The 61,636-nt window shown below is 35.5% G+C and overlaps 7 protein-coding genes across 15 annotated transcripts in view; 2 read left to right on the top strand and 5 right to left on the bottom strand.

The window, feature by feature from the left end:
• LOC144565930 (cyclin-dependent kinase G-2-like) overlaps nt 1-1,439 on the bottom strand; it is a 5,086-nt gene extending 3,647 nt beyond the window's left edge. For both annotated transcript variants that reach the window (XR_013515069.1, XM_078315773.1), the window contains exon 1: nt 1-1,439. This exon is cut by the window's left edge and continues 103 nt beyond it. Coding sequence is in view for 1 of the 2 variants with exons in the window: in XM_078315773.1 (XP_078171899.1) it covers nt 1-1,204 (1,204 nt within the window). In the remaining variant the exon portion in view is untranslated.
• A 13,399-nt stretch (nt 1,440-14,838) lies between these two features.
• On the bottom strand, nt 14,839-16,830 carry LOC144566292 (chalcone--flavanone isomerase-like). Its single transcript, XM_078316287.1, has 4 exons — nt 16,597-16,830; nt 15,774-15,932; nt 15,374-15,597; nt 14,839-15,243 (listed from the first exon to the last, which is right to left on the bottom strand). Exons 1-4 carry the CDS (start codon nt 16,718-16,720, stop codon nt 15,079-15,081), a joined length of 672 nt encoding a protein of 223 aa, XP_078172413.1. The 5' UTR covers nt 16,721-16,830; the 3' UTR covers nt 14,839-15,078.
• Nucleotides 16,831-27,332: 10,502 nt separating this feature from the next.
• On the top strand, nt 27,333-28,215 carry LOC144566563 (putative membrane-associated kinase regulator 4). Its single transcript, XM_078316611.1, has one exon. The coding sequence runs from the start codon at nt 27,386-27,388 to the stop codon at nt 28,157-28,159; it is 774 nt and encodes a 257-aa protein (XP_078172737.1). The 5' UTR covers nt 27,333-27,385; the 3' UTR covers nt 28,160-28,215.
• A 1,305-nt stretch (nt 28,216-29,520) lies between these two features.
• LOC144566922 (uncharacterized) lies at nt 29,521-32,025 on the bottom strand. Of its 4 annotated transcripts, none has more exons than XM_078316965.1 (4): nt 31,810-32,025; nt 31,623-31,688; nt 30,363-31,533; nt 29,521-30,098 (listed from the first exon to the last, which is right to left on the bottom strand). In XM_078316965.1, the coding sequence occupies exons 3-4, from the start codon at nt 31,464-31,466 to the stop codon at nt 30,075-30,077; spliced, it is 1,128 nt and encodes a 375-aa protein (XP_078173091.1). In that variant the 5' UTR covers nt 31,467-31,533; nt 31,623-31,688; nt 31,810-32,025; the 3' UTR covers nt 29,521-30,074. The 4 variants fall into 4 exon arrangements, with proteins under 4 accessions (XP_078173091.1, XP_078173094.1, XP_078173092.1 ...); XM_078316968.1 differs by having other exon boundaries at nt 30,363-31,467; XM_078316966.1 differs by lacking the exon at nt 31,623-31,688.
• A 4,008-nt stretch (nt 32,026-36,033) lies between these two features.
• NUDT9 (nudix hydrolase homolog 9) lies at nt 36,034-40,146 on the top strand. Of its 5 annotated transcripts, none has more exons than XM_078316609.1 (11): nt 36,034-36,219; nt 36,312-36,360; nt 36,874-37,013; nt 37,397-37,471; nt 37,582-37,638; nt 37,739-37,821; nt 37,972-38,030; nt 38,126-38,274; nt 38,911-39,054; nt 39,518-39,676; nt 39,904-40,146. In XM_078316609.1, the coding sequence occupies exons 3-11, from the start codon at nt 36,915-36,917 to the stop codon at nt 39,985-39,987; spliced, it is 909 nt and encodes a 302-aa protein (XP_078172735.1). In that variant the 5' UTR covers nt 36,034-36,219; nt 36,312-36,360; nt 36,874-36,914; the 3' UTR covers nt 39,988-40,146. The 5 variants fall into 5 exon arrangements, with proteins under 5 accessions (XP_078172735.1, XP_078172732.1, XP_078172733.1 ...); XM_078316606.1 differs by having other exon boundaries at nt 36,036-36,219; nt 36,308-36,460; nt 36,870-37,013; XM_078316607.1 differs by having other exon boundaries at nt 36,040-36,219; nt 36,312-36,460; nt 36,870-37,013.
• A 2,982-nt stretch (nt 40,147-43,128) lies between these two features.
• LOC144566553 (putative inactive receptor kinase At1g27190) lies at nt 43,129-46,223 on the bottom strand. Its single transcript, XM_078316596.1, has 2 exons — nt 45,163-46,223; nt 43,129-44,431 (listed from the first exon to the last, which is right to left on the bottom strand). The coding sequence occupies exons 1-2, from the start codon at nt 46,042-46,044 to the stop codon at nt 43,460-43,462; spliced, it is 1,854 nt and encodes a 617-aa protein (XP_078172722.1). The 5' UTR covers nt 46,045-46,223; the 3' UTR covers nt 43,129-43,459.
• A 4,767-nt stretch (nt 46,224-50,990) lies between these two features.
• EMB2001 (P-loop containing nucleoside triphosphate hydrolases superfamily protein) lies at nt 50,991-53,348 on the bottom strand. The gene is made up of 4 exons (XM_078316582.1): nt 52,849-53,348; nt 51,907-51,976; nt 51,614-51,776; nt 50,991-51,476 (listed from the first exon to the last, which is right to left on the bottom strand). The coding sequence occupies exons 1-4, from the start codon at nt 53,264-53,266 to the stop codon at nt 51,258-51,260; spliced, it is 870 nt and encodes a 289-aa protein (XP_078172708.1). The 5' UTR covers nt 53,267-53,348; the 3' UTR covers nt 50,991-51,257.
• Between the last annotated feature and the right edge of the window lie 8,288 nt (nt 53,349-61,636).

Raw genomic sequence — 61,636 nt, 5'->3', positions numbered from 1 at the left:
TTACCCCTTTCAAGTCGTGCTCCATATACTCCATAACCATAAATATACTATCCATGGTGCTCCCCACGACCACCTCCTTCACATCCACAATTGAAGGGTGGTGAAATGACAAAAGAATATTTATCTCTCTAAGAGCGGTCATGGGAAAACCCTCCTTTTCCTTCTCCATCTTAACTTTTTTCAATGCAACTACCTCGCCACTTTTCTTATCCCTTGCCCGATATACAACCCCATAAGTGCCTTCATTTATTTTATTGAGTCGCTCAAATTCATCTACACTTCGACATCCTTGTAGCATGTTTATACTTCTCTTACGTGGCTTCAGGGGCTCAGGAGATTCTTCTCGGCTAGACTCTGACTCAGTTCCTCTCCCATATGAATAGTCGGAGTCACTGGATCGTCGTGCTCCATCTACCTCCATAAAATCCACCTCTCTCTCTCCTCTTTCTGAGCCAGATGATGTGGATACAGCCCGTTCTGAGCCATTTCTTGTCACCACTTCTCCTGGCTCCGGTGTTGGTACCTTCTTGGCCAGAACTCTCTCCAATGGAGAGGCACTTTTCATTTTGGGAGCAACCACCACTCTGTCGTCATCAATCTCAGCCCACCTAGATGAAGAAATTGTTCGGGGTGCTGGGTACAAATCTTCATCCTCCTCCATCTGACCCGGTTCATTGTCACTATCCTCCTTGCGGGAATCTATAAAGTCATCCATGATATGGACATCCTGGTCCATCAGCTCAGTTGGAGGCGGTAAAGGATCTAGGGTTTCATTGACAGAGACCTCTTTACCTGGTTTGTTGGACTGATCTGGCTGTTTTGTTGCATCCCGGTCCCAGACAATAGGAGAAAACTTTCTTTTCTTGCCCAAAGACCCTTCATCCTCAGATTTTACAGACTCCCCATTTTGTTTAACGGTGGCATCTCTATTCAGTTCAGGTTCATCAGACCCGCTACCACTAGATAGTTCACCCGGCTCCTTATCCAAGGCTCTCGTCTTCTCAATTGCTGGAGAACGGTTTCTACGAGGGTAGTTCCTGAAGTCATTGTTACTACGGTGGTAACCATTGGAAAATTCCCTTCTATTCGAGTCTCTAAACTTGACGTCTCTGCTGAAGTCGCGGCGGCTAGGGTTACTATCCCGGTACCGATTCCTCCTCGAAATTTCCAGATTGAACTCACGATCTGTTCGACCTGAAGCCATTTTAGACCGAATCCTTATCGACGAAACCCTAGCTAGGGTTTGCAAACAAGAGATTGAGAGGATACGAACTATGGAAAAGAGAATTCCTGAAGAGAGAAACAGAATCAATTTACTGGATCTATCTAAACCTCACCTCGAAATTTCGCTCTCGATCGATTTTCCAAACAGGGAAACCCTAGGAGAGGAATAAGAGGGAAAGGCGAGACTCGGGAGAAAGAGGGATAGACACGAGACTTCTGTCTATTCGCATCTGTCTGTTGACTCTGTTCGCATCCTCTGAGATATATTTTGCGTGTGACATATTGGAAAATCTGAACCGTTCAAATACGTTATACACGAATCTGAAAGCTCCAATAATACGGGCCCCTGTGCTATCGCACCGGACACGTCGGTCACGCAAATTATGAGATATCTCAGAGGATAAACACTCCAAAGAGTAAGGGCCTGGTCGGTGCGCTACTGTGCGCGTGGGAAAAAAAAATTCACTCCGACTGAATTTTTTTTTTCCCACAAGCACAGTAAAAATTAGTTCAATTCTCATTCCCATTCCCCATCCCATTTAAACGCCGAACACGCCCTAAGACAGCCAGCTAGTCAGAGGAGGGGAGTGGGAATTTTTGCAAAAAAAAACCCTCAGCCTAGTGTTTGGTAAATGTCTCCGGGGGTCTAACCCGGACCGGTCCGCTCGTGCTCGTGCCCGGACCGGACCGTGCCCGTGCCACGGGTATGCACGGGTACACGGGCCGGACCAGGTTTTTTGGAAAAATACCCGTGAGAACCCGGACCCCCGTACCCGTAACCCGTACCCGTGACGCCCGTGCCCGTGAGCCCGTGGCAGATTTTTTTTTTTTTTTACTTTTGGTCTAAAATTCAAAATTTAAACCCAAATTCCCCCCATTTCTGTTTTTTAAATACTGTTTTTTAAATACTGTTTTTTAATTTCTGTTTTTTAATTTCTGTTTTTCTTATTTCTGTTTTTTATTTCTGATTTTTTATTTCTGTTTTTTCAATTCTGTTTTTTTATTTCTGTTTTTTATTTCTGTTTTTCTTATTTCTGTTTTTTTATTTCTGTTTTTCTTATTTCTGTTTTTTATTTCTGTTTTTCTTATTTCTGAATTTTATTTCTGTTTTTTATTTCTGTTTTTCTTATTTCTGAATTTTATTTCTGTTTTTTTGTATTTCTGTTTATTTTATTTCTGTTTTTTATTTCTATTTTTTAAATTCTGTTTTTTAAATAAGAAATAAGAAAAACAGAAATAAGAAACAGAGATAAGATAAACAGAAATAAAAATAAACAGAAATAACTTGAATTTACTTTTGGTAGAATCAGTAGATTGCCAAGTTTTAATTCGTTTCCTAGTGTAAGGAATCGAGGGGTGAAAATTGGAGAAGAGATCAGATATTCTGATGAGAAGAAGCGGTTGTCAGGAAAAAATGGTGGAAAGTTACCAAGAGACCCTCAAGCTTTGAACATTTCACATATGTGAAGGAATGAGTAGCAGCATAGCTTTTTTATTTTCTAAGTTTACTTTTAGAATATTAATGATTAGATAGCACTTTTATTTTCTTAGTTTTTTCAATTCTACGATATTGTAATGGTTTTAGAGTTTCTAATATAATACACCTACGGGTTTCAACTCAAAAAAAAGAGAAATTTGGATATATATCCATCATAACTTCATCAATTAGATATTTACCCATCAAAATTTTAAAATTAGTTATTTCCCCATCTTAACTTATTTAATTTATAAATATGTCCATTTCTTAATTCAATCAATATTAATAAGAAAATAAAATGACAATTCTACCTCTTTCTTTCTCCCTTCACCTCCCTTCTGTGTCCAGTTTTCTTTCACTACACCACAGATTGTGCTGCTTGAATTAATAAGAATTAAAGAAAAGAAAATGAGACATAAATCATAAGTAAGAAGTTACAGTGCAGGACATATATTTTATTGACTAAATCAAGCAGTTCTTATCTTTTTCTTTTTTTATGGCATGTTCCCCTTCTAAATCTCACGGAAGAATGTTTTCTACTCCATTAATAGAAGAAAAGAATATTTTTTTGGCATGTTCCCTTTCCAGAGATCTCTCCATATTCTGCCACCATTAGATGGCTTGGTAGATGGTATATTGTTGTACATTATCAAATAACTAATACTACTCATATACATCGGGCATGAAATTGGGGAATTGTTTTTGTTTAGAGATCAGAGAATATATATTGAGAAGCAGGCATTAGAAAAATACTAAAGGGCAAGAAAATGGATATTCATTCATATATGTTACAAGTTAATTTGCTTGTTTGATTATTTGAATCTTCAAAATTATGATACTAATTGTTTCTTCTCCAAACATTACTTTCTGTTTAAGAACAACCGTACACTATAATTTGTGAGGGTCAAAATGAAATTATTTTCTATAGATAATGCTTACATGCACCAAAATTGAGATTTCAAAAATTACTTAAATGAGATATGGCATCACTTATTCCACTAGGTAATTTCATGCTTATCCAATAAGATTTAGAACTAAGGGGACATGATTAGTGAATAGTATATATCTCCTGCAGTTCAGCTTCTCAGTTCTGATTTCTGTTCCATTTGCTTTAATCAGTTCTTTCTTCGATATGTAGAACAGGGGAAGAGAACTGGAGAAGAAAGGGAAGTCCATGAGAAGAGGGAGAAAGAAGGGGGTAGAAATGTCATTTTATTTTCTTATTAATATTGATTTGTGTTTTTAATTGATTGAATTAAGAAATGGGGATATTTACAAATTAAGTGAATTAAGATGGAGAAATAACTAATTTTAAAGTTTTTATGGATAAATATCTATTTGATGAATTTTTTTTTTTTTTGAAAGAAGTGGCTTAGCCACCGATTTTCATATAACAGAAAATCATACAATATCCAACTAGTATCAATCGGTTGGTGCCGATATATCCACAAAACAAGACAATATATAAAAACCTATTACAACATAGCATAACCAAAACAAGTAATCAACAAAAAAACAGAACAGATTATAACACCAAAAAAAAAAACATGAACATGCCAATAGTCACAAAAGACCATGTACGCCTATAAATTGGAGTTGGTCGCATCAGCTACCAAAGTTGTCCTTGGTCCATGCATATGGGTTGAATCCTGGATAACCTCCATGGGAACCACAGTGGAACCTATCAGGTCCTTCAAATCAGAAGGTAAAATTAGATTTTTGATTCGTAGTCCAAAAGTTAGCTACAGTTATAATCTTGGCTCCTAAAACCTGTACAGTGTAAATATGACATGCATTAAATAAAATTATGTTTCGGTCAAGCCATATGAACCATAAAACAGTCTAATTGATGAAGTTATGATGGACATATATCTAAATTTCTAAAAAAAAAAAAAACACGTAAGACGGCGTACAAGGCTTAGATCGAATCGGGTAGACATTATTATACGTTTGGTCTACAATACGCTTCTGTACCATAGAGCATTTAGGGTCGGTGGGGGTCCATTAACCGATTACACCGCGTCTAGCGTTTCGAATAAATTAATTTTGGAAACTGGAAGAAAAGCGTGTTCGGCCCGTGCATTTTCAGCCCATTTTCTTGTGGCTTTTCCTTATTTAAACGGGCAAAACCTTATTTTCAGGGATAGCAATCAATGGAGAACACACTGAATACTTTTATTGTAAGAGGGGGGTTAAACAAGGGGATCCTCTCTCCCCATTTTTGTATATCTTGGCATCAGATACCTTAAGTAAAATATTTTCTAAAGGGAGACAACATAATATTTTGCTATGATTAGGCCCCCCTTGTCTAAACAATCAAGCTGTTACCAACTGCCATTATGCTGATGATACCATACTATTCTTAGAGGCCACTGAACGTAATGTAGAATCAGCCTGGTGGGCTATGATGGCCTTTGAAGGACTTTCTGGAATTAGAGTTAATTTTGATAAAACCTTTATGTATCCTTTACATGTAGACACTAGTACTAATCTCAATAATCTGTTTAGATGTCAATGGGGTACATTTCCCTTTACATATCTAGGACTCCCTTTAAGTAATAAAAAACTCACCTTGTTAGATTGGCAATTCTTAGTAGACAAAATTAATCATAGACTACCTAGTTGGAAAGGCAGTATGTTATCCTTAGGAGGTAAATTGACTTTAATCAATGCAGTTTTATCATCTATTCCTTTGTATACTCTTTCTGTATATAAAATCCCAATTACCATTATGAATAGAATAGATAAGGTTAGGAGGCAGTTTCTGTGGCAAGGCAGTGATCCCTCCAGGAAAAAATATATACTAATGAAGTAGTCTATTGTCTGCCTTGCTAAACAATTTGGGGGACTGGGTGTTCTTCACCTCAGAGATATGAATATTGCCCTATTGTTAAAATGGTGGTGGAAGCTGAAAAATCATGAGTTTCATAGTACTTGGAAAACTCTTATCCTTTTGAAATATTGTACAGGATCTGTAGCTTTTAAATCCTCTTTTTGGACAGCTCTTACCAAGGTTAGTTCATTAGGCCAAACCAGTGTGAGTTATGTCCCAGGATGTCAATCTGATGTTCTATTCTGGGAGGATATATGGTACCAAAATTGTTCTCTCTCTTCTAGGTTTCCTCAACTCTACCAAATCTGCTCTACTCAGAAAATCTTGGTACCTGAGGTTATACTCTCACAAGGTAGCATAATTCAATTTAGGAGAACACTTCAAGGAGTTACACAAAAAGATTGGTCTGAACTACTTGAAATTATTAGCACTGTATCCTTTTCTTCAGGCTTTGACAAACTTATTTGGAGATGGAATCATACAGGGGAGTTTACTACTAAATCCACTTATCTTTTTCTTAATAACAGGGGAATACTACCTTCCCACCCTCTCATCTGGTGGACTGTACCAATACCACACAAAATCAAGATTTTCATGTGGCTAGTTATGCACCAAAAAATCCTCACTAAAGACACACTAGTTAAAAAAGGGTGGGTAGGGAACCAACAGTGTCAATTCTGTCTAGAACAGGAAAACAGGGACCACTTATTTTTTCAGTGCCAGGTAGCTCAACAAATATGGTTCTGGCTTGGTAAGAGTCAACAGTATATGCATACCTGGAAGGATTGGCAAGATATATTTCAATTCTCATTCACATTATCCAAATCTGACCAATCTGGTTTCCTATTAGTTTTAAGTGTTGTTTGTTGGATTTTATGGAAACATAGGAATGATTGTTGTTTTAATGATAATTCTTGTAAAACTGCTAGATCTCTTATCTTACTAATCAAAAATACTGTTTTGTATTGGATAGGGGGGGTGAAACAGCAGAAGACTCGGAGGGCTGCTGAAGATTGGATGCCTATTATTGAAGATGCTATACCACTGGCATGCATTCCCCCTGGGGGAGAGATGGTGTTGTATCAGGAGCCCCCTGGCATGCCTTCTTCCTGTGATCCTAACAATGATATATGACATTTTATGCCTCCAATTTACTTTCTGTTTCTTGTAGCAACATCAGCCCATTATGTTGTGGCTTAGTTTTTTCCAACTTAGAATATTTCTGGTTTTTGGCTAACTCTGTATGCTGGCTTATCTGCTGCCAGTTAGGATTGCTATCCCTTTCTTTTTGCTTTTTTGATGTCAGCAACAGTCAGGATTATTGCCTGATGAGCTACATAAACTTCTACTTGGCCTGTAATTAACTTTCCATTAAATGGAATGGGCTTCTAGCCTCTTTTAAAAAAAAAAAAAAAAAAAAATTTTTTGCCAAAACGCCTTTTTTTGTATATACTAAAAATCTTAATTAGACCAGTCCTTAAAAGAAAATCCGGTTTGAAGATATTTGATAGCGACGCCCCGACACGCCTTCTTTTTAATAATTGTATTTATTTTATGAAATATGTGTGTTATTATGAGACAAGAGTTGTTTTGTTAAATTTGTTTTAATATTTGATCTGGACGGTTCAATTTGCATTGAAATATGTGAATAATTTATAATTTTAATTTTCTTACAAATCTCAAAACAGATCAAATGATCCAGATCGGATAACAATAAAAAAATATAATTATTTTCAAACAACCCCTGACGATTATAATTACAGTGCTCTCAGAAAATATAAGTCGAAAAAAATATTTTTAACAGATTCACCACTTTATCTAGAAATGAGTTCTTTTTTTTTAGTTTGCTAACAATTAATAACTAGTTATTACTTGAAAAAAAAAATTGGTAACTTAATCAAAATTAAAAATAAGATAAAATGATACGGTATAAATTGAGTTATTTTTATTTACAGAAACACAACAATCCGGCCTCATTTTATGATTTTTGAAATTTTTCACATTCGCATTTTCGTTACTACCTATTACTTTTCTAATTTGGATTAGCTAGGTTGCCGTTAAAAAATGCTGCACAAGATGAGATTTGCATATAATTTGCTATAATATAGGAACCCAAATTTTTTTTAAAATACTACTTTAAAAAAACAAAAAAATCACGAATTCTACAGAGTTCCATATTCACTACGGACGCAATTTCAAGCTGTGTCCAAATATTGGTGGACGCAACTTGAGGTTGTGTCCATTAATGTATATTGAATTCGGCCGTTAGATAGAATTTTTATTAATTTTTAAAAATGAATGGAAAAACTTATAATTTAAATGTACTAGAAAGAGCATCAAACAAAATAGATAAAATATCTTATATTTTAGATGTACTAGAAGTACTACGAAACATTTTTCGAGCAGTATATTTGCGGCTGTAACAAAAATTAACTATTTCGTGATGTGTTATCGGAAAAAAAAAAAAAAAAAACTATTTTGGATCTCAGTCATTAATCCTAGTTCAAAAACGTATTAAAAAAAATTATTGTGGTCTTTCTAGCATATTCAAATTCTAAATTACTCCATCTATTTTCAATTTTTGTTTTATTTGACATCATTTAGAGCCAAAATTTATATTATTTTATTATTTTTCAGAAATAGAAGGAGCAACTTATAATTTGACTGTACTAGAAAGACCACGATAATTTTTTAAATACCCAGAAGTTGTGTTTTAACCGGGATGAATAACTATGATCCAAAATAGTTTTTTTTTTTCAAGTAACATATCAATAAATAGTTTATTCTTTTACAACCGCAAAAAATCATGCACAAAAAATGTTTCGTAGTACTTCTAATACATCTAAATTATAAGATACTTTATCTAATTTGTTGGATGTTCCTTCTAATATATTCAAATTATAAGTTGCTCCTTCTAGTTTTGAAAATTAATAAAAAAATCTATTAAAACTGCGGTGAATTTCATATTAATATGATTTGATGGACGAAGTTGCGTCCATAGTAAATGTGGAATTCCACGAAATTCGTGGTTTCTTTTTTTTATCAATCTTTTCAAATGGTATATTTAAAACTTTTGGTATCAAAACATGATAATTATTTTTCAAACTTATCAAATTCTTTAATTATAAACTTATAATTAGAACTACCTTCTAAACAATCGCTAATGCATGTAATTGACACGTTCAAGTCTTTTATAAAAACTGAACAGTTAACGCTAGTATAAGAATCAAGTCCTAGACACCTCTTTGAACCAATTATTATATGGCTAAGTCACTCACAAATGAAGTAGTATAAGAATCAAGTCGTGATATTTAAATTCATATTTAATTTATTGATTTTGGTGTAATAAACCACAACAGGATGCGTCCAGTAAAAGCAATGATGTGTCTAACTAATTGTTGTTAGAGCTGTTACTCATGATCTGTTATAGCCTTGTGTAATAGAAACAATATATTGAACTCTATAAATAGAGCACTTGTGCAATTGTAACAGTGGTGATGAATCAATAGAGAAAATTCATTTCTTCAAATCTTTTTGTCTTTATTTCTTGAGCTTAGACTCTTTCATGGTATCAGATGACTCCTCCAGATCCTTCCGCTGATTCTTCTCTAAATTCTGGTGTTGTCTCTGCTCCTCCTCAAGAACCACTGGTTATTCTTCACCTTCCGGTCTCCACCAAGCTGAATCGGACCAATTTCTTGGCATGGAAATCACAGATTATTCCTCTTCTTCATGGCCATAAGCTCCAGACGTATCTTACCTCTTCTCCTCCCACTGATTCAATTGTCCTCAATGGCAAATCAGTCTCTAATCCTGCTCATGATCACTGGTGTCAGCAGGATCAGCTGATTCTGGCATGGATCAGGTCCTCCTTGTCCGAATCTATTCTCGGTGAAGTCGTGTCCAGTACTACAACCGCTGAACTCTGGTCTGCTCTTCTCCAGTCATTCTCTGCGACATCTCGCGCCCGTCTTCTTGAACTCCGTCGATCTCTACAAACTGCTTCGAAAGGGGGTTCCACTTGTCAAGATTACTTCAAGATGATGCTCTCTATCGCTGATGAACTTGCCTTTATAGGCTCACCGGTCACCGATGACGATCTGCTCTTGTATATTCTTGGTGGCCTCGGATCTGACTTCAACCCTTTCGTTACTACCATCACAGCCCGACAAGGTGCGATTTCTCTTGCTGAGTTTCAATCCCTCCTGTTCACACATGAGCGACTTCTCCAGTCCCAGCTCGGTGCTCTTCCTTCTTCTTCCTCTCTTGATTCGTCGGCTTATTTCACTCAGCCGCGCACTTCTCGATCCGGGTACAGACCTAGAGGTTCCAAATCGGGTTCTAACCCTAGACCCGGTTACAGACCATCTTATCCACCTCGTCCGTCTTACAGTGCACCATTGCTTCCTACGCCTACCGGGCCGCTAGCAAATACTCAGCCCAATACCCATTCCACCAGGCCTTACAATCCAGATCGAGGTACAATTTGTCAACTTTGTGCAAAGAAGGGTCATAGTGCAAAGAACTGCTGGTACATTGGTGATTTTGTTCCCCATTCTTCAGCCCAAATAGCTCAGCCCAATCATCAGTCTCATTTAGTTCAGACAGCTCAACCCTCTGCTCAGGCATTTACCTCTGCACCGAACCAGCAAGTGTGTGATGGAGCTGAGTGGTATTTGGATTCCGGTGCAACTCACCATGTGACTCGGGATTTCAACGCTTTGACAACTTATATGCCGTACGATGGTATGGATGTACTTTTTATTGGCAATGGTACCGGCATGAGAATTAGTCATATAGGATCTACCAAATTGACCATTTCTAATTTTACCCTTGAACTCAAAGATGTACTTTATGTGCCTTCTTTTACCAAAAATCTTTTGAGTCTCTCTAAGCTTCTAAATGATAACTCTATTCTTATTGAATTTTGTTCTCATACTTGTGTGATAAAGGAACGCCGCACCTTGAGGACACTCATCCAAGTTCGGCTTCTTAGAGGTCTCTATGTGCTACCTATTCGGCCAACCTATCAAGCTTGTTTTGGGGTTCGGGTGTCGGCCGATTTATGGCATGCCCGATTAGGACACCCCTCTTCTTCTACAACTTTACAAATTGTTAATTCTCATGCTTTACCATGTAGTTCCAATAAATTGTCATTTTGTCAAAATTGTTGTATGGCAAAGGCTTGTAAACTGCCATTTTCTTCTAGTTCTAGTTTCACATCTAAACCACTTGAATTGATACACTCGGATGTTTGGGGTCCATCCCCTATGGTTTCTCATAATGGCTTCCGTTACTATGTTCTTTTTATTGATGATTTTACTCGTTATGCTTGGATTTATTTCTTGAAAACCAAAGGAGAGTTGGTTTATGTCTTTTCTTTATTTAAAGCACAAGTAGAGAATTTCTTTGATACTTCTATCAAAATCTTGCAATCGGATGGTGGCACCGAATACAAACCAATTGCTAGAGCCTTTCCTTCTCTCATTCACCAAACTTCTTGCCCCTATACTCCCGAGCAAAATGGAATGTCCGAACGCAAGCATCGCCATGTTGTTGAACTTGCCATTTCCATCATGACTCACGCTTCTATTCCCGAACGGTTTTGGGATGACATTTTCTCAAGTGTGGTCTACTTGATCAACCGTCAACCTTCTACTCACAATCGAGCCTCTCCTTACCTCTCCCTTTTTCACACCGAACCGGATTACAAATTCTTACGCGTGTTGGGTTGCTTGTGCTTTCCTTTCACTCGACCTTACAACAATCATAAACTTCAAGCTCGATCGGTTCCTTGTGTCTTTCTTGGCTATGCCTCGAACCAAAAGGGTTATAAATGCTTCAATATTGCCTCTAATCGGTTGTATGTTTCTCGTCACGTTAAATTTGATGAGTTAACATTCCCCTTTCAGACTAATTTTATTTCAGATCAGACAGAGGTGTCTTCGGCAGCAGATTTTTCTACTTGGCTAACTATTCTTCCAGTTCGGTCTCCCCCTGTTGGAGATGATCCCCCCACCTCTTCACTGGTCTTGGAGTCAGCACCAATCACAGCCTCTCTTCCCAGTTCGGGTCCCTCTCCTGTTGTAGCGGATCCAGCTCTAGTCCCACCTAGTACCACCTTAAATAATTCGGGTGCTTCCTCCTTTGCATCCGATCCCCACCATCCCTCTATTTTAAATACTGGCGCCACTCCAACAGAACCAGCTACTGTTTCTACTCCTCTCCTTTCTCATCCACCAGTTCATCACATGACTACCAGAACTCGGGATCGGACTCGCAAACCGCGCCAGTTTCCTGATCACATTGCACTAACCACTTCTATCGATCTTGTGAAGGAACCTAAATCCTATAATCAAGCTAAGGCTCAACAAGAATGGGTGGATGCCATGACGAAAGAACACGATGCGCTCATCTCCAACCGTACGTGGATTCTCGTACCACCTTCTCCCGAGCATAATGTTATTGGTTGTAAATGGGTCTACAAAATTAAGCGTCGTGCCGATGGTTCTCTTGAGCGCTACAAGGCGCGTTTAGTTGCCAAAGGGTTCCATCAAGAGGAAGGCATCGATTATTTCGAAACATTTAGCCCTGTTGTCCGACCCACTACGATTCGGATCGTTCTCACCATTGCTCTATCTCACAATTGGTCCCTTCGCCAACTCGATGTCCAAAACGCTTTCTTGCATGGCGAGCTTCAAGAAACGGTATACATGCAACAACCGCCCGGTTTTGTTCATCCTTCTAAACCGGATCATGTTTGTCGTCTCTCCAAAGCCATCTATGGGTTAAAACAATCGCCTAGAGCTTGGTTTAACACCCTTAGCTCCGCTCTTCTCCAACAAGGTTTTCTTGCCTCTCATTATGATCCCTCCCTCTTCACCTTTTCTTCTCATGAGGGCTCGCTTATTCTTCTTGTATACGTTGATGACATCATTCTTACGGGTAGTAGCCCCGTTCTTGTTCAGAAATTGATTCATTCTCTTCAAGCCTCTTTTGCTATCAAAGACTTGGGTCCCTTGCATTATTTTCTTGGTGTTGAGGTCTCCACCTCTCCAAGTGGTCTTCACCTCTCTCAAACCAAATACATCCGAGACCTTCTCTCACGTGCCAACATTAGTGAAGCCGCTCCCTGCCCTTCTCCCATGGCACCTAATACTTCTCTTTCTAGATTTGATGGTGACCCGTTTCATGATCCACACCTTTACCGCTCTATCGTTGGAGCCTTGCAATATGCCACCTTGACTCGACCCGACATTGCCTTTGCGGTTAATAGAGTTTCGCAATTTATGCACTCTCCTTCTTCTACACATTGGGCTGCGGTTAAGTGGATTTTACGTTACCTAAATGGGTCAACTACTCATGGACTACTCTTAAAACCGGCTTCTTCTCTTTCCCTTCATGCTTATTGTGATGCGGATTGGGCCGGTTCATCGGACGATCGCAAATCCACCTCCGGATTTTGTATATACCTCGAGCCTAACCTCATTTCATGGAGCTCGAAAAAGCAACCTACCGTGTCTCGCTCGAGTACCGAGTCCGAGTATAGGAGCCTTGCGGTTACTAGTGCCGAACTTGTGTGGATCCAATACTTTTAGCCGAATTGCCTATTACTCTCTCTAAACCGCCTACTATTTGGTGTGACAACATTGGGGCAACTTATTTGGCTTCTAATCCAATGTTTCATGCACGCACCAAACATGTGGAAATTGATTTCCATTTTGTTCGAGAACGTGTTGCCAACAAGTCCCTTAGTATCCAGTACCTCTCCACTCGTGACCAAATTGCTGATGTGTTGACTAAACCCCTTGCTGCACCTCGGTTCTTACTACTTCGATCCAAGCTCACAGTGATCTCCTCACCTTTCGCTTGCGGGGGGGCTAATAAACCACAACAGGATGCGTCCAGTAAAAGCAATGATGTGTCTAACTAATTGTTGTTAGAGCTGTTACTCATGATCTGTTATAGCCTTGTGTAATAGAAACAATATATTGAACTCTATAAATAGAGCACTTGTGCAATTGTAACAGTGATGATGAATCAATAGAGAAAATTCATTTCTTCAAATCTTTCTGTCTTTATTTCTTGAGCTTAGACTCTTTCATGGTGGTTATTTGATAACGAGAAATAATATTAAAGTATAATTAGTTAGTATAAAATATTAAGAGTTCAGTAATTTTAAACTTTTTCATCGTACTCGGTCGAACTAAAAATAGAACTAGTTAGTATACAATTGCTATTCAACTCTATGAGCAGTTCCAAATGCAGATTCAGACTTCTGAACTATAGATGATCAAATACATATGGAGATTATAACACGCTACAAAATGCGTGAAAATTTTGTTAATAAGGATCTCACAGAGACATTTTGTTAATAATTATAGAAGAGTGATATTTTGTTTGAAAATTTTAAAACTTCGAACAATTTGTAAAATTGTCCGTTTTAAAAAACACAATTTTTACAAGAAAAACCACCTCACAAACTAAAAAAATCGAACACTGTTGGGGAAACTAATGCAAATCCTCAAGCCATCCAATGGATACATGAAACAACAATCACATTATAGGAGTACTAAAGTTCTAAGTAAAATGATATGTTTTATAAAATTTCACTTCAAAATATTTATTATAGCATTAAGTAGAGGCTAGCATCTGACAATAACAATTATCAGTTCTAAATAGCTAGTTATAGCGACGCAATAACTGCGCTATAGTTTTTTCGGACCTCAAAAGCTATAACGCTATTAATCGCTTTTCTTCTATAATGATTCTAAATATCTAGCTATAGTGACACTATAACTGCGCTATAATTTTTTTTGGACTTTAAAAATTATAGCGCTATAATCGTTATTTAAAACCTTAATTAGCAGCAATCTCTCCCTGTTGATTCATATTTCGCTTGTTGAGAACTCTGAAATTGTTTGCACTGTGGCCTATGGGCTTTTATGCTAAAAACAAATAGATAAGGGTTCAAATCTTAGCCCAATTGGCCCGTTTTTCAAAATGGAAAGAGACACATTGACAAATCACAATCAAATTTATTAAACAACTGCGTTAAAGTGGTTATAAAAATATAGAATTAATAGATAAACTTTCTATAATTTATACGAACACTTATCAAATTTCATTAATTTGAAAATCGTTTGATATATCCAACAAGTGTTAATAAAATAAAATCATTAATTTTCCAGACCACATAACAACGGGCGACTATTTAAAATACGCATCAAATTAAATAAATAATTTAAAAAAAAAAATAGGCATAAATAATCCATATTAACTACACAGAATATTATTTTGTCCAAAAAGGACAAAAATATTAATAAAAGGGCAAAAAATTAATACATAATCTTTGTTAGCTCCGGTCTCCAACAATATTTTGTCCAAAAAATACAAAAAAAATAATAATAAAAAGCAAAAAAACGGCAGCTGCTCAGGCATCAGAAAGCAGAGCAGTGATCATCAAAACCAAGCTTATTAGTTATTCAAACATTACCAGTACTGTAATGCACTAATTATAAATCTCAGGAGGTCTCTTGAAGTATTAACGGTTCATAATATCGTGCATGCGGGACGCTAAGCTCAGTTTAGCTGCCGGAGAGACACCATTCTCACCGATTATTGATGCCAATAATGCCTCCATTAGATTTCGACAGTCGATGGCCAGGTTCTCTACTTCTGGCACAGAAGTGTCGTCAGAGACTGTAACCTGTCAGTAAAATATTTTTTGTCAGAAAGACAGAAAGCGCAAGAGAAGAGATCAACCTTTTTCATTGTGTTAGGTTAGAGTTATTGAATTTTGAATGAGATTGAGTAAAAGTATATATGATAAATCTAACCATGAGGTGACCAGAAGTACAGTAGGTGAAGAAAACAGTAGAACCTGGAGGTAAATTGATTGGTTCAAAAAACTTCTTTAATTCCTCACATTCCTTTTCTTCTTTTTGTGAATACAAACCATTTTTTTTCAAAATTTCTGTGCAAGATTTAACCACCAATCGTGCGAATTCCTTTCCATCAAGGGGCACAACCAGGGTTATTTGTGAAGCTCTGTCAAATGGACCTGAATGAATATCCAAACACTATCAATATGTAACATTATACACTAATTAAATATGATAATAATGATATAACAAATTAACAACCATACGATGAAAATAATATTTTATACTTAATATATTACAGTTAAATTAGTTTTTAACAGATGGAATTAAAGAAGAAGATGTCTGAAAAAGGAACCTGTAATTATATCATCGAAGAACTGGTTTGAGCTAGAAAGCTCTTCCACTGATTTCCCTCGCCACCTTTTAGCGAGAAAATTAACTGCCTCTGGTTCTAAGTAAACTCCAGACACGGTAAAAATCTTGAATTTGCCATTAACATCATATCCCCTTATGCCTGGAATTGAACACACATTATATATATGGCAATCAGAATCTAGTTTCTACTTAACACTCTGTGGCGCCAGTAAAGCATATTGCAACAAAATATATATATGAGAGATCAGGGCTGTAAATGAGCCGAGTTTGAGCGAGTTACCCCCAACTTGAACTCAGCTCATTTAATAACGAGCGAGTCAACTTGAGTTGGGATGGTAATAACGAGTTGTAGAGCCAATTCGAACTCAGCTCGTTATTAACTCGAGTTGACTCGCAACTCGTTTATAACTCGTTTAGCCAGTCAAGTTCTTAGGTATTGTTATACACTAATATGTGTTTATCTATACACAAACAATTGAAATGGCCTAGTAATAGTTTATCTAAATACAAACAATCTAACACAGAGATAATAGGTCAACTCAAAGCAAACAATAACTTAGAATTCAACAATTTTTCATACAACTTAGTACATAAGTTGAGTTATAAATGAGCAAGTTGGGCTCAGCTCATTTATTAAACGAGTCAGCCGATTCGAGTTGAAACTGACTCGAGTTGTAAATGAGCGAGTTAAAGCGAGCCATTAACGAGCAAGTTGCGAGTTCGAGCAATTTTGTACAGCCCTATATGAGATACATGTTTTAATTTGTGTATGTAGTGAGAAAGAGAGAGGAAAAGGTAGAAACCTGCGCCTCCAAGGAACAGAGGCTTGCGGGAGCGAGGCGGGTTGAGAGTTGAGGGGAAGACCGTTCCCTCTAACTCCATTCCTGCCACCGCAAAGCTGCCGCAATCACTTGCTTCAGTACCCATATATGTTTTTACAAAAGTGATACTTAAAAGCTGGATATTAATTAATTGCTATGTAAGATAGAGATAGAAAAATATATAGGAAGTGCAAAGGTATTGATATGTTTGCACATTTAGATTTTGATGCTGTGGTTATATATATAAACACCTACATCACAATGACTTGTGTAAATAGATAGAGAGAAAGACTTGGCAGCTGCAAGGTGTTCAAAGAAAGAATTGGTTGGTACAGGTATCGTATAGAAATTTAATTAGATTTAATTGGTTCGGTTGGTAAAACTTGCTGGTAACAGCGAAACAAAAAAGTCAAATAGAACGACGAAATTATGGGGAAAAATTAATATGTCGGAATTCAAACGCACGTTCATGTCTTTATTGTGTATATCTCCTATTTCAAAATCCAAACGAATGATCGAACCACTAAACATGATGTTAATAAATATTAAAATATGTTTAGATACTAAATTTTATATTTTTTTTGGAAATTTCTTAAAAAAATTCATATAAATCCCATCAATTACTGTTATGTAAACTTCTCGAGACTATGTATAATTGGGTAGTCTCTTTTCGTTGGTATGGATTTTACTGGACGGTTTCAGACATATCTCTTTTTTAAGACAATTTTAGACCACTCAAAATAACAATTTTATAAAATATTTAATAAATAGTAATAAATTTATAAAATGTAAAATTTGATCTCTAAGCACATTTTATTATAAATATTGTGTTGAACAGTTTGGATTGACTGTTTCAATTTTGAAAATCACAAAATTAAATTGTTGTAAGATGTTGTAATTTACGAATGTCGTAAGTATATAGATTCCTCCTCTCTCTCTATATACATTTAAACCAGAAAAAGGAAAATTGTTTAGTACTTTCTTACATTAATAAGTGAAAGCAATATTGAGCGGATTACCAAAATTTGGAAAAACGAAATGTGGAAAAGCAAAGTCTTGGCCAATTTGGAGAAAGAGAACGAAGGAAATGAAAACGAGGTGATATGTAACTTTACACGTGCATGGACTCATGGTCCATTGCCATTTTAACTTGTAAACTCATCCAATTGAAATTTGTATAACCAAAGTTAATTCAAACAAATTTCACTTTATGGTAAGAAATTCTATTGGAAATTAATGTTGATAGTTGTGATAATTAAGCAGATTTTGAATTTTTTTTAAAAATAAAATATCACAATAATTAGCCAACATCAATCAGGACAGAACTAAAAAATTAGATAGAAAGAGATAAAATTTAAAATATATAATACATGATCGGAGCTTGAATTCAAATTCTCAGAACATCTACATCTCTGAAACTATTAGAGTTTCTAAACTGATGTGGCAGTTTCTAATCCAATTTCAGAGATATGAGAGAGCTTCTTATTTAGATGTTATGCAGTAAAGTTTGTGATTAAGAAACTGTTTATAAACTCCATGCTGACTTAATAATTAGATCAAATTATTTCTCTTTTTCAATTTGTTGCTTACGTGACTTAATAGAAACTCTAAAATTAATTCCAAGAAATAAAAGTTAGAAACTTTAGAAACCTTAATTTCTAAAAATTGATTAACAGTTATTTAGAAACCCAATTGAATTGTTGGGATGTAGATACTCTCATAGTATCAAATTAGAATTTTAACAGCTAAGTACAAGCATATATGCGATAATTTATAAGATGGACTTAACTATATAAATGATTAAAGTTTATGAATATGACTAAGCAACTCTCCACTCTACATAGATTAGTCTCTTCGTTAACAACATGACTCAAATTCATAGATCCGCCTTTCAAATCAACAACCTGACTAAAATTCAGCAATGCCAAATTAGCAAAAATTTGTAGAGTAGAACTAGGGGGCTCTTAAGCTCACCAAAATGTTTGGTGAGCTTAACTCTAAAATCCATCAAATCGATTTCAAATGATGAATTCGAACCGTTGAAATCCGCCTACTTTACGTGTGATGCGTCTACATGTGAAATTTTTAAACATTCGAATTAATTTAGTATAAAGTCAAGTGGTCAAAAAACGTTCAAAAAATGAATGCACTAAAATTAATTTATTAACCTTCTAATTTTGACCGATTGACTTTATACTAAACTAATTCGAATGTTTAAAATTTTCACATATAGACGCATCACACGTAAGATAGACGGGTTCCAACTGTTCGGATTCATCATTAAAATCGATTTAATGAATTTTAAAGTTAAGCTCACCAAACACGAGCTTAAGAACACCCTAGTTCTGCTCAAATTTGTATACCAAACATTTCTTGGGGCGGCTAATTTATGTCCGATTGTCAACTGGCGATTCGTTTTAAAAAATAGTTCTGTCACACTCGGTCTCAGAATAAAACTGTCCTGAGATGAAAATATTGTAGATCTGTCACATCTGGGTCAAATTGTACCTTTCAAGATCAAAATTACAAATGACCAGAAAAATTTTTAGAAACCATAAATAAAAAAATAAAATTTATCAAACTAACTTAATTGTTTTAATTTTTATAAAAACTATAAGAACAGAAATGTCATTTCGGTTCGAATAATTTTCACAGATTTTGATAAAAAAAATGATGATAAAACTTGTGAAAACACCTCAGACCGAAATAACATTTCGGTCTTGAGAAAAAAAAATATTTCGGACCAATCTCGGTTCTTCTAATTTTTGTAAAAATCAAAGCAATCAAGTTAGTTTGGTAAAATATATTTTTTATTTATGGTTTCTAAAAAAAAAAATTCAATGTCCGGACTGGTCATGATGATTTATAAATTATACTTAACTCAAATTAATTTAGTATGGATGAGTGATTTTTAGGATTTTATAGTGATAAATAAACTTAAATTACAAACATTTTATTTTGATTTCTCTAATTTTTTTTAGTTTTCTTTTGGTAGGGAGACGAAGGTGAGGAAGCTTCAGTTCCTCTCAGCCACCTGATTCAGATGAGAAACATTTGAATTAGAATTAGTCACTCGTGAAATAATCTCATAAAATACTTTGTGAATTAAAAAAAGTCCTAATTCTACTTAAAAAATAAACCAGTATCTGCAATAAAATATAATAAATCATCCGATAAGAACCAACTTTAATTAATGGACTTGGCTACGCTGGGTTGCATAGAGAGGCCTCCCGTGCTACGGCTCAATATTCGACGGTCGATCCGAACCGTTCATCTTGTTCTCCATATTAATATGTGTTTGGAGATCAAATTTTACATTTTTTGAAAATTTTTTACTATTTTTTTAGATTTATTGAAAATTGCTGTTTTTCAGACAAATCTGAACCATAAAAAACAGCGATATTCAATAAATCTAAAAAAATAGTAAAAAATTTCCAAAAAATGTAAAATTTGGTCTCCAAACACATATTAATATGGAGAACAAGATTAACGGTTCGAATCGACCATTAGAATTTTAAAAGGTTGAATATTGAGCCGTAGCACGGGAGGCCTCTATGCAACCCATAACATATTAGCCAAATCCTTAATTAATTATATATATTTTTTGGTTTCGCATGGGATGACGTCATCTTATAAAGAGATCAAAAGCGGCTTTAGAGCATCTACAACGCCGATTGTTTTCATATTGCTTAGTCCGACGTGTTCATTGCTATTTCAATTGCTGGGATGTACGCTTATTTCATATTTAGCAAGTTTGCTTAATAAGAAATGATTTCTTAAAGCCACGCTGGCTAAATGATTGGTTGATATTCTTTCTTTCTGCTCTCTCTCTCTCAATAGAAACACTCTCTCTTAAAAAAAACGAAGCCTTTTTCATTCGATTTTTCTCACATTTCGCTCAGATTTCTTCAATTTTCTTGTTGCTAATTCCTCTGATTAATTCTCCCTTTTTTTATCTTCATTTAGACATCCCTCTTGCTTGAGACTTTTTACCCTAGCGATTAACGCTGTCTCTGTCGATGGGCACGGAAGCCAGAGAAAGAGCAGAAATGGAGGAGTCGATGGTGGCAGCATCTCGGAGGCTGTTCAGCGACTTTAGACTGACGAGTCTACACTGACGCGGAGGCTGTTCCAATCTTCCTCCTTCCGTAGCCTCCACAAGCAGGCCATTTAACGAAATGGTTTTAGCAATTCCGAGTAGGCTATTAAAATTAATAGATTGAACTCTTCAAACATTATGGATAATATTAATTTGTGATGAATGTTTGTTTATTTTTGTGGAACATGCTTTAATTTTTCATCTGTTTTGAATCCTCATTTACAAGGAAAAATTGTTGGTGTGACTTTTGAAATATTCTAAATTATACTCTTTGGTTGGAGTTGGTATCGCTGGTACGAATAAGAGGGCACTTGGCAAAAGCGGTACATTGCTTCATGAGTACCAGCGGTATGAGAGTTCAAACTTATCTCATCTATGATGATCAAGGATTTGTATCGGAACTTCAATTTTTCTAAAATTGAATAATTTGAAGGGTTAATGAACTTAAAATGACCCCAGCGGAGAAGAGGAGAATAGAGAGAGAATAGGAGAGAGGAGAGCGCAAGAGCGAGATAATAGCGAGAGAAGAGGGAGATAGAGGAGAGCAACGGAGAGAGAGAAGGATAGATTGAATTTACTGAGAAAGAAGAGGAAGGAGTCTTTTTTTTTATTTTTCACTGATGTGACATTAATTGCAATCTAATATTAATTGCTGGAATGAAGTGTTTAGCAATTATGAATATCTTTAATTGCTAAAAGTAATGACGTGGTTGTTTAGCAATTAACTTTAATTGCTCCATTGGAGATGCTCTTAGGTTTAATTTGTATCCTCTGCGTTAACTCAAAAAAAATCTTTTGAGTTAATGCATCTGGACCGTCCGATGTGTTTAAAAATTCGTACGGGCTAGATCCACACTAATATTAAAAGACTCATAAATTATAAACTGTGACCGGATTTGTTCCGTTTAAAATTAAACGGTCGAGATTTGTTAACTCAAAAGATGTCCTTTTGAGTTAATGCGGACTCCTTTAGGTTATAACTGCTTCACATAAATTAGAAATTAATAAATTTCATCATGTATAATTTTATAATTTTTAGAAGCATTAATACTTTTCAAGTTTTCTCATAAAATAATAATATATTACAATGAATTATTCAACTCATTTAATCTCAATTTTCTGATTCCGTCTGAAAACAATTCTTAATTGACTGCTGTATATTTTATTTTTTTATTTTTTTTTAGAACCAGGCAGCAGCTGCCTTGGGCTGCTGTATATGAAAGTAACATCTTCTCTGATCAACCCCTTTACTTAATTGACTATACAAATATTTTCAAATATCTATTTCTTTATATGTTTTTCTTTAACTTCAACATCTATTTCTTTTCAAATATTTTTGTAGAAGTTATATGTGTCATCCTACTGTAAAAAAAGTTGATTCACAATTGCTATAATAGATGTATAAAGCGATATAATTTGAACCGGTGAATGGAGAACTTTTTGAAAATTTTCAAATAAAAAATAAAATTGTTGGGAACGAACGGTGTGTTGATTTTGCCAATTCGAAACTATGGTTTAATCCGGAAAAAAATCTCAAACAAAATATTATTTCTGTCAATTTATTAACATAAGACAAACAAAATGTTCACATTTATTCTCTTCTCCTTGAATATGAATATGCACATGAATACATGACTACAAAAAAGTGACTTATATTTTTTTGTAATTAACTTTTTTTTTCAATCTTTATTCATTTATGTAATAGGAAAAATTTAATTATCCAGTTCTCATATTTCATAATTTGACTTTTGTACAAGGAAGGGAACAAACAAAAAGCTCTGCCAATTAAGTACCCGGATATTTTTCAAGGAGAATTTTCTTTGATGTAAACCTTCAAGGAGGAAACAAATTAACCTTCAAGGAGAATTCTCACAAAAATATTTTGTTTATTAAGTTCAAGGATAATTTTCTTTGATGATTTTAAAAAGTGGAACATTTCATGAAAATCCAACAAAGGATTCTCTAGGATTTACTTCTAGAAGGGCGTATGTTTTTAGCTCCAATCTTTTGAGTAAAGATGTTAACAGAGAAATTTTGTCTTCAGGCAGCGCAAGGATCGTATGCAGTGCTGTTATGATTTTATTGCAGTGCGCTGTATGAAGCCAAAACTAATCTGTTAAAATATTTACCCAATCTTTTGGGCAAAGTACTGTTCAAGTTTCAACTAAAGTACTGAACGGTCAAGCCTTCTTTGTATGGTATTGACTTTGAATTAATAGCGTGTCCGTGAAAATTATAAATAATGTAGAATTAATATATTAGGCGTAACCGGTGGGTTGGTTGGGTTTAATACGAGCAAGGCTTTGGTACTATGGATAGCACAAGGATATCCGTGCTACAGTCACAAAAATTTATCGTATAAATTTTAAATCTCAATTTAATTAGCTCATTAAGTTGGTTATAATGAACTTGTAGAACACAAATGTTTACTATTTTTGAAACTTTTTTTACTATTTTTTATGATTTATAAAAGATGGCATAAAATATTGGCAATTTCTTTTTATTTTTAAGTCATTTTTATTGGCAATTTCTTTTTTCTTTTTAATTAACATGCTAGTGAAAAAAAACCACTAACCTTAAAAAAAATGCTAGTGAAAAGAAAGAATCGCTTCTATTCACTCTAAAGAAGAAAAAAAGAGAGAGATCGATGATGTATAGAAGAAATTCAATTTAATTTCAGTAATGAAAGAGTTAAGAAATTAAATTAACTTATTTCTAAACATTACTTTTACAATTATTTTTAGTTTCTTTCTAATTGCTGGAATGAAGATGTTCATATTATACATTTATACTAGCAAAATAGGTAGCAATTTATGTTATACTAGAAGTATGCCTCGCTTTGCTTCGGCAGTGTCAGTTAAAATATGTTGTATGAATTGTTGGTGACCTGACAAAGTGAAAACGCTGGTTCATATGCAGAAAAGAAACTGGGTAGAAAGTTGGAAATATTAATTTACATTCAAAAGGATAGTATGAAATTTTTAGGCTACATGACATAAAGTTACCACTATATTGTGAATTTTTGCCTAAAAGAAACATTATCGTCTAACAATTATATTATTGCATATATTTTTTCTTACATAAAAGTAAAAGGATAGTCATCACTCTTCTACCTATGCAATTTAATTAGCACACTTTAAAGTGTCAGTTGAAGAGTGTCTTTGATTTAGTGGCAAAGGCACATCCCATGTTCGAAACTCACAAAGTAAGAAAATCCTCTATAATATAGATAGAGGTTTGAAAATGTGTTCATCGCAAATAACAGAATGTAATATTTGCTTTAAAAAAATTACAAGACTAAATATTTCTTTAAATACGTTACATATTTTTTAATTCTTTTAACAAAGAGTAAAATGGATACTTATAAATTAATGAGTTATAATAGAAACTCCATAAATATAAGTAATTCATACATTTTTTTCTTAACCAAAACAAAGTTTCAATAGAAAACTTTTATAATTGAATAAATTTGTGAGTTTTTAAAATATAGAAGGGTAAAATGGTAAATAGATATTATGAATTTTTGAGAGACAATAAGTAATTTCGAGATTTTTTTTTAGGGATATACACGAAATTATCCCAAATTTGAAACACAAATCTCCCGTCATAACGGCAGCATGGTCCATGAGTCACCGAATCCATATCCTCTGCAATAACGCAATTTTTGAGTTTAAAGGTTTCTACCGTTAGATTGTATCTACGGTTCAGATTTAGTTAAACCTGCCCAGTCAAAATTCGACTTTTTGCTCTTCTCCAGTCGCTCGTTGTTTTCTTCTGTTTCGCACCTCTTCGCTCGTTTCTTCATCTTAGGCTCTTAGCTTTACCCTTCTTCCTCATCCTCTTTCTCCGACAAATTGTGTGACGACCCTCAATTCTTAACCAAGATCTCAAAGCTCAATCTGACAAGAAAACAACTAGTTTTATTGAACTGGTAAAAGAATTACAATAGAACAGTAAAGAAAGAAACCAAAAAAATTGTAAATGACAAGTTACGAATCACATAATCCCATTCCACTCTCTAATTCTATATATATAGGCGATCAAATTTCCTTTTGGAATTAATCTGATCCGTTGCTTAGATCTCTCAATCGAACGTCGTGCTGACACCTAAGCTCCAGTGTGTGACTGTCTTCTATCAATCGACTCCTTCATGACTCACCATCTAACCCTTCATGAGTCATGAGCAACCCGCTTTGCCCGTTCTGACTTGCGGGACCCTTTGTCAGCGTTTCCTTCTTTTTAAATGTTCTGCCCGCGTTCCTTTCTGTATTGCCCTCTTTGCCCGAACGCCCTTCTTCTCTAAGCTCGTTGACCAAGTCCAAATCAATTTGGATTTTCCCCAATTTAGCAGTCTGTGACAAATTGGAAAGCTCATATTCTTGCGCTTCACCGAAGCAGCCGAATCTGGCCACGTCGTGCGTTGGCCTCTGACGTCTGAAAGAATCAGAGTGTCGACTGTTCCGATATGGGTACACCCTTTACCAATTTGCTGGTTTTGTTCTGGTTTTCGACGAGAAAGATTTAAGAGATTTTTCCCCTTTTTTAGTCGAGGATTTTTAGTAAATCCCTCAAATTCTGTGATTTTTAGATGTGCGAATTACGATCTAATTAAAAAGTGTTTTAGTTTTACTCAGAGAAAAAAAGAAGGAGATTTCAAGTTGAGGATTTGAGAGAGAGAAAAAAAGAAGAAGAATTCATATCACTAAAGTAACTCAATTTTAGTATTGGCTCTTTTTTTTTTCGCTGAGGAAGAACAGAACAAAGAGAAGGGTACGCAATTGGAGAGCGAGTTACTGGAGAAGGATAAAGATCCAATTTTTACGAGATAGTGTCTATCAAAATCTGAACTGTAAATGTTATCTTACGGTAGAAATTCTTTAACTCAAAAATTGCGTTAATGCAGAGGATATGGATTCATGAGTCACCTACTGTACACTACCGGATACAAATCTATTGAAATTTTCAAGCGTGAACAGTAATATGAAATCTCTGATTATTTAATCCAGCCGTCTAATAGTTTTGAGATTCGTGCATAAAAAATCAGCAACTTTGAAATTCGTGTAAAAAAAAAATTGAACAACTGAATTCGAAAAAACAGATATTTCAAAAATACTGTTCACTCACAAAGAATTCCAACATATTATATTCCGTACACTAGCACCCTGTGACAGAACTGGAGAGTGTCTCTTGGAGGTAGGGGTGATTAATGAGCGAGCATGAGCGAGTTAGGGTATGCTCATGCTCGCTCATTAAGTAAATGAGCGAGTTTAAATGAGCGGATAAATGAGCGAGTTGTAAATGAGCGAGCTTTTAATGAGCGAGTTATGAGCGGCTCACGAGTTATGACTTATGACTCATAACAAAATTATATAGTGTGTCCACGCATAACAAAATTTGTTAAAAGTCATCGTAATAAAATCCAACAAATTGTTATAATTCATTTAAACGAGTGAGTTGTTATGACTATTACTTGTTTTGGGTTTTTGGCGGAGGTTTTGATTCTGCCGATTTACAAAAAAAATGAATATGAAACTATGAATATTAGTATATTACACAGGATTAAATGTTACATTGTACTCATTATATTACACATAATTAAATATGAAACTATGCTCACTATCTATCAATTTTAATGAGGCAAGGTTGATGTTATACAAAATTACATAGGATTAAATGTGGCAGGGATTAGGTGTGGCAAATTCTTAATGAGCGAGTTATGAGCGAGTTGGGTCATGCTCATGCTCGCTCATTAAATAAATGAGCGAGTTGTTAATGAGCGAGTTTAAATGAGCGGATAAATGAGCGAGTTTAGATGAGCTTTTAATGAGCGAGTTATGAGCGGCTCACGAGTTATGAGCGATTTACTCACCCCTACTTGGAGGTATGGTTTATGGTTTTTTTTTTTTTGAGTTGAATGCCCTTAGGCTTTTATTGAAAATAACGTTTCTGGTACATAATGTAAAATTGTTGGAAAATTTAAAGCTAATCCCAAAAAAGAAAACATAGGGATCAATTATTCCCTATCTCCACCAGTACAAGAAATTGTAAATAATTCTAAACTAAATGCTAGCTACTCCAGTAATCACATTGTATAGCAGTAATGAAATCGCCCTTTTGTCATATTAAGGCCATAAATGCTGCTGTGAAATCCTGCATCGCTTGTCTTGATTTTCAGCTTTTTTGCCTTTGAAATACCTCCTCTGAGGGAACCGAATCGTTTGCCTTCCTGGGGTAGGAAATTTCTGCCCCAAGAGTCACTGTAGAGTGGGTTTCCATATAACCCTAAATTCAAAATTACTTTAACCCTAAACCCTTTAACAGTAACCGGACCCACTCGCAGTGACTCGGGAGGCAGGAGATCTGGTTCCTCCTCGGAGCCCAGTTTGAGTTTGCCAAATTGTGGGGGGGGTCCTGTACCATTTCTCTTGTCGCCTTAACAATAGCGGTGAATGTTAATTACAACATATCTCCTTGTTCAAGTCTTAACTAGTCAAATTAGATGTCACAACTGGTCAACAAGCCTGTTAACTTTTTCCGATTTTGTCGGTTTCCCAACAGATAGGCTAATTAAAGAGTACATAATAGGGTACGGTCTAATTAATTATTTTGAAACTTTTCGCATCTGTCTTTCTCCCTCCTTTTGCATCTAAACTTTTAGAAAGGCGCTTTGCCATGGCTAAAATCCTCTCTGTTTCTCCTCTAATCACAGTAAAAGAAGACTATATAGACATGGATCTCAGCCCCAAGTTCTGGAGTCCTCCATTTTCTAGAGATTTTAAATTCAAAATGAACTCAAACAACCTAGAGAGGGAAAACGAACTCTTCTATAAAGGAAACCTTTTCCCTGTACAGCTTCCACCCAGGCTTGACCTTGTGCAAAGATTTCTTCACGAATCTATCTCAAATTTCTCCAAGGATACTCCAATTCAAGAGCTCAAAGAAAAGTTGGTGATTAGATCCACCTCCAAAAGGCATTGGCGAAAGGGGCTCAAGTTTTTCAAACAAACCCATTTCGGTTCAAAAATTAAGGCCTCAGGAGACTATCTCAAGTCGCTGTTTACCAAAACCAAAACCTCCATTGAAGAAGGGAACGGTCAACTTGGTGCTAAGGTGATTAGCATTACACAAAAGAGCGTCATTGATAGAGAGAAGTTTCCAGAAGCCGGAACAAGTCATAGAAAGTCCTTCTCGGGTGTAATTCGGAAGCGGTTAACGGGTAAATCTTCGCAAGTATCGGGTTTGTCAATGTATCCTTCCAGTGATTTGAATCGGTGGCTAGAGGAGGAGAGCTCGATTCAAGGAGCTATTGCATATTGTAAAAAGACTCAAGAGAATTCGGTACCAATTAGAAAAAGTGCAAGTGATGTTAGTTTTCCTTCATTTGCTGTACCTAGGGTTTCAGTGGGTTGTGAAAATCAAGAACGAGAACAGATTTCTAGAGGATGAATTCTGCTGTACCTTATTGATTTTGAGTGAGCTTAATTAAATCTAGTTTCATCAAATTGGGTGCGTCTAAAGTAATTTAAGTATTTTACATTCTACTTAAAAAAGATTACGAATTAATTTTTCCAAATCAACCCCATGTTTAGTTTCCGAGCACAAATCAACCTCATATTTTGTATCTCAATAACCTGTACCAGATACTGGTACCAGATACTAGGCTTGGAATGAAAAAATGGGCTCGCTCTTGATGGGTTTCTGGACCGGGCGTCCGGATCCCTCAACTCAAATTTGAGTTTAGATCCATACAGTCCGATCATAATCCGAACCAATCCGGCTTGATGTGGAATGCACAAGGTCCCTTTAATATTCGTGCTAAGGCAGATCGGATAGTTTGAATTTGAACTCAAAATTTGAGTTAACTCGGGTGATATGAATTCTCTGGCCCTCTATTGAACAATGGATAAGATAGTGATAACGAACCCAGATTAAGTGTTAAATGCCTATTCTTATAACACACAGAAATATGGAAAAGTAACTAGAAAATTGCATCTTTTAGTGTTAAAACAGAATGGTGAAAGATAGCATCTTCTTGGTTCATTCATATTTATTCTCTCTAAAACTGAGGTCAATTTGGACCACTAGCGCAGTACTTGCATTCATTCCTCAATAACTCTTTTTAAGATTTTTTTACTGTAGACATACATGGCCCAAAGCCCTAAACCCAACTGTTAAAAAATAAAAGAGACAAAGCAACAAGCCCAGAAGCTAACCCTGAACTCAACTTGAGATCTAACATTAAGGTATGCTTTCAACCACCACTAGCCTTATTTGGTTTTGATTTATTATTTTTCCTTTTTTCCCCATCTACAAACGTTATTTACAGTACTACATTAAGTAAAAAAATTTGAACTACTAAATAATAATAGATATAATCATATAAATGCTGAAGTTCCTGAAATAAACATTGCAAACTAAATAGAAGAAAAATATTATAATGATTCAATGACTGATATAAAGAGTAAATTAACTGCATATCAACCCTTTTTTTTTAAAATCAAAACTATGTACATACTTCTTTTCTCACACAATGCATACTTATAAAGTTATAATATCACCAACCTGTGTTGTAAATAACAGTATGCGGTCATCGGACGGACAAGGTACCGCCAATTGATTAATCAGAAATAATCGATAATAATCAACCATATTCATAAATAATTATCCGATTAGTCGGGAAAATCCTTGACGGTTTGGCCACAACCAACGACTAATTGGTCAATTAATTGGTTTAAACGGAAGTTTTTTACAACACTGTCACCAACAAGCAAGGCAAACAGAGAGTACAAAGCGAAACAAACACACAATTGCACACTATAGAAGATAATTGTCATAGCTTTTGTTATATCCACTGGCATCTGCTACAAGCCTATAAACTTATACTAAAACCTATAATTAGCTACCATACAAAACATTGTGTACATTTACATACAATAAACTGAAATCTCAAGGTAATTAGACTAATTTAAATATTGTGAGTATATAACAAGGTCACTGGTATCCTTCGGTCATACTTTTTCATGTTAACGCTATCAACAAAAATGGCAATTTACTGCAAACTCATAATGTATACACAACCAAACACCGGATGTTCAACCTTCTAGTTTCTTTTTGTCAGGTTTTTAAATTCTATTTACTTACAAATTAGAGAAACTACAAGCTTGTATCTTTAATACTGCAAACCACAGCTCACACACCACACAGTACATACAACGCTAACACTGAAACAAATCCACCTTTGTTTTTTATTATTTTTATCTTCAACAATCAAAACTTTTGTTATATCTTTTCAGAAAATGAAAGCAGATAATTGGTCACAAATCGGAAAGACAGTCGCTAGCCAAATTGCATGGAGCCAGCATCACATGAAAAAGGATAACATTGCCTGTAGAATTAAAAAAGAAAAATAAAAAGATAGACGGTAAGACCGCATCTGAATGGTAAAAAAAAATGGGAAAAAAAGAAAAGAAAAGACTAACAAGTTAAATTATACAAAAAAGATGTCTTTTGGCAGGTAAGCAAGATGTATGAATATGGTAATAATTAGCCGACTGACTTGTTTATTATTTGATAGGAGTTGCAAGGCACGTGACATGACACAGTAAATGTGAATTACAAGTAAAACTAATAGAAATCAAAGAACAAATACCTCCATATAATATGATATGAGTTGGTCGTCTAACTGATTAGTACTCGGTTCTCTTAGTTGAGGCATACAACTCGCCGTCATCTTGTTCTGATCACTAGATTCTTCTTCTATTCGACCATCCCTTTGTAGAATGTGAGATTCCAATGCATTGATCTTGTCATGAATTTCTGCTAACAATTCCATTTGCTTTTTCAAAGCAACAGAATCGCTTTCTCTCATCTTTCTCAATTCAATTTCAACACATCCCGTGCTCACCTTAACATGCTCACAATCTGATTTTGTCATAGACTTCTGTACTCTTTCTTCATTTCCCAATTTCAAACTATGTTCCTTTTTTCCCTTGAGGCTTTCTGGAATTTCAAATATGTCTTGTGGATTACTGGTAGATTCAGTTTCAGTGCATGAATCATGAAGCAGCGCAAGACTGGATGTTCGCCTAGGCCATTTCTTTTGAGGGGTTAGAAACGGGATTTCTCCACGGTGCAATTTCAGCTGTGAAAAATCTCCTTCTGAGTCATACGATTCAGATTTAGATCCATCACTTACACTACAAATCTCTTTCATTGATGATTTTGATCTAAACAAGTTGTCAAGCTTTCTTTCTTTGTATGTTTTGGTATCAAAAAAAGAACCAGCATTCCCTTGCTTAAGATCATCAATCTCCCGACACAACTCTTCAAATCTTATAGAAGGTAAAGAAATATTCTTTCTACCTAAATTGTGTTCTCCTTTACCAGATATGTACCCACTTAACCATGGAAAAGAACCCCCTTCAAGACACAAACTCAACAATTTACTTTTGCAAACATCGATTTGGTACCTTAGTGCCTCAGTCTCTGTATCTTTCAGAAATATAATTTCTCTCATCACGGCCATTGCCTCTTCATTGTGTTGCAACTTCTCTTCTACAATTCTCTTGTAGTGCAAGGATTCCATCTTTTGTGTTGATTTCTCCCCTTGAAGGCGCAAAATCATAGAAAGCGCCTCCTCAGCACCTGAAGCCGCAGCCTTTCTTTCTTCATCGAGCTCTGCTTGGAGCTGTTGGACGGTAATTTGTTGGTTTTGAAGGGCCTTTCTTAAAATTTGTACATTGTCTTCTGACATGCTGTGTTTGAGGAGATATCAATTTTTTAGTTGTCTTGGAGGAAAATGAACAAGTGTCGTAACAATTCTGAAAATGTTTGTAAATAAATAAGGTTAGCGCTTGAACTAAAATAAAATATTCAGATCTTAATCTAAAAAATAAATTGTATTACTCACTTGATTGATCAAACAGGATCTCACCCGAATCAAATATTCTGAGTAATAAATAATCCAAGTTTTCACCTATAAAAGACCATTAACAGTGGAAAAACAATATATATCAACGAAAAAAGTTCATGAACATAGGCGCTGTATTGTACATGAACAGATATCTAAATTAAACATTGAACAAAAGAACAGTTACCTTGTGACAAGTATAATCTTCGAAACAAATTTCAACAGGCAAGCAAAAGCAAGAAGATTTTTTTTTCCTCCTGAAAAACTTTAGAATGTAAAACGAAAACCTTTAGTTAAATGGGGTAATATATTTATTTCCTCTACAATAAAGGAATGCTTTGATGGAGATGGATTTTGTTCATTTGATCCGAGAGGTTTCCAAACCCAAGGAGTAATGAGTGGAGTTCCGCTTTCCTTTTTTAAAGGAGTGCGGAGAAAGGAGCCGGAATGAGATTTTTTCTGCATCTTTCAGTGTATATTTTCGTGTAACAATCTTTTTTATCGCTGGTGTATAGTTTACTGTTAAGTTGTTTCATTGTCAGAGATCCGTTGGGTATTTCTGCTCGAATATAAAGGTACAGGGAGTTTGGGACATGGAAGAGGTAAATGATTTCGCATCCTCTGAGATATCTCATATTTTGCGTGACTTTTGGGAGAATCTCAACCGTTCAAATACATTCTGCACGAATTCAAGGCTCAAATAACACTGGCCCCGCGCTATCCCCGAATAGTCACCGGACACGTCGGTCACGCAAAATATGAGATATCTCAGAGAATACGCACTCAGGTAAAACGCGGGAGGGTAGCGTGGTGTTATCCCAGGTCAGCCAATGATGAGACGCCAGATGGCAGTAAAGAAGCGAATACATCAATACAGTACACCGTCTTTTATTATTTAAATTGGTTGACATGTTGTTTTTTTATTTTATCTTTTTATTTTTTTTTACAAATCGATAATCTCACACGTCTCAGACAATCTCCAAATCTCTCAAAATCAAAATTCTTATACGGTTTCCTATAAAATTTGATCCTAATTAGGTGTAAAGTGAATTATGAGATCATGGACGGATGTAAGTAGATAAGATAGGTCAATCAATCTTTATTTTTAAACATTGTTTTTATATTTATATATAATTTTGAACAAAACATTTATCGTACTGTAAAATTAATCTTCATTTCTCCGTATAAAATTTTCAATTGACCTCTAAATATATATTTACTTTCATAATTTTAAAATCTGATTCCGTTCTTAACGAGATAAAATAATTTCTCTTTTTACATTCATCACGTTTTCTCTTAAATATTTTGTCATCCACCTCGTTCTAACCAAATGATGTGTTTAACAAAAATTGAAAAAAAAAGCGTAAATTTGAAATGTTTTGTTTGTCTATCTACAGTGTAACACATTCATTGAGATGTACTAAATCTGTGCAATAGTTTGAAGTTGAAAGTCACGGCGGACAGACGATTTGACCCCACCAATAGTCTTTGTCGCATAAATTAATTTACTATTAAATATTGCGCAGATTTATTCAGTAAATCTGAATGAAAATGGCGTTGATAGGGATCAAGAATTGACACGTATCTTGGTGAGAATATAAAACAGTGTTGTTTTAGGGAATATATGTGTTTCTTTATTTATTTTAGCACCAAGTCATATCAACTCTTGATAGGTTAGTCTCACGAACAGGCAAGAAAATAAGAATCCGTATCACCCCAGGTACCTGAAGCTGAAAATCCGGTCCGTTCATTTTACTTGGCACGAATCTTAAAGCAGAACCTACAGTCATAGCAACTATCAAATTAAGTTTCATTTGAATAGAATTAATCTGGACCGTTCGTTCTTTTAAATTCACCCTGGGCGGATATGCACTCAGAAAATAATATCCACCAATAGTCATTGAAACTAGAAATACTATGAAAAATGAGAATTGTCGTAAGAAATTTAAATATCAAATCCATTATTTTAGGGAAATCGTTTGACAATCTTAGCAATAGATTTAAAGAATTGAACAAAATTAAAAAATAAATTTATAGATATGTCATTAAACATATAAATATATGGCCTAACAATCAAGCTTAGCATGCAGCAATCTTGAAGAGTTGTTCATCCATCCAAACGCATAATATGATTCATAATAGCTCGCTAATCTGAATCAGTACTATTTTTTACGCATCCAAATACATTTTTTTTTCTATAGACATAATATGTGAATCATATATATTATGTCTATACAGTTATATTTTAAAATTAAATTTTATTATTGAAGGTTGTCAAATTATCAAGTTAAACATTTGTCAATTAACCCCTCTCTCTATATAATGCATATTACATATATGATCTCTACAAAAATTATTTGAAGCATGTTGCCGTTTATCTAAACAATTGAAAATCTGCAATAATTATTGTAAGAGTTTTATAAAAAATTTCATGATTTAGGTGGCTATTTAATATCCCTGCCATCAATCAATACAACAATACTAAATATAATTGTAATAGTTAAGACATGAACTAAAGGCGACCAGCTTAACTGCTAGTGTGAAAGAAAATTATCGAATGAGAAGAAGTTCTATATTTTTAATAGTCGTAACTCAAGAAAGAGGACATTTTAGTCTAATACTGTAGATTATAAGTTTTGTTATCTGAGAAAATAAATTTTAATATATACAAATTTTGATTTCAAAAAATTTATCGATATATAGATTACATTGAATGGTTAGATTAGTTGTTTCAATTTTGAACGTAACGATTTAAAACGAAAATAATAATATATTTTTTACTTCACAAAATGTCTTAACATTAATAATCATACGCTTAACATAAGTATAAATTGCTGTTTACTTAGTTACATCAGGGGTTTACCATCTGATACGATGGATTGACTTTAGTTTGAATATATGAATCGAGTTTCTAGTCTTTTATATATATATATAAAAAAAACATAAGTATAAATTGTTCAAAATTTCAGATTTTATTTATTCGTGAAATAATAAGCCTGCGTTACTTTCCATTCTTTTCGAATTTGTATCCTCAGCATTAATTCAAAAGATTCCTTTTTGAGTTAATGCTGAGGATACGCATTTGTTCTTCTCCGTCCGATTCTTGGTAAGATTCATGTGAATCGAGGAGTTCGATCAACTCAGTGATGGATCTCCTCTTGTGCTATAAATTTGAATCCTCTGAGATATCTTAAATTTTAAGTGTATTTATGGAATATCTTAACCATTCAAATACGTTATGCACGAATCTAAAAGCTCTACAATGCTGGCCCTGTGGCCTGTGCTATCCCCGTTTCTCTGAAGGGTCGTACACGTTGGTCACGCAAAAGTTGAAATATCTCAGAGGCTAACACTCTCCTGGTTTCCCTCCACCAGTAGGGGTGATTAATGAGCGAGTTAGGGTATGCTCATGCTTGCTCATTAAGTAAATGAGCGAGTTGTTAATGAGCGAGTTTAAATGAGCGGATAAATGAGCGAGTTGTAAATGAGCGAGCTTTTAATGAGCGAGTTGTGAGCGGCTCACGAGTTATGAATTATGACTCATAACAAAATTATATGGTGTGCCCATGCATAACAAAATCCAACAAATTGTCATAATTCATTTAAATGAGCGAGTTGTTATGACTATTACTTGTTTCGGGCTTTAGGCGGAGGTTTTGGTTCTGTCGATTTACAAAAAAAAAATGAATATGAAATTATGAATATTAGTATATTACACAAGATTAAATGTTACATTGTGCTCACTATATTACACAGGATTAAATATGAAACTATGCTCACTATCTATCAATCTTAATGAGGCAAGGTTGATGTTACACATAATTACATATGATTAAATGTGGCAGGGATTAGATGTGACAAATTATTAATGAGCGAGTTATGAACGAGTTGGGTCATGCTCATGCTCGCTCATTAAGTAAATGAGCGAGTTTAAATGAGCAGATAAATGAGCGAGTTTAAGTGAGCTTTTAATGAGCGAGTTATGAGCGGCTCACGAGTTATGAGCGATTTACTCACCCCTATCCACCAGTGCATTGCTCGAATTCGAATCTCTAAAGTAACTTAAAGTTTGAGTTTGGATAGAAACCATACTACAGGGTCGTGAATTCTAATCGGACAGTTAGAATCTAACCTCAAATTTTGAGTTACTTTAGTGGTTCCTGACCCTTGCGTGCTCTCTAAAATTGAAGGGAAAAAAGAAAAAGCAACGAAGCTCGTTTCTCTGAATTCGCATCTTCTGCATTAACGCACGGTGCTTTAATAGATCTGAACCATCCGATTGAAATCCGCACTAATATTAAAGGGCCCTGTGAGTCAAAGGCGGGTCCGATTGTCTCCGATCTGGATCAGACGGTCGAGATACATTAAACTCAAAAAGATTCTCTTTCTAGTTAATGCAGAGGATACGCATTCCCGTTTCTCTCCTCTCCCGATCCGGTTCCGAACCAACCCCTGTATTTCTCTATCGAACCGAGGGACTCAATTCGTGCTCTCCATCTCGTCTCAGTCTCAATTCTCAATGCGTCCGCTACTTTCTCGATCAAGTCAGGCGAAGCCATAGCGCACTCTTTCTTCGTCGATTTTCTCTACACAAGAGGTACATTTATCTCTTCCTTTCCTACTTTCATGCCGAAACCCATACTTTTTTGGGTTGCTCTAATTTTTCTGATCTCTTTTATAAGAAGGCAGTGTGACGGAGAAGAGAAGTGCTCATTGATTGATTGCGCAGCTTTGGAGAGTTTGTACACCACCTCCGCAGTCGTTTATGTTTGTTTCCTCTCAAAGTCTGGTAACCCTGTCTACCACACTCTCCAAGGCTGAATTTAGTCTAAATTAAGGTATGGCTAGGTCTAATGGATGCTTTTGATATATTATATTATTCATGTTTTTGTTATCTTTCACTAGTTATGCGCTTAAACAATACTCTTCTAGATAATTTAGATATGGGTACTATTATGAGTGTCAAATGTGTACTATGATTTATGTCCACAGTTAGTCAGCAATTATTAGACTTCAATCAGGTCTTCAACTGGTACTGTCCTGGTATGCAGTGAATAATTCGATGAATTGGCCATAAATATAAAAGAAGTATTTAATTCCTTTTAGAAAATTCACAAGGATTTTGAGATTCCATACTAATGTAGAGAGGTCTTTGTACTTTTATGAAGGTTTTTTATGCTCGATTTTTAATCCAATGGTAGCAGACAGTAATCAGATTTATTAGCATCCTATCAATTTCTATGTCAGATAGCTCTTCCTAGAGTTCTCCTCTCATCTTTGATAACGCTCCGAATGGCTTCTACGATTTGCCACAACAGCACAGCCGCAGAAGATCCCGGCACCGCCTTCAACCTCCTCCTCTCCTGCCCCTCCGGGCTCCCCCCTTCTCGGGTAACTAAACAAAAATGAAAACATTCTGAGTTCTTACTTCATTTCTGCACTTACTAGATTGGTATCGTAAAGTTATTTTTCACATATGATGAATTGATTGAAGACGTGCAGTTTGCAATAGGATGGTTTGCACATATTGTACCAAGCTGGCAGATCACTAATAGGCCTGAATAATTTTATATGACATCCTGTATTATTAGATAGAATCACAAAATAGAGCTAATAGTCATGATAGTTTACTACATGATGATAATAATAGTTTTTTTTTTCTGTTGCTATCATGGGCTGAATAGAAGAAAATTTTATAGAAGTTGAAACCTAGTGCTTAGTTTTTATGTTTGATAAAGTTGATTGAAGTAAAACATTTCATTTTTAACATGAAGGTCTCTGTTGATTTTGGTAGATCATTTGATAGGATTCCACATCCCGATGCAATACTGGAAAGTTCAATAAAAGAGGTTTCCTCTTGAATCTCTGCTGCCCTAATTTGTATGTATTATGTTAAATTTTTTCTAATAAGATGTGCTGAAGTTAAAGTTGTTTATATTAAATGCTAAATTTACAATAGATTTGGGACCAGAGGCTTCTAAAGAATCCATCGCTATACAATGGCACCAAATTCAGGGTACATCCTTGTGATTCTTTTGTTTACTACTGGGATTATAATTGGATTTGTATTCTGTAATCTCCAAACTAACATGGAAGTTCTACATAAATTACTTCAGTATGGGGGATTTTCCCTCTCTAATTCAAGAACTGTCAGAGCAGACTACTCCATTTGCCTTCACTTGGGTCTGACAGATTACAGGTTTGACATTATTTCCCATATAAAGTTTCAATTTTAAGATTTTTCTATATTTTATATCATCCATGAAATATATTATCTCTGTAGCATCTTGGTCACATATCTTAAGAACTCTATTCACCTTGTATATTTTTTTGTCTTGCAAATGTTCAGGACATTTGTTGGAACAAATTTGAATCCACTGTGGGAAAAATTTCTGGTTTCATCAGACGGTAAATTAATGGTTCAAGTAGCTACACTTAAACTGCTATTATTTCATCGAATTTTGTTATTATTTAATTATTAATTATATTTTACTCTATTATAGATGACACTGTAAAATGCCAACACATGGCAAATCCATTGGGAAATGGTGCCATTGTTGAAACATCTGATAAGAAAATTCTTGTTTTACAAAGGAGCCATAATGTTGGTGAATTTCCTGGATATTATGTTTTCCCTGGTGGGCACTCGGAGGTAAACCTAACTTTATTGATACCTTTTTTTGGGTACCCAACTCTTACAAGAGGAAATTGTCACTGGTTTAAGCATCTTTTGTCTTGGACATTGCTATGCGGGTTTAATAGCAGACAAAAGGGTGGCAAACGAACTTGAGTGGGATTTGAAACCGTTCAAATTCTGGTCGTTCAGCCAAGGTCAATAACTAGTTTGTAATGTTAGGTTGGGTCATTTTGGTCATGGGTTGTACAAGGTTTCAGCTTATTTTGGTTGGCTCATTTTCAAGCTCAGATTGTTGGGTCTTCTTGTCATTTGAGTTTTGGTTGGGTTGTTTTTAGGTTTTTGATTGATTTTTTTTTTTGCCCATTGTTCAAATTCACTTCAGATTATTGTCATGACTTGTGATACCATTGATTTGGAGTTGTAGATTGTGGTGTTTTACCAAATTTGACGGTTTTGGGTCTGGTCATGATTTTGTTTATATTTTTCATCTTCTATGTAGTCAGGTTCTTGATTATTGCATTGGTTTATTTATGTTCAGGAAGTTGACTTTTCAAATTTTTTTTTTGGGTCAGATCTAGTATGGTTTCTGGAGGGTCAGTTGTTCTTCATTTCTGCTCAGATTGAGTTATAATTAACATTTATTTGTTGTAGCCCCAAGAGATAGGAATCTCATCGCATCTAACCAATACAGACTCGTCAGGACAAGCTGCTTTGAATGATGCAGTTTCAAAAGAGATGTTTGATGGGATTGTTCGAGAAGTTGTTGAAGAAATTGGTGTTCCTGCTAATTCTCTGGTATTGTAAAATTTCCACTTAGTGATTTCATTTTATATAACATATGATGGATGAATCTGACTAGGGAGAATTCAGGTTTACTCCTTGAACTTTATTTGCACCATATTACTCTGTGAACTTTTCTAAAAAGCGAAATTGGTTCATGAATTTCATTTGCACCAATTTTGTTCTTGTTCAAAAGTTTTAAGGACCAATTCTGTGCAAATAAAACTTAAAAGGACTAAGTTGACTTTTCTGCAACCAACCAGCCTACGGCTATCCACGACAAAAAGGTGATGTAGACTGTAAAAAGTGCATAATTGTACCATAATATTAAAATAGGTATATTGGCAGCAATTTGGAACTAGATATTTTTGCGGAAATGGTGTTTCCTTTTTTCATTTATTTTTCTCGATGTAATAGTCCTACTTATCCTACGATTGATCTTCCCTGTGGTTACTTTGTACTTCTATTACTTTTACAGACAGAACCTGAATTTATTGGCGTATCCCAGAGGGCAGTGAATGTTAGGCCAACCGCATTTTTCTTTGTAAGATGCAATTTGGATTCAACTAAGATTCATGAGCTGTATTCCAAAGCTCAAGATGGTTATGAATCGACTCAGCTATTTGCCGTTCAAATGGTTAGTTTAAGATAATCCATACCATCAGAGTTTTTGTTAGATAATCATTGTTTGTTTAATTTTCATTGGTTTAATTTGCTTGATTATATTGACAGCAAGAAATTCTGATCAGTGAGGGATAAATAAACTATCTTTAAAAAGTGTACATAGGAGAACAACATAAAAGAGGTCAGGAACATGATTACATTCCTGTGCAATTTTTAATTTATTTCATTTATAATGAACAGGAAGAGCTAGAGAGAATGGCATTGCGGATGCCAGGCTGTCATTGTGGGGGATTTGCTCTTTATAAGTCGATGACCAACATATAAAACAGTAAATTTATATTCCACCAATAAAGCATGATAAACATAGTTTGACACTAATTTTTTAACCTTTTCTTTTTCTCGGTCTGTAACTTAAATATTTTATCTGCCCAACAAATACGGGGAATGAGGGACATGCCTGTGTTTTCTGTTTCCCAGATCCTACATGACGAGAGTGTTGAATTTAGCAATTTTGATGTTATTTAAACACGAATAATACTTAAAAAAGGGTTCAAACGTGTTGATAGTAGGGGTGGAAACAGATCGGATATGGAGTGGGTAGTGGTAAAATCATAACTGTATCCGTTTTTATTTTTCAGATAAGGATCGGTTTAGATATTTATTAAAATGTATATAAATATTACTAAATAATATTGAACTTTATAATATTTATTTAATTATAATGATGAACAAAATATTTTTTTTCCTAATATATATTAAATTATATGATATATGAGGAGGGATCAAGTTACAACAATTTTTGAGTTACAACAACCATTTTTTATATTTTCAAAGTTCAAATTGTGGATCCAAATCGTTAGAAGTGATTTCCACAATAAAATATGTTTGGAGACCAAATTTTATATTTTTTAGAATTTTTTTACTATTTATTGAGATGGGTACAAATCCCAAATACCCCAAAATTTGTTTCTTGATTTCCTGACAAGTCTTTTCATGGCTTTATCAAATAAATGGTAAAGACATCTCCAGTTACGATCACCCTCAAGACCGACTTTGCCAGAATCCAGTTCTTGGATAAAAACATCTCGAGTTACGATCACCCTCAAGACCGACTTTGCCAGAATCCCGTTCTTTGATAAAAACATCTCGAGTTACGATCACCCTCAAGAGTCAAGACCGACTTTGCCAGAATCCAGTTCCAGGAAAATAAGCCTGCATTTTCTTCTCCGTCTCTTTCATTTCCTGTGATACGGCACTCAGTATGTAGCGGTTCGATTCAATGTCCGACTTGCATTAAAATTCGTGCGCACAAACTCTGCCCCGATTACAATTTTTTCTGGAAAATATGTAGCGGTTTCAAAAAAAAAAAAAAAAAACTATCACGATTTGACGTGATCAATAATTGTAAGTTTTAAAGTTGTAACCACGGAAAGTATAACGTGGAACTGGTGTTGTACAAAATAGTTTAAATTTGTAAGTCGCTCGTTAATTGTTTGTTTTAACTTTCTCATTTACAATTTGAGTCAGTTTTAATTTGGAGTTGGTCGACTCATATAATAAATCAGTTGAGTTTGAGCATATATCAGTTCGCTCATTAAAAATTTGAGTTACACAAATTTATCACAAATAAATTCTATGCTCTTCTAAATAGAACCTAAGCTGCTCTTTGGATTGTTTGCTTTATTAGTTGTCTTATTAATTATATTTGAATTATTTGTGTTTATATAAACTTTTATTAAGCCATTTAAATTATTTGTGTTTAGATAAATTTTAACTAATATATAACTATAACTAAGGAAATTGACATGTCAAACGAGTTGTCAACCAACTTCAATTGATAATGAGTTGAACTCGAGTTGGTTTTACAGCTCGTTATTATCATTCCAATTTAAATTGACTCGCTCATTAACTAAATGATGTGAACACAAATTAGAGATAAGTCGCTCAAACTCGACTCATTTACAGGCCTACCTGGGACCACTCTAAATTTCAAAATGAACCCAGCGTGGGTCGTATGGAACGCTATCCTCTGAGGAGTTTTTCCGTGCGGAGCTTTTAATCTGGTCCGTTCGTTTCGGATCGGATGGACTGGATTAAGGGTTCACCAAATTTTGAATTTTTTTAAAATTCGGGCAAGATCTGATCTGGTCCGTCCGATTCGAAACGAACGGACCAAATTAAAAGCTCCGCACAGAAAAACTCCGCAGAGGATACTTTCCCGGGTCGTATCGTCTCTGTGACTGCGGATTATCAACCAACAGAAGATTTACAGATCGGGTCGATTTTATTTCGGAGCAAACCTTCTCTTCGCTTCACTGCTCTCATTTCTGGAACTCGGAGTCGTGAATCTGACCAAAATAAATGCTGAGAGCTGCACAAGCAATGACATTACAATATTACATGAATGAAAAGCTCCAACAGAACCCACCCTGTTGAATGAAAGCTCACCTTATTACAAAGAAGAGGAGGGTTCAAATGCCTCCATGTTTTTGTGCCTCCATCATGTCTTCATCTCTCTCCATCATTTTCAAACTTCAAACAGTCGATCCGAACCGTTCAACCTAACCTCCATACTAAAATATGTTTGGAGACCAAATTTTATATTTTTAGGAATTTTTTTACTATTTTTTTAGATAGGTACAAAATCAGTAAATCTGAACCATCTAAAAACAGTATTTTTTTACCTATCTAAAAAAATAGTAAAAAAATTCCTAAAAATATAAAATTTGGTCTTCAAACATATTTTAGTATGGAGGTTAGGTTGAGCGGTTTGGATCGACTGTTTGAAGTTTGAAAATGATGGAGAGAGATGGAGGCATGATGGAGGCACAAAAACAGAGAGGCATTTGAACCCTCCTCAAGAAGAATTCTACAATAAATTAACCTGTTTAAAAAATAGGTCACGAATAGAACAAGAAAGAGAAAGAGGAACAAACAACACCAAGTACGATTTGCTCAAGTTATAGATAAAACAAATTAGCAACTCTGAAACATAACATAATAAAATTCAAATGGATTCATCATTTTTTTTAAATGAAATTAAATCATAACTTCAAAGTGGATGTGTTCTATTTAAGAGGGCATGCGCGTGATTACAATTGTGGATTCTCGGAAGAAAAAAGAAACAAATGAAATTACAAGTGTGCGATGAATTTCCACCTAGATTCGTGACACAAACCTCGGCAGGTCATTCATTCAAAAAAAACTTGGTAGGATAATTAGCTTCAATGTAAGAAATGCTATTTTTAGTCTTTAATTAAAGCGACTGCTGCTGCAAATGGTTGAAGTTTACCACAGACAGAGGCATGGGTGCTGCCTTTTACAATCTAATTCTCGAGTAACAATCCAAATAATTAACTGAAGAAAATTGTTCACGTGCCAGAGCTGGTAGTCTGGTACCATCTTCATACCAGTGAGGTCAGGTGCCATAACTCAAATAACGAGGTCAAGATTCAAGAAATAACATTGAATTACAATTGTAACCATGGCTCAAATTCCTTAAAATGATAATGTCATCTACAAATCATAAGACATTTCATAATTACCTAATTACATCTGATGACAGCCCTAGTTACCAAAGGGAAAAGAAAAACATCAATAATAACAACACATTTGAAGATTGCATCTTGGGATCTAAAATTTACTATTCGTGACATGTAAAGCTACATGACATTCTAACACATGCAATACAAACTGAATCAAAGTTACTTGATTACGCAAAAAGGGCATAGAGGTAAAGAGTGTAGGAGAGATGAGAGAGAGTTCAGGTCGTACCAACTTACACTACAAGTACCTCTTACATGGTATCAGATTCATCCTTACAATACGTCAAAGGGAACTCGTCATACTGCTCTGAAGCATCATACTTCGTACCAATAACTTTCAGAGAATGGTACGTCCGGTACATAGAAAACCTCTCCTTTGGCCGGGTTGAAACACACCCGATAGCAACCTTTATAAAATCAACAATCTCGTTATCAAAGCCCATACCAAAAATAGACCGGTCAATTACTTCCCCCACCCGACCTGCACCTGCTAACTGGGAAGCCCAATCGACCAAACTACCCTTAAATCCCTCTCCAGCAACTTCTGGTGCCACCATTGCAGCCTCCTGGCCAGTAGCCAGCTCCAACAAAACAACACCAAATGCATACACATCACCTTTGGTGGTACCTACTGGGTTCGAGGCGTATTCAGGAGCAATATACCCAAATTCACCAAAATCACCATTTAAGAAGGGGCTGGTATCACCACCTTCACCAGGTGAGCCCCTGACAAGCCTCGTCAGACAAACATCAGTGATTCTAGCTTCATAATCGTCATCTAATAAGATTGCGCTTGAGCTAAAATTTTGGTGAATAAAAGGTACTTGAAACCCATGGTGTAACCATGCCAAACCACGTGCTGCGCCTATTGCAATTCTGAGCCGAGTTGGCCAATCCAATAAATCACTGTTAGGTTTAGGAGAGTGTAGAATAGTCGAAAGTGCCCCATTTGCCATGTGTTTGTACACCAATAGCCTCTCATCCTCAACCACACAAAAACCCAACAGAGGTACAAGGTTGGGGTGCCGTAGCTGCCCAAACTGACCCATTTCTGAACGAAATGCTTTCTCTGAAAGGGGACAAGAGTGTAGCCGTTTAACTGTTAGATCTGAACCGTCACGCAAAATGGCCCGGTAAGAGGTACCAGCACGAGAACTACCAGCTGTGACTATGTTATCAGGATGGAAGTTACGTGTTGCGACCATTAAATCCGCAAGCTTTACCTGTTAAGATTATCAGACAAGAAACCATCTCCTCATCAATTTCAACACCCTATTTCGAAATATGGGATGTAAAACTGATACAATTTTACGCCAGATAGCACCGGCACAAACCTAGTTACTCCCAACTTCAGTTGGCTTTAGCATAAGTACTATTATATTATAATATTAGTCCCATTTTGGACTAAGCCTGCTAAACAGGGCACAGTATAGTTTGGCCTAAAATATGTAAAACTATTTCACCAGAAACAGTTTAGCACCAGCATAAGAAACAGCTAAGCACCGGCATAAGAAACAGCTTAGCACCAGCATAAACCCAGTTATTCCCATCTTTTGAGATAAGAGTTTTTTTAACTAATTGTAAGATGTCCCAATTAGGAAAGGCTGATAAACACCATACTTGTAGTTTGGCAAATCTTGGACCTGAGTGCCACTAGATTTAATATTACAATTTACTCGTGTTAAAGCCAACGTGGCCATAATTTTGAGCCTAATTTAATCCAATTGTCTTGTCCCAATTTGATAGTCCACGTAAGTCCTGAGATGAGGGATTGAACTGTGTTCATGCTGGTATCAATCTCGCTTTCTTTTCCTGCTAAGTTTTTGTTGGTTTCTTCATTTTCATCACTGAAATTTCCTGGTTTATTAGGCTAAGTTTAGACTGCTCGTTCTTTCTTTCTTATTCCTATTTTGGTAATAACCACAAGAAGAAAGAGCTTAAAAGTTAGTATTACCTTAACAATTGGTTTTTGAAATAGAGAAACCTGCACAAATCGATTGTGAGTGGAGCCAAGCCTCTCAGCCCACCATCGCCCGTCCTCAGCACCAGTTTTTCCCATTTTACCCTTGGCAGAAGCAGAGAAGAACCATCTATAGACAAAGAATGCAAAAAGGAGAGAAACTGTTGCCCCAAACACACCGGCGGCTATAATAATGGCAAGGCTTTTCTTGGACCGGGCTCCGCAGGAGGAGAGCGGTGCACCACACAGAGAAGGATTGTTGGCAAAATCAGCTGCGTCAAACGAGCTGAATTGGGCTGGGATCGAACCGGTTAGCTGGTTGTTTGAAAAATCGAGGGTTTTGAGGCGGTTGAGCCGGGAGAGAGAGCCTGGGATTGGACCTGAGAGGATATTGGAGGCGAGCTTGAGAGAGTTCAAAAACTGACAGTTGGCGAGCTCAGAGGGGATCGGTCCAGTGAGGTTATTACTGGAGAGGTCCAGCGAGACGAGGAAGGGGAGCCACTCACAGAGCGCCGGAGGTATTTGGCCGGAGAGGCTGTTGCTGGAGAGATCCAATGAGGTCACAGAGCGGCAGTACTGGAGGGAGGAGGGGATGGATCCGGTGAGCGACATCGACGGGAGGTTTAGAGCAATCACGCGATTCTCTTGCGGATTCCAGCAAGAGACTCCGCCAAAGGAGCAAACGAATCCGACGGTGGTATTGGTGAAGACCCATGAGGAAAGGCGTTTTTCTGGGTCGCCTAGCGAAGCCTGCACGCCTTTGAGGCACTTCACGTCATCTTCTCCGGTGGTGACATCGGCGGCCGAGGTTGCGGTGAGGGAGAGGAGGAGGAGGAGGAGGAGGAGGAGGAGGAGATGGAGATAGGATTGGCGCATGGCTGTACGCCAAGTGTTGTAAGGATTGACTGGATCCGAGAGAGCGAGAGAGAGAGAGAGAGGAAAGGAGCAAGAGGCAGGTAGTGGGATTTGACCTGAGACCAGGGATGGTGAAAGCACAAAAAGGAAATGGATGTATCTTCTCTGTTTTAAACAAAACGGACGACACCAACTTTCGATTTTCTCCTACGTACTGCTTCTTCCGGTTCAAACTAAAATGGAGAGAATTTGAGCTCTGGAGTAAAGGAGTTCATTTGATCTTTAGTGCGGAACTGGAGATGGCGAGGAGTCGAATGACTGCGCAAATGATCACATGACGACATGACGTACTCTTTAAGTGGTGAAATTATTTCTGTGTTGCATTTAATAATGGAGTCATCTGTGTAACAACTACAACAGTTGGTGATTTAGGTGGATCATACCAACTACTGTATTATTTATGTCGCAACGAATCCAAACACATTATAATTAGTTCTGAATTCGCATCCTCATGAGATATCTCATATTTTGCGTGACGTTTTGGAAAATATTAACCGTTCAAATAAGTTCTACACGAATCCTAAAGCATAAATAATACGGCCCCTGCACTATCCCCGAATAGGCAGAATTCGCAACCTCTGAGATATCTCATATTTTGCGTGACTTTTTGGAAAATTTCAACCGTTGCAATACGTTCTGCGCCAATCGCAAAGCTCAAATAATACTGGCCCCTATGTCACCTCCGAATAAGCACCGGACACGTCGGTCACGCAAAATATGAGATATCTCAGAGGATACGCGATCGAATAGGCACCGGACAGGCGGACACGCAAAATATGAGATATCTCAGGAATTCGTATCCTCTGAAATATCTCAAACTTTGCCTGACTTTATGGAAAATCCTAACCGTTTAAATACGTTCTACACGAATCTCAAAGAACACATAATTCCGACTCCCTCCATCCCCTCGAATAGACACCGGACACGTCGGTCATGCAAAAGTTGAGATATCTCAGAGGATTTGCACTCGATATCTCAGGGGATCCTCTATCTTCGGGATTTTCTGATTCGGATTCGTTGTTTCAATCCTGTGTCGTAGAAACTAGAAAGTCTACGGTCAACACAAGCAGTTTACTTCCAGAAACCCCTGCGTAAACAATGGAATAAAGAAGTGCCTCGGATTGACAATTTACTTCCGTGAAGTTCTTAGACTAACATGCTAGCTATAATGCTAAGCTACCAAGGTTTTAATAAGAAAGGATAACAATTTATATACATATTGAAAATCTTAATATTAGATAGTTGCCAATCAAATTCTTTAAATTTGTTATTGTCCGTACAAATTCAAATACTTTATTAATATCTTCATTTTTAAATTTAATAAATGTTAAAGAAATGAATGACTATCATATCCTCATCTTCTAAATAAATAAATAAAAAAGCGTAGTTCATGTGCCTAGACTGTTTTCTTTCGGTTGTTCTTTCCGTATCTTGCAATTCTGTTCAACATATCTCTTCTCACCAGCCCTCTCTCATTAAATTGAGCTCTTTTGTCTTTGACCATGCAGCATCTCTTGCTCTCTGTTTTTTTATTTTTTAATCAAACTACACGACACAAAAGATTTCGTCTTATACAAACTGAAATTGAAATTTTGTATTGGAATTGAATTAAAGCTAACACCATGAGATCTTTTTCACATTATTTGTGAACGATGTAAAATATATCACTAGTACGGACTAGCCAACTTATTCGGCAAAAGAGTAGAGATCTAACAACTTCATAATTATGAAATTCCTTCAAAAATATTATGTGACGAAGAAATTAAATTTGAAAAGTAATAGCCCGAACTTAATCGTCAGCATTCTTGATAAACAAGCGAAACTTTAGGCCGGATAGGGTCCGTGAGAATGACCCGGTTCGGTTCTCATCAATGACACCGATCATTTAATGGTTATGAACCAATTAGAGGTAGTACAAGTACACTGAGGACTTTTTATTTTAGAAATCATTATTAAATAATATGAAAAAATAGATTATGTAAGATTTTTGATTGACTAGAAGACGCTGAATTAGTGGTCCGGATTCAAACTTTAGAGCTAAATTGGTGATTCAAGTTTTGAACTCTGGAGATAAGTTAGTTATCTAGATTCAGGGGTGGATCTACTGTAGCACAGAGTATAACGATTGTCCTACTCTAAAAATTCAAAACTAATTTATAAAAATTGACTTTTGAGTCTTTGTTCTACTCTGAAAATTGATATTGTCATATCCTGGATAGCCCAAACTTATTTGGATGGTCCAATAATGTTATATTTAAATTTTGTAAATTGTATAAGAGATGACTCAATTAATCTGACTCATTGGTTGATTAAAAGTGCAAAATAAAATAAAAAATGAAATGCGTTGCCTGGACCCAATTATTCCATATTGCTCTCTCTCTCTCTGATTATCTTTGTCTTGACGGAATAGCAAAATAAATAAATAAAACTCTATGCGAGACAAAAAAAAAAACGGAGAAAAAACAGTACTCTGCCAGTCGAATCTTTGTCTCTAACTCGAGACACAAAAAAAACACGGAGAAAAATGAAATCTCCTCCGTTGACTTGTTAATTTAGACTTCCCATTTTTTTCTTTAGATTTTTAGATCTTATGAAATTACAAATTAGGATTTGAAATTTTAGTTTGATTATCTATATAACATGTTATAGAATAAATTGTATTAGAATACTATTTTTGTTGTTCCGTTATTATACTATGTTAGTCAAAATTCTACATTAGTCCTTGTCTAAATTCAAACTCTGGACACATCAAATTCCAATTGCCCCTTCTTTCTCTCTCTCCACCCTCCCTTTCTTCCATTCAAAAATTGTTCTTTCGGATGCAATATGAAAAATAATTATGCAACTTTATGTTATTTGGGAGAAAAAACTTTGAAGCTGCACTACTAACTCGACACCAAAGTTTGAATCTAAATTACTAACTTGCACCTTATAGACCACAAAAAATTCCGCGTACTCAATCTATTTTCCTATATTATATAATAAAAGTTTCTAAAAATAAAAATATTCTCAAGTACACTCGACTTTTCATGAGTAGACCAGGTCTTGAGGAACACGTATCCTCTGCATTAACTCAAAAAAAAAAAATCTTTTGAGTTAATATATTTCGACCATCTAATTTTAACACAAGAGTTCTTTAATATAGTTTGCACGAATTTTAAAACAGATCGAATGATCCAAATGGATTAACTCAAAAGATACCCTTTTGAGTTAATGCAGAGGATACAAATTCGGTCTTGAGAGGTACTTGAGCTCAATATCATTCATTCTTCATAATTCCATATGTGATATTCTGAGTGCCTAGGGCTCGAAGTAGTTGATTTTGGATGGATAAATGACAAATTTATTAATGTTGATGGGTAAATCAGTAAATGTCTAAATTGAAATTTTTTGATGGGGATGTAACAAATATTCTGAAGGTAAAGGTTGGTAAATTAGAAAAAAAAAAGGTTAAATTGCCGATATTGCAAGCTTGCTTAATAAGTAGCAAATTGTATAAAATGTTGATCATTTACAATTATTTTGCAATTGATAATTTCAAAATGCAAGAGCATTTGAAGTTGAATATTATAGAGGAGTGATCCACTTACAATATTTGTAAGTTACAACATCTTACAATAATTCAGTTTCATGAGTTTTCAAGTCCAAACAGTCGATCCAAACTGTTCAACATAATATCTATATTAAAATGTACTTGGATATCAAATTTAACATTTTTCTATTTTTTTTACTATTTATTAAGTATTTTACAAAACTGTTGTTTTTAGATAATTTTGGATCACTGAAAAACAACAATTTTGTAAAATACTTAACAAATAGTAAAAATTTCAATAATATATAAAATTTGTTCTCCAAACACATTTTAATATAGATATCATGTTGGACGATTTGGATCGACTGTTTGAATTTTAAAAATCGTAAAATCAGATTGTTATAAGATGTTGTAAGTGGATCCCTTCTCTATTAATTAATATTTGCTTAATCTTTAATCACGACTGTCCAAGCGACCCATCTATTCTGTTGCACACTGTTGAGAGTTGAAAACAAGTATAAGATTGTTCTCCATAATTGATATTTGTCTTCAAAGAATACAAATTTGATAGTAGTGAAGTAAATAGATGTATCACAAAAAAAAAAAAAAAAAAAATCATATTTGTCTTCAATGTTACAAGTCAAGTGGTAAGAATTAATAAAAACAACTTCAATTAATTTCAATTAGTATATTGAAATACCTTAAACGCTTAAACCATCAATATTTTACATGTCAAACACACGTGAGATTAAGCTTGAAAATATTCTCTTTCAATTTAAAAGTCGCTCTCGACCAACGTATTATTCACGCCACACCAATTATTCAAAAGTTTGATCTGGATCAAAGCATGATTTCTATAGGTGAGAAATATCTCCAAAGTATTCCATTGATTGAATTTGATTAGTACAAGTCAGCCAAAGAAAATGACATGAAAATGAAAACAGTGTCTTTTTATTGAATTAACAAACAACACAGAGAAAATTAGTTATCAGTCGTTCGAGATTATTCAACTGGTCCAATATGTTTAAGAAAAACGAAAAGAAGAATAAAATATTTGACCAATCAACAAGTCAAGTATTGCATGCCATGATGCACCAAATAATTATTAGCAATGAAACAAGTCAAGGTAAAACTACGCCTAAGAAAGCCAGATCAACACGTCTAACTGATATACGCCTTAATTCCCCTCTAGTATTAATCTTCTAGAAGCTCCAAGCTCTATAAACCATCAAAGCATCCAAGAAATAGCTACTATATATATGCTCTGCATCCTTTGATCCTCAAATTAATATAAATCCTACATGGGTTTCCTCCTTAATTAATTGTTAGATAACAGAAGTTACACTTTGGATCTCAAAACACTTGCTATTAGGAATTTAGGATCAAATTTGGATCTTCCCAATTTTATGACAAAATATTTTCTTGACCAGACCATAAAGCACCTACATCTTATGACAAAAATATTCCCTTACAAGGCTAAATTAATCCAGTATGTTAATTACACCTACAAGGCTAAAATACAAAATATTCACATGAATTTTATAAGTATTTTACTGAAAAGAGCATCTATAACAACAGTTGTCAGGCAAAACAGACAGCAGAGATAAAATTGTCGATTCATTTGTCATATAATGGTATCATGTCAGACAGCTTCTTGGTCCCAATAGTTCCTCAGCTGAGACATGTGCAGTAGTAGGTTGTCTCGGCCGAGACCGGTTATACTGCTAGTCATGATCCATGGAGGAGGCTCCTTGTATTGTTTGCTTATCAGGTCCTGAAATTTCTTTAAATTGTCATCTGACCTTTTCCCCTTCCCTATCTTCACTTTGTCGCATTTTGTGAAAACAAATGTAAACCCAATCTGAAATGCAATTTAAAAGAAAGAAACTTAATTTCTTCTATAGCATCTTAGAGGTACATAAAAGGTGCGGTGGCACTTTAAAGAAGCTTAATTTCTTCTATAGCTTGATAGGAAAGAAAACCAACATAGAGTCTCACATTGTTTCGGCCAAGCCAGTTGGCACAATCAAGGTCGACCTGCTGAGGTGGCACGTTGGAATCAACAAGCAATAGCGCAGATACTAATGTATCCCTATTTAGGAAATAACCTTTCGTAAAAGCTGACCAATCAGTTTTAGCTGATTGTGAGGCATGTGCGTACCTAAATTGATAAATCAAGAGTTAAGACTTGAAGCATCACAGCTAGGTGCCACTTAAACAGGTAAATGATCTAAAATTAAACAATTAAAAATTTTAGTCTGCGCTAATTTTAATTGAAATTTAATGCATACCCATAGCCAGGAAGGTCCACCAGGTACCAGCTCTTGTTGATTAAGAAGTGATTTATCAACTGAGTTTTCCCTGCACAAGAAACATAAAGTAACAACAAATTGAGTCAATGATTTATCAGCTGATATTGTGAGGTTTGCAAATTAAGCAATCCTGGTGAATTTAATTTTAACCCAATGAAGTATATTTTTATAATTAAGGGCCCACATTTACAGAATATGACTGCAGGTGCGCAATCAGGCATATAAATAAGATTTAACCGTCCATTTTAACTCAAAGTCGCCTTAATGCACCTCTGAATGTGCAACTAAGCAGACCATACCTTATAGCATAACTACAATTCGTGTCATCTGAAATTCAACTGAAAATAGATCCCAGTATGACAGTATCCCACTACAAAAGAATAACCCATCAAGGAAGGTTAGCATCTTGTTACTGGTTCTTAAAGAAGAAATTAGCTACCTGACTTTACGTATCGAGCAATCACACAGAAACTTCTATTGCCGACCATTACCCCTAAACTAAATACTAAGATTAGAGCAAAGCTAGGGTGAGCACAACTCCAAAAGTATATCATATCGACTTCAAACGTCCAATCCAAATCATTGAAATCCATGTACTTCACGAGTGATGCATGTACATACAAAATTTTGAAAGTTTATTTGCTACAAGAAATGAACTTTTTATAAGTTAATTTATAAGTTGTTTTATATATTTAATTTTTATCATTTCTTTAGCCGTTTGAATAAACTCGAAACTTTCAAAAAAATTCGTGTACATGCATCACTCAAGAACTACATAGATTCCAACGATTTAGATTTGACGTTTAAACTCGATCCTCCAATATACTTTTGAAGTTGAACTCACCAAACCCTCTTGGTGAGCCCATCACACCCTAGCTTTGCTCCTAAGATTATAACTTTGAAACAACAACGATCCAAGACCTGGTTTTTTAGAAGTGAGCGCTACATCCTTCTTGCGAACAAGTGAATTGATCAGAGACGACTTCCCCACATTAGACCTCCCCAAAATTGCAAACTCAGGTCGGCGGAGCGGGTCTCTGGGGCAATCCTTGGCCTTAGCACTGCTCTTGACGAACTCCACGCTCTTCACCTTCGCATCTCCGGCGTACGGACCCAGGACAATGTTGGATCCGGAAAGCACCATATCCATCGACACATCCTCTAAGGCGACTCCCGGAGGGATGAAGAGAGCTGTTTTAACTAACGGTGGAGGTTGTGGCGGCGGTGTGGTCGGAGAAGATGCGGTGGTGAGCTGAGCGACGGTGATGGAGTACCGCCTGCGGTGGAAGGAGGTGGGGGGAGGCGAGAAGGAGGGGATCGGGCGGAGGCGGAGGAGCATGAGCAGGGTTTTGGTTCGCTCTTCGCCTAAATTACCAATGGGGAAGTAGGATAATGTTATAATTTCTTTTTGGAGGCATTTGGCAAAGAAATTTCGGGATAAAGATTTTAACAGAGTGGTTTTGGCTTCATGCAGCGGACGGATTGTATAAACTAAACCAACGCTGCATAAAGTTCATCCGCTGCATGAAGCCAAAACTATTTTGTTAAATCTCTCCTCAATTTTTGGATACTGATTCAGTCACCGGCCATTTTTATTAATAACCCAAAAAAAAAAGTTTTTTACAAAAATAACCTCAAAATCTGATTTTTTTTCAAATATAACCAAACCGCCAGGGTTGCTGGCGGTCCACTATTTTTTTTTTTTTTTTTTTTTTTTTTTTTTTTTTTTTTTTAGAGATCTGATTTTTTCTTAATATTTTCATTTGTGAAGTTTTAGTTTTTTTTTGTTTAGGGTATTTGTCAAAAAATTAAGGACTAAGCATTTATTAAAATTTTAAATTTTAAGTTCTGACAGCTTGTTGGTCTTCTTTTTTTTTCGGTTTTTATAATATATGTATAATATATACATATATACATACATACATACATACATACATACATACATATATACATACATACATATACACATACACATACACATACATATATACATATACAATTTTTTTATGATGTATTTATTATGATTGCAGTTTTTTTATGATGTATTTTGGAATGTAGCTCTTTATTATGATTGCAGTTTTTTTATGATGTATTTTGGACTGTAGCTCTTTATTATGATTGCAGTTTTATTTTATATTTCATGTTGGTTTTTATGTTTTTTCTGCTTTACATCGAAATGGTCTTCTGAAATTACAACGTATCTTTCACGACGTCGGAATAATAAGTTCACAAATACAATTAAAGTTCAACGATACAACTGAAGTTCACAAATATTCATAACTTAGTTCACCTAAGCAAAATAATAAGTTCATTTTTCCCGACGTCGGAATAGACCCAATAGACGAGAAGATTTTCTGGTGTCAGCTGCAGGAGCAGCAGTACTTGTAGACCCTTGGCTACTAGATGATTGGGTCGCAAGAGGTGGTTGTGTTCTACCAGTTGCTTCAGCAACAACTCTCGCATTTTCTCTTTCATTGTGTTCGTTTATGGCATCTGAACATAACAACATAATTCAATTATTAATATAATAAAATCATAAATTAATTCCGGAAAATGCTACATACCTGCCCTGCGCCTGTCAGAAATGGAACGGCGAGCCTGATTTCCCGATGGCCTCCTACCACCCATCTCGTCCATGGTCATTATAGCACGTTTGTGTCTCCTCCTCCCCTTCCTTATCCATCCTTCTGAAGGGAGTATTCTATCACCGACATACGCAGGCCACTCATGCTGGTTAGGATAAGAATGGAAAGATCCACCCCAAGTAGAAGCAAGGTAATCGGTACAATACATGTCAGCGACATAGTGATCCTCGCAAAAGTTTCTCACTCGGCATACCGCCATCACGTGACTACAAGGTATTTGTGTTAGTTGGGGTCCTTGGCATGTACAGGTCACCTCTCTTGCCTCTCGGAATTGCACTACATACTTGAAAGCCCTCTTCACAAACTCCATAGTGCCATCTGGTCTACGGCTGGAAGGAACGTACTCATTTGGATTGTGCACTTCGAATTCTGTACCATCATTACCCATCGGGATCACGGTCATAGTTGCACCTTTGTTCCTGTTTTTTCTTAGTTTCTCCTCCACCCTTGTTGAAAATGACTGGTTCATCCTTATTAATTCTGCTGCCTTAGCACGCCGTTCCTGAAACCAGGTATTTAACTTGTAGAAAGTGTCTTCTACAACTGCAGCCACAGGCAACGTCCGGCTCTCCTTGAAGACTGCATTCAGCGATTCAGAACCGTTGGTGGTCATAATTCCCCAACGGTAACCTCCATCACGTGCTTGATATATTTTCTCGTATGCTGGTGGCTCTTGGACATCTCTGGGATTATTTTTGCCCACCTTCATTAAGTAGAGATTTTCTTTCGGCATATACTACATATAAATAAGGAAATAAAATAATATAAGTAAACAATTAAAATAAAAATATGTCCACGAAGTACAATAAGACATGTAAACAATTAACAAACACATACCTTTGCAAATTCTCTACTCATCTCTTCCACCCTTCTCGGCTTCTTCTTTTTGCAATTACGTCTGAATGTTTCTAGGACCCATGTATCGTGTCCGGTTGCCTTGCTAAGGTTCTCCGCAACGTGTTGCATACATAACCTGTGCACACACTCGCCAGTATGTGTTGACCAACCGTATTCTTCCCGATCAAAAACATATTTTATTCCTTTGTGCTGGTCTGATATTACAGAGAAAAACTTTGTTGGCCCAATTACCCGTCTTCTTAAAAACTGCATAAAGAATCCCCAGTTCTCACCATCCTCTTTCTGAACAATTGCAAACGCCAAAGGCAACAGCTGGTTCTCAGCATCATATGCACATGCTATCAGTAGCCTCCCCTCGTAACGGCCAGACATGAAGCATGCATCAATGCTGATAACGGGTCTGATGAATGGCACAGCTTGGATACAAGGACCAAAAGCCCATGCTATGCCCTTGAATTGTTGAACTCCCTCTATTAGTACTCCATTACTGTCATAAATGGGGCCATGCCACCGCTGAAATACAGTGCCAACATTTGTACTTGCCATGGCCTGGAGCAATGGTGCCAGATAATTGTATGAATCCTTCCAACTACCGAATATTCTGCAAATCGCAAGTTTACGACCTCTCCACAACCTGTTATATTTTGGAATTACATGTATGTATTTGTGTCTGACGGCCATAGCCACCGCCTTGATGCTCATCGATGGGTCCAACTTAATGTCTACCTCAATTGCATCGGCAATTAGTGATGCTGTCAGATTTGAATGGTCTGTCCTTGTGGACGCAGACTTGCATGTATGAGGTGATTCACACTTTTTAATTATCCATGCTTCCCCCGAACCCGCAGGGGTTGCATAAAGGCGAAACTCGCAACGAGGGCATTTTTGCATATCACAACCAATCTTTTTGATTCCCTTTTTTGTAATATACATTCCCAGTTGCCGTGAACATGAGTCTCATGGATTTTCTTTACAAGTTCATGAGGGGAGTGGTGGTACCCCTGGTTGTCATGAGGGGAGTGGTGGTACCCCTGGCTGTCATAAGCCGAATTGTCATAACCTGAAGGTCCAGCAGGGGGAGCCCTAGAAGGTCCATCCCCAGCCGCACTAAAAGGTCTAGCCCCGGCCTGGGGAACCCTCCTGGAATATAAGTCTATCATCGCGACCCCCCTAGACTCAAATTGTTGGTACACAGCCTTCCACAACTCCTCATCTGTTATAGGAAAACTCACAAAGTAAGGTTTACCCGCCCCAGCCCGTTGTGTGTCAATTCGGGTAGCCAATTCTAAGTCATACCGGTTGGGGTTTACACCAGTCTTTTCGTATGCTAGTTGCTTAAGTTCAATAAATGTGGTTCTTTCATTAACCTGCAAGCCGAATGAGGCATCTTTCGAGTAATACACGCCCTCTACACCCTTAGTTAGCTTACCGCCCACGTACAGTGCAACCAACATTTTTTCTTTAACAAACTACATTTAAAAAAAAAAATTCATAAGAATTACAGTATAATAGATTCATTATTTTTTGCAATTTAAAAGTTAATTATAATATTAATTAAAGACTAATTTATAGTATTTACATACTGCGGGTATAATAATTATTAATTAAAAATTAAACAGAAAATAATTAAATAAAAAATAAAATACCTGTAGCAATCGCCTCTAAATCGCCTAAAATCGCTTCAAAATCGCCAAAATCGCTCTCTCTTTCTTCTCTGTGGTTTAACAAATGAGACTGTGTGCTGGAGAGAGAGAGAAAGCGTGCTTATAAGACAGCTAGCGAACCGCCAGGGATACTGGCGGTCTGGTCCCTAGTGGACCGCCCAAGCTGTCAGAACTTGAAATTTAAAATTTTAATAAATGCCAAGTCCTTAATTTTTTGACAAATACCCCAAATACCCTAAACAAAAAAAAAACTAAAACTTCACAAATGAAAATATTAAGAAAAAATCAGATCTAAAAAAAAAAAAAAAAAAAAAAATAGTGGACCGCCAGGGATCGTGGCGGTCCGCTATAGAAGTGGACCGCCAGCAACCCTGGCGGTTTGGTTATATTTGAAAAAAATCAGATTTTGAGGTTATTTTTGTAAAAAACTTTTTTTTTGGGTTATTAATAAAAATGGCCGTTCAGTCACTCAGTGAACTCCCCTGTTTTTTTTTATTAATAAGAAAAACATAAAAAAAATTCGATAATAGTTAATAATTCGACAGATATTTCGCAAAGTATTATTTTTTTCAAAACATAAAACAAAATACTTTTTTTTTTTTAATTCTTAATAAAAATATCCTTGTGAATCCCACTTATTTCCTCTCTCTTCCTTCTCCATATTTACTCTCATCTATTTTTTGCTAATGTAAAATATACAATTGTAATTTTATTTAAGTTTTGAATAACTTTTATTTTTTTATGTGTATAAACGATTTAGAATAAAAAAGTGAGTATGAAATTTTATTTGCTAAAATCAGAAAGTATAGTATTAGTGTATTTTCAACATATGGATCTTTTAAAAAATTATTATAAGACATAATATTAACTTATTTTATAAAAAAAATATCTAACATATAAATATTTATTTAACTATCAAACTAGAAAATTTATTTACAAGACTCAGGACGTTAACATTTTGATTTTCTTTTTAATTGTTCCGTTAATTAAGAGTTTAATTGAGTCTGCTAATTTGAACATTATAGATTTATAACGTTCCAACCATCACAATTTTCTTATATTTTGAAATCTACCGTTTTTCACTATTGTTGATTTTTTTTTCTATTAATAAAAAATCAGGTGAACTCCCAGCCGGTCCCACGCGTCATACAGACAACTTGAGGCTCTTTATGACTTTATGACATCATATACCAAGTGTTTTGAAAACTAAGGATTTTTTTCTTACTTTGATACTATGTTTGACAGGCAAATTTTTCATGCTAAAAATATGTTATTTAGATTTTATTTAATTTGAAGCAGTTTCAATCCGATATTATTTAAGGTTGCCCTTGTCAATTCTATCCACCAAAAAAAGGTTTGTTTTAAACTTTTAATTCCAGAAGAAAAATAATGAAGAATAATTGATCTGAAAATTTAAACGAATGCAAAAATATCGGGATCAACTAAATTCACACAAATCTCACTTGTAAAGAAATTTAAATATTGATGTGATACTTGTAATTGTAATTATGAAAACTAGAACACTTGTTAATTTAACAAAATTCTAAATTGATAATTTGTTTGAAAATATCATACAAATTTTCACAATTACTTTTGAAAGTAATTATGAACACATTCATCTCTACATTATAGTGCCCAAACCTTGAATATTCTAAAGAAAGAGATTCTTTTACACAACAAATTGTTTGATTTCAAGCTCGAAGAACAATCGAATTATCTCTTTTGAGGTGATTAGTAAAATTTCTGTTGCGCGCCAAATAGTTCTAGCATGCGAGTTAAAGTGAGCAATTAACAAGCAAGTTATGAGCGAGTTACGAATTTGAACAATTTTGTACAGCCTTATTTGCGTCCCTATTTAGACATTTGTCGTACATAAACAAATGTGTCACATGCAGTAACAATTAACGTAATTAAAATCTAGCTCAAAACCACGACAAAATGAATTCTTGGTTGTGGTTAACGATAACAACTCACACCGCGTGCGAAAAATACTCACATATAAAACACAAATTCTAGTAGTTAATTATTCGCAATAAAAATATGCCGAACAACTAATCAAGACAATATATATATATATATATATAGAGAGAGAGAGAGAGAGAGAGTTAGGCTGGGGTGCTATGGATAGCATAGTGGCCTCTATGCTACGGATCAATATTCGAGTTTTCAAAATCCAAACGGTCGATCCGAACCGTTCATCTTATTCTCCATATTAATATCTGCTTGGAGACCAAATTTTACATTTTTCTGAATTTTTTTACTATTTATTAAGTCTTTTACAAAATTGTTGATCCAACGGTGGCTGCACAAAACAGTAAAACCGTTGGATTAGCGATTTTCAAAGTGGCTTAATAAATAGTAAAAAAATTCAGAAAATTATAAAATTTGGTCTCCAAGCAGATATTAATATGGAGAATAAGATGAACGGTTCGGATCGACCGTTTGGATTTTGAAAACTCGAATATTGAGCCGTAGCATAGAGGCCACTATGCTATCCATAGCACCCCAGCCTAACTCTATATATATATATATATATATATATATAACAAGTATAAAGCAACTAAGCAATATTACTTCTATTCAAAATAACCGACCTCTCTTAAACCGGAAAGAAACAAAAATTTAAATTAAGAAAATAACTATGAAAAACAAACTAATTCTTTAATTAAGATGCATGCATATCCCTTTTCACTAGAACTCGGTATAGAAAACCACATCTCAATTCTCTTAAGCTGCCCCAATCAAAATATCTCAATTTTCTTAAGATGCCCCAATGAAAATTTGTGGCACCCTTGCCATGCTGTTAGCATAGTTAAACATTCTATGGAACCATTTTCTTTTTGTAGTGATCACTCCTTTTTCTTCAACTCGTCCCGACTTAATTTCCCAACCAAACAATTTTTCAGGCAAATCCTCGGTACTATTTTCATACTTCCGCCGCACTACGATGTAAATAAACCGTCCATCAAACCCTACAGGGCCTATGAAGCATCGTTTAAAGAAATTGTCAGCCCGTTTTTTGAGGCACAACTGCATGTTATGACAGAAGTCGAAGTCAAATGCATCCACTATATCGTCCCAACTCGTTCCATGCAACCTATCCCAACAAGACCCTCTATTTAGTCGCCACACCTCGAGCCCACCACTCCAAGCATGATAACACGTGATTTCACCGGCATATACTCCAACATGATTCTTTCCTTGAATTAACTTTCCATCTACCACCGGCAATGTTTGGGACCCTGCTAAATCCCTCTCTGTATCATACCACATAAGGATCCTTCCACAATGCCAATATATCACCCCATTCGCGCACACTGCTTCCCTCGCTTCAATCTGTGTGTTTATATATACCCTCTGGATTGAACTTGTCCATTTGTCCGTGTCTGAACGAAACACGTTAAATTGGTATAGGATACCATCTTTATGATAATTCAGTAGAGGGTCAACAATGGTGTACCGATCAGGCAACTTGCAAGGATCATAAGCAAGACCCATTTCACAGTAGCAATTTTTTGCCCGGAGGACAACATATGGTATAAACGCCATCTCTTTGATAGCAGGATTACACACGCAAAGGGATTTCTTGCCACTAAATTCACCATAAAGTAGAAGGAGGCCATTTGTAGAGGAGACCAACTTGACCTTATCAGAAGTTGGGTTGAGGAAATTGAGGGACGGGTCAGGGACCCCTATCAATGTCGGGTCACCATAGAATACGAGGCCGCTGGGTGTCATATACACTAAGCCACTTGATGAAGCATCCGCTAAGCGAGATTGATCGACAGCAAATTTGGCATCAGTGCTGATTAGTAAATACATATTCTTTGAAATACATTTCAATCTGTTTAGAAATTTAAAAGGAAGACGAGGTAAGATGTTATGATGAAGTAGGTGGTCAGGAAGATCTTTGTGTGTTTTGGAAGAAGAGGGAAGCGCCATGTATGTATAAAAATGGCTATGAGACAGAAAATTATGGGTTATTTCTAACAAACCATGATGATATATATATAGGAAAAATGTTATTTTGAGCTATATTTAAGACACTATTTTGGGTTATATATAAATTAAGGGTAGCGCTATTGCAGAGAGATTTTTTTCTTCAATGTACCAGATTTTCCCTTCTTACAAACTTTCTTATTCTTTACTTCTAATTAATTCATGTATAATTAAAAAAGTTAATAACCGGTTATAAATTGAAAAAAATTGCTAGCCCCTTGAAAATAGAAATTTTATTCTTAATTTGCTTATTTCAATATCCTATGTTTCCTTTCTTTCTTTCTTGATCTAAATCTTCTGACTTTAGTTTATTGTTTCTCTTTGTAAGCAAGAACTAAAATGAATTAAAATATAGAGAAATTATGTGATTTTCAAGTATTTTTTTTAATTCTTCCCATAAACACGTTTAATGGCTCTCACTTTGCACAAAAACACGACCAACAAAAGCTGATCAAACTGATACTCATAAAAAGACTGCTCCAAGTCCAAAATATTAAGTTATTCGATCTCATGAATGAATTAAATTTGCAAAAAGTTTTTTTT

The sequence above is a fragment of the Carex rostrata genome, chromosome 15 (genome assembly GCF_964058835.1).
Source record: "Carex rostrata chromosome 15, lpCarRost1.2, whole genome shotgun sequence".
NCBI lineage: Eukaryota > Viridiplantae > Streptophyta > Magnoliopsida > Poales > Cyperaceae > Carex > Carex rostrata.
Note: the sequence above shows the minus strand (reverse complement) of the source record. Positions and strands in the feature narration are given on the sequence as shown.

Bases quoted from the DNA above. Each gene is read 5' to 3' on its own strand.
- EMB2001 (XM_078316582.1), bottom strand. From the start codon at position 53,266: ATGCTCCTCCGCCTCCGCCCGATCCCCTCCTTCTCGCCTCCCCCCACC. The intron at 51,777-51,906 runs GTATGCATTAAA...TTATCAATTTAG, and splicing joins GTGGACCTTCCTGGCTATGG to GTACGCACATGCCTCACAAT. The intron at 51,477-51,613 runs GTGAGACTCTAT...ATTGCATTTCAG, and splicing joins ACTGGCTTGGCCGAAACAAT to ATTGGGTTTACATTTGTTTT.
- NUDT9 (XM_078316605.1), top strand. From the start codon at position 36,388: ATGTTTGTTTCCTCTCAAAGTCTG. The intron at 37,014-37,396 runs GTAACTAAACAA...TTTAACATGAAG, and splicing joins CCGGGCTCCCCCCTTCTCGG to GTCTCTGTTGATTTTGGTAG. The intron at 39,055-39,517 runs GTATTGTAAAAT...TTACTTTTACAG, and splicing joins GTGTTCCTGCTAATTCTCTG to ACAGAACCTGAATTTATTGG.
- LOC144566553 (XM_078316596.1), bottom strand. From the start codon at position 46,044: ATGCGCCAATCCTATCTCCATCTCCTCCTCCTCCTCCTCCTCCTCCTC. The intron at 44,432-45,162 runs GTAATACTAACT...TAATCTTAACAG, and splicing joins TTCAAAAACCAATTGTTAAG to GTAAAGCTTGCGGATTTAAT.
- LOC144566563 (XM_078316611.1), top strand. From the start codon at position 27,386: ATGGCTAAAATCCTCTCTGTTTCTCCTCTAATCACAGTAAAAGAAGAC.
- LOC144566292 (XM_078316287.1), bottom strand. From the start codon at position 16,720: ATGGGTACTGAAGCAAGTGATTGCGGCAGCTTTGCGGTGGCAGGAATG. The intron at 15,933-16,596 runs GTTTCTACCTTT...GTTCAATTCCAG, and splicing joins TCTGTTCCTTGGAGGCGCAG to GCATAAGGGGATATGATGTT. The intron at 15,598-15,773 runs GTTCCTTTTTCA...ATATTCATTCAG, and splicing joins CTTCGATGATATAATTACAG to GTCCATTTGACAGAGCTTCA.
- LOC144566922 (XM_078316965.1), bottom strand. From the start codon at position 31,466: ATGTCAGAAGACAATGTACAAATTTTAAGAAAGGCCCTTCAAAACCAA. The intron at 30,099-30,362 runs GTATTTGTTCTT...TTAATTCTACAG, and splicing joins TCATATCATATTATATGGAG to GCAATGTTATCCTTTTTCAT.